At 39.9% G+C, this 72089-nt stretch overlaps 2 protein-coding genes across 14 annotated transcripts in view; one reads left to right on the top strand and one right to left on the bottom strand.

Annotated features, from left to right (window-relative positions):
• The window catches only part of LOC143039456 (neuronal acetylcholine receptor subunit alpha-7-like), a 25702-nt gene extending 21468 nt beyond the window's left edge, over positions 1 to 4234 (bottom strand). Inside the window, exon 1 of the mRNA XM_076209544.1 lies at positions 3517 to 4234. Coding sequence (XP_076065659.1) covers positions 3517 to 3601 — 85 coding nt within the window. The 5' untranslated portion in view covers positions 3602 to 4234. The remainder of the gene's footprint in view (positions 1 to 3516) is intronic.
• Positions 4235 to 15837: 11603 nt separating this feature from the next.
• Positions 15838 to 67284, top strand: LOC143039454 (glutamine-dependent NAD(+) synthetase-like). 13 transcript variants are annotated; one of them, XM_076209530.1, is made up of 17 exons: positions 15934 to 16068; positions 16686 to 16926; positions 19272 to 19405; positions 19522 to 19700; positions 22651 to 22821; positions 23974 to 24058; positions 25543 to 25688; positions 26098 to 26258; positions 34338 to 34534; positions 36417 to 36668; positions 37691 to 37851; positions 38063 to 38237; positions 39203 to 39378; positions 44631 to 44853; positions 47331 to 47507; positions 52341 to 52479; positions 53655 to 67284. In XM_076209530.1, the coding sequence occupies exons 4-17, from the start codon at positions 19555 to 19557 to the stop codon at positions 53906 to 53908; spliced, it is 2463 nt and encodes an 820-aa protein (XP_076065645.1). In that variant the 5' UTR covers positions 15934 to 16068; positions 16686 to 16926; positions 19272 to 19405; positions 19522 to 19554; the 3' UTR covers positions 53909 to 67284. The 13 variants fall into 13 exon arrangements, with proteins under 13 accessions (XP_076065658.1, XP_076065655.1, XP_076065648.1 ...); XM_076209539.1 differs by having other exon boundaries at positions 19272 to 19410; XM_076209532.1 differs by having other exon boundaries at positions 16001 to 16115; positions 16672 to 16926.
• The last annotated feature ends 4805 nt before the right edge of the window (positions 67285 to 72089 follow it).

Below are 72089 nucleotides of genomic sequence, written 5' to 3'. Positions count from 1 at the left end.
TTAGATAAATACCTAAGTAAGATGCTGTAATGATTATAATTTATGTTATATTATTTGTTTTTGTTTTGTTATAATTTGTCTGTCTGATTTTCATTTATTATTAGTTATATGTCAATTTATTATCATTTACTATTTACCTGTTTGTTTGTTATTCAACTATACCAATGCATTTATTTATGTATTTTAATTGTTATTTACATTGTTATAGTTTTAATTTATTATTAATATGATTTTTTTTTCTTTTTTTTTCTTTTTTTTTGCATCCGACCTAGATATGGATCAAAAGGTCTCCTGTCGGCATGCTTTGCCTTTGTAATCCTTTGTAATCCTTTGTGTGTGTGTGTGTGTGTGTGTGTGTGCGTGCGTGCGTGTGTGTGTGTGTGTGTGTGTGTGTGTGTGTGTGTGTGTGTGTGTGTGTGTGTGTGTGTGATTCACCATGGTCTTGGATCACGTGTTGGACTCGTGATCGACATTTATTAACCTCCCGGATGAGAGCTCAGAGCTCGTATGACCGATCTATGGGTAATACTGTGACCACACACACACACACACACACACACACACACACACACACACACACACACACACACACACACACACACACACACACACACACACACACACACACACACATACACACACACACACACAAAGGATTACAAAGGCGGAGCATGCCGACAGGAGACCTTTTGGTCCATATCTAGGTCGGATGCGAAAAAAATCATAATAATGATAAAATGATAAATAAAAACTATGATAATGTAAATAACAAATAAAATACATAAATAAATGCATAGGTATAGTTAAATAATAAACAAACAGGTAAATAGTAAATAATAATAAATTGACATATAACTTATAATAAATGAAAATCAGACAGACAAATGATCACAAAACAAAAACAAATAATATGAAATAAATTATAATCATTACAGCATCTTGCTTAGGTGTTTATCTAAATGATTCTTAAAGCTTCAAACTGAACTACATTGCGCTACCTGTGCAGGAAGTTTATTCCATTCATTAACTACACGGTTGGCAAAGTTGTTTCTACCTACTTCCAAATTGAATCTATTTCCGGATAGTTTGAGACCATTGTTTCTTGTCTGACTCTCATTCAATGTGAAAATTTTGTCACTTTTGATGTTGTCAATTCCCTTTAAAATCTTAAAGACCTGTATCAAGTCACCTCTGAGTCTACGCTTTTTTGGGGAAAACAGATTCATATGTTTTAGTCGATTTTAGTATGATTTATTTTTGATATTTGGAATCAGTTTTGTGGCTCGCCGTTGTACTTTTTCCAGTCTGTCAATGTCTTTGAGATTCGGTGACCATACGGAAACAGCATATTCCAAATGTGGACGAACTAACGATTTATATAGCTTGTTAATGAGTGATGGACTTTGAAAATCAAAAGATCGCGCAATCAGTCCCAGAATCTTATTTGCTTTCTCAGAGGCTGAAATACACTGCTTGGATGATTTGAGGTCGTTACTGATAATTACGCCGAGATCTTTTTCACTATCCACTTTTGTTAACGAATTTTCAAATAACTTGTAATCGTACTTACTGTTATTTTTACCTATGTGCATTACTTTGCATTTACTTGTGTTAAATTTCATTAGCCACTTTTCAGACCGTAGCTGTAATTTATCTAAATCCTCTTGAATATCTAATTGGTTTGAGTGATCATTTGCCACTCCGCCTAGTTTTGTATCATCAGCAAAATTGGAAACAGTAGATTTTAGACCATGGATTTTAGACCAAGGATTTCTGACCTCCGATTTAAAAATATTCCAATAAACATAAATAACATATATACATATATATACATACATATGTATACATATATATACACATACATATACATATATATATATATACACATAAGTGTGCGTGTGTGTATGTTTGTACAACACTGAATGGGTCCCAGTGAACAGATATACATTTTTATCAACCACAATACACTCCAATCACAAGCCACCAACATCAAGAGACTCAAGGAGGCCAACATGCAGAAACCGAAACGTGGCACCGCACACACACACACACACACACACACACACACACACACACACACACACACACACACACACACACACACACACACACACACACACACACACAAAACTCCCCGCCCACGAGAGTTGGAGTAACAACCAACAACGCAGCAATATAGAAATTATTTCAGCCTTGGGCAGGATTCGAACCCGGTGTGTGTATTCACTTGGTCTTTGGATCACGTGTTGGACTCGTGATCGACAGCTATTTCCCTCCTGGAAGAGAGCTCAGAGCTCGTAGGTCCGATCTATGGGTAATGCTATGACCTTGCACACACACACACCCCCAACTCCCCGCCCACGAGAGTTGGAGTAACACCCCTCAGCGCTGCGATACTGATATTATTTCAGCCCCGGGCGAGGATCGAACCCGGACCTCCGTAGTGGCAGGCCAGAGCTCTAACCACAGCGCCATGTGTGTGTGTGTGTGTGTGTGTGTGTGTGTGTGTGTGTGTGTGTGTGTGTGTGTGTGTGTGTGTGTGTGTGTGTGTGTGTGTGTGTGTGTGTGTTTACCTACCTAGCTGTATTTACCTAGTTGTATTTTACGGGAAAGGGAGCTATGCTCGTGGTGTCCCGTCTTTATATCTCATTTTATCTAAACTATTTTTGAATTCATGTATTGTTTTTGCACACACTACTTTCTCATCTAACTTGTTCCAACTGTCTATTACTCTGTGAGGAAAGCTGTTCTTTTTCAGATCTCTTCTATAGCTGTCTTTCTTGATTTTCTTTCCGTGTCCTCATGTATTTCTATCATTCCATTTTATTAGATCCTCTCTATCAATAATTTCTATGCCTTTCATGATTCTGTAAATAGCTATCAAATCTCCTCCCTCTCTTCTTTGCTCTAGTGTCTGTAGCTCAAGTTTTGCTAGTCTCTCTTCATAATGATAGCTTTGAGAGTGTTGGTGCCAATTTTGTAATTGCTCTTTGTATTCTTTCAAGTTTTTTATACATTTGTGTGTGTGTGTGTGTGTGTGTGTGTGTGTGTGTGTGTGTGTGTGTGTGTGTGTGTGTGTGTGTGTGTGTGTGTGTGTGTGTGTGTGTGTGTGTGTGTGTGCGTGCGTGTGTTTGTGTGTGTGTGTGTGTGTGTGTGTGTGCGTGCGTGTGTTTGTGTGTGTGTGTGTGTGTGTGTGTGTGTGTGTGTGTGTGTGTGTATGTGTGTGTGTGTGTGTGTGTGTGTGTGTGTGTGTGTGGTTGTGTGTGTTTGTGTGTGAGTGTGTGTGTGTGTGTGTGTGTGTGTGTGTGTGTGTGTGTGTGTGTGTGTGTGTGTGTGTGTGTGTGTGTGTGTGTGTGTGTGTGTGTGTGTATGTGTGTGTGTGTGTGTGTGTACAGACAAATCATCGTGACGACGAACATAAATAGATTTTCATTCCTCTGGAAGCTATTATATATGAGCTACCAGATAGTCAACAAAAGAAGAAAAATGGACGTGTAAAATCCCAACAAGAATTACCTGCATTTGCAGAGACGGTGAAATATAGTAGTAGCCAAACAACGCTTGTCAGCAGATGCACCCCACTGCCGGCCATTTTACTCATTACTTAGCAACGTCGTCGTCGTCTTGTGATTCAACAATTGTCGACTTTTTCACTTGAGTAACATTCACTAATTTGACAAATTCTTGTTTTCTTCTCTTTATTTTATTTTATTTTATTTATCCATGTCAGTTATAAAGCCTTTGCTTCAGGGCATTATTGTACTTTCACCGTAAGATCCACATTAAACTACTTCGATAATAACAGAATGTTCTGCAAAGTCACAAGTGGCCTTCGATTGCTTTCTCAGTTTTTCATATTAGTAAGACAATTTTTAAGTTGAGGACATCAGCACTGAGCGAGCTTCATATTCCAATTGAAAGTTTATATCTAGTATAATCACCTGTTCATCAAATTAAAAACTGACTTGGAAATACACTTTCATAAAGTATGACACGTTCGTAAAGGTTAGGATTTATGGGTACCATGCGGGAACACAGTTAACATCTGTTCATCTCAACACATCATCTTAAGAAATCCTGTCGCACTATTTAAATGACACCTTATTCACTGCACGAATCTAAGTAAAACAAATTGATAAAATGATAACGTCACTTCCTTTACAGAGAGAGCAATCGTGATGCCTAGGACTCGCAGTCAGCGACCTATAGGCCTTGACTGGCGACATATACGTGTGAATAGGACCTGGGAGATGTGACACAAGTAGGCGTGTTTTCCCGCCCTCTGATTGGTTCTCATCGTATGACGTGTAGCAGGCACGCTTGCTGGACATTTGAGCCGAGACAGTGTATGCAGTGCTGGTTTAGTGTTCGTGAACACATGCAGTTGAATTCTGCAATGTCATAACATTATTATATTGACATGCAGTCAGTTAAATGTTGGTGTATTGCTACTTACATTTACCAAGAAGCCCTTCGCCATTTCACTCCGATCAATTACCCATTTGCAGAGTGTGTGTGTGTGTGTGTGTGTGTGTGTGTGTGTGTGTGTGTGTGTGTGTGTGTGTGTGTGTGTGTGTGTGTGTGTGTGTGATTCACCATGGTATTGGATCACGTGTTGGACTCGTGATCGACATTTATTAACCTCCCGGATGAGAGCTCAGAGCTCGTATGACCGATCTATGGGTAATACTGTGACCACACACACACACACACACACACACACACACACACACACACACACACACACACACACACACACACACACACACACACACACACACACACACACACACACACACACACATACACACACACACACACAAAGGATTACAAAGGCGGAGCATGCCGACAGGAGACCTTTTGGTCCATATCTAGGTCGGATGCGAAAAAAATCAGTTAGTGCGTTAGTAACGCAGTAACGCTATCGCCAGCTCTGGTTATTTTTGTTTTAGAATAGTGAATATTAATGTTGTAGTTTAGGTATTATCTTATTGAAAATATTCGTCAGAAATAAATACTTCTCCATTTACTCATTTTTTCATCATAGTCTAAAAGAAAATCAAAATCGGTAACGCATTGACGGTAATGCACCCCAGATTTTTCGGTTACGCATTGAAGGTAACGCATTAGTTGTCCGACAGTAACGCGCCCAGCTCTTCCATGCGTTGTTCCTTTTATCTTAGCTCCTCGTGGATGAAGGGTTACCCTGTCTCACACCCAGTGCCCGGGTCAGAAGCAATGCAGCAAGACACAGCACTTCCCTAGCTGGTTTACCACGGCCATTTTATTACATGGCGACCGTCCCCACTCATTCACTCAATAGATTTACTGAGCAGATAAAAACGAATCCTTTCTAACCGCGCCCAATCATCCGTTTGCAACCAGTCTCTACTCAGACCTATTCCATGCCCTCTTATTTCCCTGCTCGACAGAAATTCCTCTTGTACCCATGACCACTTTCACCTCACCCATCCATCTCATTCTCTGTCTTCCCCATGAGTTCACTCACCCACCTCTGCCTTCCACACACTTTTGCTAGTCTCTCTTCATTTATCCTTTCTTATGCCCAAATCATCCCAGTATTCTTTGATCAACTCCACGTAGTGATAGAATATGACAAAGAAAATAGAGGACACAAGGAAGCAGAACATGGGCGGGATGGGCGGGTGTAGGTGGAGTGGGGTGGGGGGCTTTTTTTTTTTTTTTTTTTTTTTTTTTTTTTTTTTATATTGGGAGTGTCACTCCCACGGGCTTTGTTCACATATGCATCACCCTTGCACCCTCGCCCCGAAATTTCTACAAGGGCTCAAGAGTTTGAGAACATGTCAAATACTGAAAGAATATGCAATTCTGCGTAGAATGTATTCTATATTCACATGCTTTGTAAGGTTTTAGATGTGGGATGGCGAAGCTTTGCGACATCTTTACCCTGGCATGAGGTCAGAAACGCCTGTGCAAAGCTATTGTATGTAGAGAGAAGCCAGAGCCCCAATATGGCGGTGTGTGTGTGTGATGTTGCCATGTATGATCAGTATTTGGCGATTGGAGTTATGAGAAAGGAAAATGAAGAATAAGAATAAGGAGCGATATTTAGGATGGGAAAGAGAGTTACGAGTAAATTTACCGACTAAACTCTGTCGTTCATATATTGTTGATGGAGAAACATTTTGGAGAAATTTAAAAGAATAAGGTAATCAGTATAATGAGATTATGTGGGAGCTGTAAATGTAGATATAGATGCAAAGCTATAGTCTTTATATCGACAGCTCCTTAAAGATTTTTTTTCTTATTGTGGAGCTTGTTTTCTTGTGTTTTCGCATTTCATCCACATTTTAAATATTTCTTTATGTTCTCTATAATTTTTTTTTAACAGGAACGTTTCGATTGTTATATTATATTTTCGGCAGCATTTCTATAACTAAATTCCTTGAACCTGCTGATAAATTTCCTTAAATTTCCTTGTCCTAAGTTTCAAATTTCCCTAGATTTCCCTATGAATGTTTAAATTCAGATACTATTAGTTCGTGATAAAAAAAAAACAGCACATATGAGAGTATTTCATGTCATAATCACAAAATAAATATTTAAAAACACTTAACTTTCTTAAGTAATAAACAGAGTAATTTATGTAATGTTTATTTTCACTAGGAAAAGAATACTGAGGTTCAAACATATCAAGGAAGCTCTTTGGTGTAAATCAAGAAAACGTATATATCAAATGAAATTTAATATATCATTCTTTGGTATAAATAAACAAAACACTTATATTGACTAAAAATAAACATCCTGTTCCTTAGTGTAAATAGACAAAACATAATTTTGAATAATAACATGCCCCCCCACACAACCTCTGTCTCTGTCTTCCACACCCATCTCTCTTCTGACATCAATAGTGATATTTATTCTTGTTTCTTTCCCTTAATACCGTGTAGGAATAATTTTCTAATTCTAGAACACTCGTTGTTATCTAAATTGGCCTTCATTTTGAGGTGAATTATTGTGATACTATATGGTGGAACAAAGCGTGCGCAGACGTTTCGAATTCGGACGATTCAGCCTCATGAAACTGTCGACCCCGGACAGTTAGGCGCCGTTCATGTATACCGTTTTAAGTAATGTCTTATTAGAATATATATATATATATATATATATATATATATATATATATATATATATATATATATATATATATATATATATATATATATATATATATATCTATATATATATATATATATATATATATATATATATATATATATATATATACACATATATATCACATTTTAGTTAGAACATTTTCACTCAAATATCTAGTATGTTCCAAATTTATTATGTTTCATTAATTCATTATAGGTTAATTTTTATTCAATTCATACCTTGGTGTAGACAAAGAATTTTTGGCTTCGCAATGGATATGCATATGTATTTTTTTTTTTTTTTTTACAAGTTATTCATCTAATTTACAGCCTGAAAGTGAAGGTTTAGATTTTGGATTAATTTAGGGGATACACAGAGAAAAAAAATCCAATGCTATCAAACCTAGAAAGAATTTGCCTTACACATTCCCAGGTACTGATATTGAAGGTTGTTCAATCAGGGCTACGAGAAATAAAACAGTTAAATGATACATACTAATGAAACTTTAGACTGCGCAGCGTAGGGTAGGTCACAAAAAATAATTATGATCATGTGCAGACTAAACTACGACAAATAATTATAAATTGCGCTGAAATGAGTGGCTCGATTTTTTTTTTTCTTTTTCACCATACTGATACTGTGAATCAAGTCCTACAATCTCCTCGTTTTGATGAAAATAATTTATATCGAAAGGAATATAAAAGATCGGAGCCTTCGAGACTGGTGATAAAAAATCATATCACCACAATGTAATTAAATCCATAGTTCAAAAATCATTCGCTGGCAACTTCCCTCTCTCCCTTCACCCCTTTCTCTCTCTCTCTCTCTCTCTCTCTCTCTCTCTATATATATATATATATATATATATATATATATATATATATATGTATGTATATATATATATATATGTATGTATATATATATACATATATATATATATATATATATATATATATATATATATATAGAGAGAGAGAGAGAGAGAGAGAGAGAGAGAGAGAGAGAGAGAAAGAGAGAGAGAGAGAGACGTAGGAAACACCCACTTGTAGTCACACTGACATAAAGGCTACATTACATCATTTATACAAAAAGCGAACAAAACATAATGTGTGGCATAACGTCGACCACAGAAGGATACAATCGGATCTTTTCATGTTAACCTAAACAAAATTCGTTCGGCATTTCCACCCAGCCTTCCCTACGGAAAGAAACCAAACGATTCCGAACGAGTCTGGGGCCCAGGGTAGCCTACGACAGGCAAAGGTGGATCTAGTCGGCGGGCTTGATAATAATACGAACCATTGTAACTCCAAACAGTCGCAGTAGGCGGATAGGGGAGGGACATGGCATCTCGCATGGCAGGACAACAAACACGCTCGCAGGATTACTACACCCTAGATAGCACTCGGGGACATAAAATAAGTCTGTCAGTGAATGGATCTGTTTGATGGCAGTCAGAAACACAACTTGAGTGTGACAGCTATGAACATGAAGAAAAATCTACCGCTAACCCAGATACCACACACAAACACACACACACACACGCGCGTGTTTGTGTGTGTGTATTTACCTAGTTGTATTTTACGGGAAGGGGAGCTATGCTCATGGTGTCCCGTCTTTGTATCTCATTTTATCTAAACTATTTTTAAACTCATGTATTGTTTTTGCACACACTACTTTCTCATCTAACTTGTTCCAACAGTCTATTACTCTGTGAGGAAAGCTGTTCTTTTTCAGATCTCTTCTATAGCTGTCTTTCTTGATTTTCTTTCCGTGTCCTCTTGTATGTCTATCATTCCATTTTATTAGATCCTCTCTATCAATAATTTCGATGCCTTTCATGATTCTGTAAATAGCTATCAAATCTCCTCTCTCTCTTCTTTGCTCTAGTGTCTGTAGCTCAAGTTTTGCTTGTCTCTCTTCATATGATAGTTTTGAGAGTGTTGGTGCCAATTTTGTAATTGCTCTTTGTATTCTTTCAAGTTTTGTTATACATTTTTTTGTACTTGGTGACCACATCGTTGCTGCATATTCCAATCTTGGTCTTATCAAAGTGATTAGTATTTTCTTCATCATTTCTTCATCCAGGTATGTAAATGCCACTTTGATTGTTCTTATTGAATTATAAGTTTCTCCAAAAATCTTATTTATATGTTTCTCAGGTGACATATTATTCATAATAATGACTCCCAGGTCCTTCTCATTTCCAACTTTTTTATTCCTTCTTCTTCCAATTTATATGATCCTATCTTTTTTTTCTTTTTTTTTTTTTTTTGCTTTTCCCAAATTCCATTATACTACACTTTTTAGTATTGAACTCCATCTCCCACTTCCTACTCCATTCCCATACTTTATTGAGATCACTCTGTAGTGTGTGTGTGTGTGTGTGTGTGTGTGTGTGTGTGTGTTTGAGCGCATGTGATTCACCATGGTCTTGGATCACGTGTTGAACTCGTGAACGACAGATATTACCTTCCCGGATGAGATCTCAGAGATCATATTACAAAGGCGGAGCATGCCGACAGGAGACCTTTTGGTCCATAACTAGGTCGGATGCTGAAAAAATATAACGACGATAAATAAATAAATGAATAAATAAATAGATAAATAAAATAATAGAATAGAAATTATAATAATATAGATAATAATAAACAAAATTAATAAATGGATAGGTATAGTTGAATAATGAAAAAAACAGGTAAATAGTAAATAATAATAAATTGACAGATAAATAATAATACTGTATTTTCCGGCGTATAGTGCGCAACTTTTTTCCGTTGGAAGGGCCTAAAAATGGGGGGTGCGCGTTATCCGGTGGTGCGCATTATCTACGGCCTACGATAAAAATTCTGCGGCTGTGTGTGTAATTTTTTTCACAACAACGTGACGATGTTGGCCGTCACAAAATCGGGACGGCACACTTCTCCGTGATGTTCCGTGAAAACAAGAAGAATAGCCATGGTGACATGAAAGAATACGCCAGCATGGGCTACCGTATATAAATATTTGGTATAGGTAGGTATCTATCGAATCTTATTTTTATGTTTAGATAGGCCTAAACACCATGAAACGTGATCAATATTCATGATATTTGCCCATGTTCACAGCATCCTAGTTTGAATTTTTATGTTGGCTTTGTTGCTTTACTTTAGGTATGGTACAAATTCCGTTGCGGCCGTTCATAAACTCGTGTCAAACACCTGACTACAACACCCTCTTTCGGGAGTTATAATAACTAAACGTCACCTCGATGAGAGACTGTCCTATTTCACCTCTGTCATTGCAGGTTCAAAGCTAAAACGAAACAGTCTGTAGTTTGTTTCAGTATTAAATAAAAAATGGTAAAGACGAATTATTTCCTCAAGATATAAAATGAACATTTTCTGTAAAAATCCCGAATTTTTTCTGTATATTTTACTTTCAGTAAACTTTTTTTAGATCATATTTCCTACAAACTATTTAAGCTATAAAATAATAAGGGAGCAACGCACAACATGAGTCATATACATGTAGTTCCGACTTTTTCTTAGTTGTGTCCTGATTAATGCCTAAACTGACACTTAATTTAGTGACAAATCAACAGAAGTGCATGGGTGCGCATTATAACCCGATGCACATTTTAAGCCGGAAAATACGGTAAATCAAATTCAAGCAAATAATAAACGAACAGACAAATAATAACAAACAAATTAACAAATAATATAAAATAATTAGCAGTCATTACAGCATCTTGCTTAGATGTTTATCTAAACGAATCTTAAAGCTTTGAACTGAACTACATTGCACTGCCTCTGCAGGAATTTTATTCCATTCATTAAATACACGGTTGGCGAAGTTGTTTCTACCCACTTCTAATTTAAATCTATTTCCTGACAGATGGAGACCATTATTTCTTGTCGGATTCTCATTCAGTGTATGAATTCTGTCACTTTTGACGTTGTCAATCCCCTTTAGAATTTTAAAGACCTGTATCAAGTCACCTCTGAGTCTACGTTTTTAGGGAAAACAGATTCATATGTCTTAGTCGATTTTCGTATGATTTATCTTTATATTTATATATATATATATATATATATATATATATATATATATATATATATATATATATATATATATATATATATATATATATATATATATATACGACCGATCTATGGGTGATGTTGTGACCTTACACACACACACACACTTATGAAGAAGTGTATTTTTCTATGTGATTATATGTATTGTGTTGTGAAGATGTGTATTTTCTGTATATTCTACGTAATGCCATTATTACGTGGTGTCATTCGAAAGCAGCTTCGTCTGCCCTTCGAGCGAATTTCGTGAACTTTTTATGCATCCTAAATATATTCTGGCATTGGGAATGATCAATGTCTCAATTGCATTTGCTCAAGGATAAATTATGTTAAGCGTAAAATAAGTACTCATTGTGTGTGATATGAATTTAATTGTAAACCCACTTGTGGATGCATCAAGGTTTGAGGTAGTAGGCGTTGGAGGAGGAGGGTAACAGGGTGGTGAGTTCTGCTTGGAGATGGAAACAGATGAGGTTGTTCGGGATATCCTGCTCATAAATTCAATGTTAATAGTTGCGTATAACAGAGCTGAGCCAGAGCAGTTGGGAAACTAGACGTTCTCTTTGATTTCTGTATATGTTGAATCATTAATATATCATGTATTACCATACATGTATACATATACTAACATATACCAAAGGCTTTTTCCCCCTTACACGGGAGGTAGTCAAAACACAAAGGCATAAAAATCACTCCCACCCATTCCATCCCCTACATACTCCCCATGCCTCTACCCTCTTCCCTCCCTCTTATCTTGGCACCTCCTGGATGACGGGTCATCCCTGCATCCTTTCCACTACCCTGGGTCAGAAGCAGTGTCACAAGACACAGCACATCCACAGCAAGGCCGTTTCATTAATTCGGCGACCCCCCCCCCCCCTCTCCGTCCCCTTACGCAGAAAAGGAGAAGACAGGGAGAAATCCCTTCGGGCTGCGTCAATTTGTTTCTTAAACATACTCCCTTACCCCCCATCCCCCACCCACTCCCCCTCACGCATCACAGCAACATCCATACACAACCCTTCTCCATTCACCCTTATCTTCTGTCCTCTCCTGTCCTTCAACAGACATTCCCCTCTTTCCCAATGCCCCATTTTACCTCATCCATCCATCTCATCCTAGGACGTCCCCTCATGTTCACTCCTTCCACCTCTGCCTTCCACACCTCTTTCACTAATCTTTCTTCACTCATTCTTTCCATGTGTCCAAACCATCCTAATACTCTTTCATCAACCCTATCTCCCAACTCCCTTCCCACCCCTGTTCTCCTCCTCACCTCCCCATTTCTCATTCTATCCAGCCTAGTAACCCTTATCATACTTCTCAGGCATTTCATCTCAAACACATTCAAACTCCTCTCTTCCTCTCTTATGTTCCGTGTTTCTGCCCCATACAGTGCTGTTGGCACAATCACTCCTTCATACTATTTCCTTTTAGCATCCATTTCCAAATGTCTATTTCTCATTACACTTTTCAATCCACCTAGGCATTTACTCGCTTCTCTCAATCTACATTCTACCTCCACCTCCACTCCTCCCTTTCCTGCCACATTCGCACCCAAGTATCTAAAACTATCCACTTCCCCTAATATTCACTTCCAGTCTGTTGTCACTCTCTCCTCTTGTACATCTCATCACCTTACTTTTACCCATTTATTTTCAGCTTCCTTCTTTCACACACCTTCCCAAACTCTGTCACTAACTTCCTCAATCCCTCCTCTGATCCTGCTACAAGCGCTTTGTCGTCAGCAAACAACAATTGGCTTATCTCCCACTTTTCTCCATTTTCTTTAACCATCTCCAATCCCTGACCCACTACCCTTGCGTTGACCTCTCGCACCGCCCAATCCATGTATAAATTGAACAGCCAGGGTGACATAACACCTCCCTGACGAAGTCCCACATTTACCTCAAATCACTCTCTCCATTTCTAATCCTAACACACGCTCTACTACTCTCGTGAAAACTCTTGACTGCTCTTAACAGCTTTCCTCCCTTCCTGTCAACACTGTCATAAGCATTTTCCAGGTTCATAAAAGCAAAAAATAATAAATAAATAAATAAATAAATAAATAAAATCTTACCTTTTCCTATAGCTTTCTCACATATCTGTCTTACCACAAAAATCTGATCTACACAACCTCTACCTGTTCCAAACCCACACTGTTCCTCACCAATTACACTCTCTGTTCCTCTCCTAATCCCCTCAGTCAAGACCCTCCCACAAGCCTTCCTAACTACACTTAACAAGCTGATCCCTTTGAAACTACTACACTCACACTTGTCCCCCTTTCCCTTGTAAAATGGAATTATATAAGCATTCCTCCAGCATTCTTCCCTCTCTCAAACAGTAAATAACCTCACCAGCCAGTCCACCATCACTGTACCTTCTTTTTTTAGACATTCTGCATGGCATCCCAGGTGCCTTACGTGCTCTCATCATCTTAACAACTGCTTTCACTTTATCTTTCCCTATTTCTCCTCCATTTTCCTCACTCACCACTCTCATTTTCTTGGCGCTTCCCACTGCAACTACCTTTCCCTCCCTATCCTCCTTCACATTTAGCAACTCCCTAAAATACTCTGCCTACCTTCATCTCACTGCCTCTTCTTCCATTATCATCTCGCCATCTTCACCTTTTACCTTTTCTTCTCTATTTGATTCGCCTCCTCTTCCTCTTTTAATTTCTTTCCTAAACATTTTTTAATACTTTCAATTTTTTTCTGTCATACTCTTACCCTATTTCACATCTGCTCTCCTCTTTGCCTCCTTTATCTTGTGTTTTATTTCTCTTTACTTTGTAACTCTTACACGATTTCCTCGTCCTAATTTGTAACCAATCTATGAAAGCCTGCTTCTTCTCTTCTACACCGTTCTTTGCTTCCTCATCCCACCACTCACTACCCTTCCGTCTATTTCCTCCCATCCTCCTTGTTGCTCACATCATCTTTGAACACCTTATGTACAACTCGACCGGGTTTTCACCTTGTCGACATTTCGCTTGCTTTCTTCAAAATCGCCTTTTACTTAGTTTATATTTTTGAAATGTAGATATTTCATTATAATTAAAAATCTAAAATGTATTATCTTTGTCTTTCCGACAACTCTTGAAATGTTGAACGATTATTAGATACTAGGTAAATAAGGCACTTGGGGAAACTGACCTATGCAAATTACTAAAGAAATTGGTTATCTTTTGGGCTAAAGTCCTCTCACTTTAAATATTTCTTTGTCTCTCAGAGCCCGTAAGTTATGAGAATTGAGAGTTGTAGGAGATACAGCGGCATAACAACACGCACAACTCCAAACCCACGAGAGTTAGAGTAACGGCTCGCAGCGCAGTGTGTGTGTGATTCACCATGGTCTTGGATCACATGTTGGATTCGTGATCGACAGCTGTTTCCCTCCCCTGTGTGTGTGATTCACCTTGGTCTTTGGATCACGGGTTGGACTCGTGATCGACATCCATTTCCCTCCCGAAAGAGAGCTCAGAGCTCGTATGACCGATCTATGGGTAATGCTGTGACCTTACACGCACACACACACCCAACTCCCCGCCCACGAGAGTTAGAGTAACGAGTCGAAGCGCAGCGACATTTAAATTATTTCAGTCCTGGGCAGGATTCGAACCCGGACCGCCGCAGTGACAGTTGGGACTCTACTAACCGCGCCACCGAGTGTGTGATGTGTGTGTGTAAGTGCGCACGCGGTTACACTGTATGCAACAGGTCATCCAACGTACATTCTTGTATATTATTACTTCAGCAGTGGCGGCACATTTTGGTGGGCGGCAATTCTAGTCTGGATATGCCGCCCACAAGGCTGACAAAATTATTGTAATAATAAAGAGGTCAAAGGAGCCCTGAATGATTTACCGTAATATACAAATTTTGTGTTAGAATCAACAGAATATGAAATACTTTTCCCTTATCGTTTCTGTAATAGGGACATTAGATACATATTTTAAAATCCGTTTAATTATTTCGGAAGCCAATAGCTATAATAGGTAGTAAGGAATGGTGGAGACGGGAAGTGGTGATGGAGGAGGGGGGGGGGTGTCACTGAAAAATTTGCCCCGGGGCAAAACTTTGCCGTACTTAGGGTTCTGTTTATCATGTTAGGTAAAACGAAAAGAAAAATATTGCTTTCCCAAATGGAGCATCTTATTAAAATTCTAAATCTCACTGTATCCCTGTCTCTTCAATTGAACAGATTTATAAAGATAATAAAATATTTAATCCTCTTCTCATCCAAGGACAGAGGTCGTCACCGTCCGTATTTCACGTCTTTCTCTTCAGAGCTCTCCCTTACGTCTCTTTTCATACTTTAATCCTAAAAAAAATTTGCTCCTCCGATTTGTTGGAATCTCTGTACCATTGACCTCTATAAGAACTTTGTATTAGTGATATCCGCATCCTCTGAGAGCTTAAGGTAATCTGAAAACAAGACATTTCCGAATCGATTTACATGTCATTTTAATCCAAGAAACTTAAAGGAAACAGAATTATATTGATTTTTGTTTCAGTGCTATAAAATCACTTATCAACTCATGAATCATAACCCTCAAGGTATGACAGTTACGTAATGTGATCCCCAAGAAAACAACATAACAAACGTTTATGAAACCATAGCAACGAGGAGTGGCTGTCAAAATTATTAATCGGTGATGAAAGGTGATTAGATACTGGTCCATGGTTATCTTCGTCACAGATAAAAACAGGTCTCTAACGTCGTCCAAAAACACATTTCACAAGTAGAATACCTGGTGAGCACTGGTTTATTACTACAGCCTCCCTGACTAGAGATTACTGCACCAAAACAAAACAGGTTCTTCTGATAGGGGGTCTAGGTAAATGCCCTATTTACCTGGTATACACGGTGTTTACGTAGGGTATCGTATGTACCTATTTTTTTTTTATAGAAAATTATAAATATGTAGTGAACATATTAGTAATCGATCGCCTGCTTTGCAAGTATATTATGGCTTATATTTTTTATTTGTTTGATAAATATGTGTTGAATATGAATGTATTTGTTTAAATATGAATGGGTTTGACACTCAGGGCATTCGCATAGCCATAGCTACGAAGTAGGAAATCAATCAGTTTTGTCCACTACAAATTCATAATTTGAAATTTTCATAAAATCAATACATATTGATCAAGAAGAAACAACAATAAAATTATATAAACCAAAATATATTTATAACATGATAAACCTGGGTCACCTGTAGGTACATTTTATAAACATTGGGTTTTCACATAGCTGCAAAGTAGGAAATTGTTCACTCCATATTTATAAATTTATTCTTTATAAATTAGATTTGTATTTATCAATCATATATAACAAACATATATAAGTCATAAAATACCTGATAAAAACATGAATACTGTAGAGTGTAGGTACATTGTGCCTTCACATACTTACTTAGTTTACTTAGTGAAGTTCTGAGGTCGATCCTCACAGCCGTAGTGGACTACCACAGCTGCCAGTCCTGTTGTCCTTCCTCGCGAGGGTCAGTTGGTCTGGTAGTGTGTTTTGAGAGAACCTACTGATGGCAGTGTAGCCTGGCACTGGAGGCTCGTCTGGCACCTTCCGCAGGAACCTGTCCAGTGCATGTTCAAGCATCTGGATGTCTCCGCGTTTGTGTGGTGACCAGAGTTGGCTACAATAGTCCAGTATCGGTTGGATAAGCGACTTCCAGAGGGTAAGCATCACTTGAACCTCTCTTGAGGAGAAGGTCCTTAGGACCCAGCTGGCCATCCCTCTTGCTCTATTTACTGACTGCATGATGTGGTGTTGGAAAGTGGCATCATCTTTTAAGTGAATGCCCAGGCTTTTCACATGGGCGTTGGGTGTGATTTTCATACCTCTCTCTGTGTGCAGCTCAGTGTCGTCTTTAATGCCTTGATTTGTGCCATATCTCAAGACCTCGAACTTCTCTTCGTTGAATTGCATGTTGCTGTTGTTGGCCCATGCATAAACTGAGTTGAGATCGTCTTGTAGATGTTGCACATCCCCACTTTCCCACACAGCATGGCTGATGTGGGTATCATCGGCAAAAGACAGGAGGGTTGAGTCCACCCTACTATTTATGTCATTCATATGGACAACATCGCTGCAAAGTATGAAATTTGTTACAGTTTTGTTCACTACATATTCATAACTTGCTTTTTTTTTTATAAATTTGATGCATATTTAGCAATCAGAAACAACAATAAAAGTATTTAAACAATAGTATATCTGATAATATGATAAATAGATACATTGGGTCTTCTCATAGCTGTGAAGTCCATAATCTCCAATTGATCACAATTTTGTTTATAAATAGAATTTCTATAAAGTCAATATATCAATCAGAAAAAAATACAAGTATACAAACCACAATATTTTATACTAATATCATATGATAACTAGGTAGATCGGGTCTTCCTATGGAAATGCCCCATGTACCCCAAATACCAGGGTTTTTGCAAACCTGTGAAACAAGTAATCAATCACAACTATGTTTACTACATATTTACAAGTCAATTTTTTTTTTTATAAAGTAAATATATGTTTATCAAACAACAACAGTAAGAGTATATAAGATGTAATATATCTGCTAACATGATAAATAGGTACATTCGGTTCCCCTAAGAAAAAATGTACTCCCTATGTACCAGGTAAAAACAGCATTTACGCTGACAGCATGTATGGCGAGAGGATGCTACCTGAAACACAAAGACAAAATTGATAATTAAAATATGCAAGGAAATTGGGGAACACCTAAGGAAATAGTAGTATATTTACATAATCATAGGATACTTTTCAAGTAAATCAAGTACAGAGGATAATGGTAATTGTGGCCACCATTTTCATTGACAGGAAAATTGCAAGCACAATAGTTTCTGGTTCTCTTCCAATATCATGCAAACACATTTTACACATCTTTCTTTTTTCATTTAAAGATGTATTTTATCTATGGAATAGTTACGTTAGATTAAGAGCTATTGCATATTGTAAATTTTGTGTTAAATATCTGTGTGTGATTCTGGAATTTTACCTAGTTTACTTGGAGACGAACCTGGTCACAATCAAAGTGGGAGTATAGATACCCCCCAAGACTATAAACCCAGACCCTTCTGTTTTGTCTTGTTATTAGAACCCCTGCCTCCTTATATGTCCCTCCTGCATGACCGTTGGCAAAGCTGTAGCTATACTCTTGCACCTTTATTCATAGACTTCCAACCAGACCTTAATGTGGACCTCCCTTATTTTTCTTGTTTTCTACAATAGCATTAGACAATAATGAAGTTCTAGTCACTTTTTTTTTTTTTTTTTTTTTTTTTTTTGCTCTGTCAGATTTACAGTTTGGGATTCTTTGGTTGGCATTTGTAGAAGAATGTTGAGGTTAGGTCATGTTAGTCTGTGCTTGTATTAACTGAGATAAAAGGCCTACTTTCTCATTGGACAAAAAAATCCTAAAATCGTAGGCCTTACTTTTGATGTGCATGTCCTTCAGTCCACATATCAAAGACTTGACTGTGGAAATAAATAAATCATGCCACCTAAGATCTGTAATAATCACTGGTCTTTGTCAGCATATATACTAATCACTGTATACAAATAGCTCATAAGAACCATACTTGACTACATCTCCTCAGCATGGCTGCTAACAATAAAAAAGACATCATAGAAGCAACACAAACCAAAACTTATAAGAATACTGGATGCACTAAAAATGCCCCAAAACATCTCACACACAAACTTGAATCCCCACCATAAAACAACATATGTAAATGATAGGCGCACAGTTTTATGCAAAAATCCTCAAACTCACCTGTCCTTCCCACCACATTACACAAACACAACCAACTGAATGTAGCAGAAAAACAGCCACATCATCATACTATTCACACATATTCAGCAACTTGACACCTGTACCTCATAATACATACTTATAAAAATGTACACATTCAGACCAGAAAACTCATTTAAAACTCGTTTGACCACTCCTATCTCATCAATTATTATTATTATTATTATTTTTTTTTTCCTTCTTTTTCCTAGGATCAAATCTCATGATAACATTGACACATGATAATTTTTTCATGGTAAAGATGTCAGAAAACAATGGTATCTAAATCTCATATACACAGGACAGTATATTATTTTAGATTGCAAAGGTGTGCAATTTCTCATAAGTAAGGTGGGTAAGGATTTCAGTAATAATTACAGTTTTGATCAATCTGATTGTTTTCATAGACACTGTAATCACTTAAAGTCAGATATTTAATAGTGATGTTATTTCATAATGCAGAGATCTTCATAAAGTGCAGTGTTTGACAAAGCCATGGGACGCAAGGTGGTAGTTGCGACTTGTTCGCTTAACCAGTGGGCTTTAGACTTTGAAGGAAACTTTCAGCGAATTTTGGACTCCATTCTACAAGCAAAGTCTTTGGGAGCCTCGTACAGAAGTGGACCAGAATTGGAAATTCCGTAAGTGTTCATATTGGATCTGTTATAAGACTTGAGATTGATGTAATATAATGTAATAGTTTTGGATTCAGTGATTACAACTTCCAATTGGTATTTTGTCATCATTCTAATGTAGATTTCAGTAGTCTTTCTTTGCCTAGGTCTTGATTTATGAAGTTATTTATTCAGTATGATAGGGATTACTAGGCTAGATAGAGTGAGAAGTGAGGAGGAGAACAGTGGTGGAAATGGAGTTGGGAGATAGGGTTGATGAAAGATTATTAGGATGGTTTGGAAACAGGGAAAGAATGAGTGAAGAAAGATTAGTGAAAGAGGTGTGGAAGGCAGAGGTGGAAGGAGTGAACACGAGGAGGCGACCTAGGAAGAGATGGATGGGTGGGGTAAAAGGGGCATTGGGAAAGAGGGGAATGTCTGTTGAGGAAGGACAGGAGAGGGCAGAAAATAGGGGTGAATGGAGAAAGGTTGTGTATGGATGATGCTGTGATGCATGATAGGGAGTGGGTGGGGGATGGGGGGTGAGGGAGTATGTATGAGGAATAAATTGATGCAGCCAAAGGGATTTCTCCTCATCTTCTCCTTTTCTGCATGAGGGGACGGAGAGGGGGTGTTGCCAAATTAAGGAAGAGGCCTTGTTGTGGATGTGCTGTGTCTTGTGACACTGCTTCTGACCCAGGGCAGTGGACAAGGTGTAGGGATGACCCATCATCCAGGAGATGCCAAGATAAGAGAGAGGGAAGAGGGTAGAGAGGAGTGGATTATGTAGGAGATGAATTGGGTGGGAGTGGATTTTATGCCTTTGTCTTTTAGCTACCTCCCATAAAAGGGGGAAAAAAGCCTTTGGTATATGTATGTATGTATGTATTTTAATTCTGCAACAGAACTCTAGATTAATTAAGCATATTTTGTTTTCTACTCTTCCAGATGGATGGGGTAGTGTAGGAGGTAAAAGCAGGGGTAATGGGCAGGGGACTGGAGATGGTCAAAGAAAATAGAGAAAAGTTGGAGGTCAGCCAATTGTTTGCTGACAACACTGTGCTTGTGGCAGGGTCAGAGGAGGGATTAACCCCTTCACTATGGGCCAAAATCTCATGGGCAGACGTTGCGTCATAATACTCGCATTATAAAAAATAAAGTTACTGCTGTATTGCTCGTTCTCTTTCACCCGTGAATTTTGATAACCATAGAAAATATGATGAAGCCAGTTTACAGGGTATGGGGGTCACGCAGGTACAACTACAATATATATAATCAAGACGCTGACATCGGCATCCTCGCGTACCCACTTGCTCCTCATGACGCCTACGTAGGCATCATCGTATCGAAGGGGTTAAGGGAGTTAGTGATCGAGTTTGGGAAAGTATGTGATAGGAGAAATTTGAAAGTAAATGTGGGTAAAAGCAAGGTGATGAGATGTACAAGGGTAGATGATGGCAATGAATTGGAAGGAAGTTAGGGAGGAGTGGAGGTGGAGGTAGATTGTAGAATGAGAGAAGCAAGTAAATGCCTTGGGAGATCAAAAAGTGTAATGAGAAATAAACCTCTAGGAATGAATTCAAAGAAGAGATTGTATTTACCTATTTACCTAGTTGTATTATATGGGAAGGGAGCTATGCTTGTGGTGACCCGTCTTTGTATCTCTCAGCATCAAGTTTTTTCTTAAAATCTTGTATAGTGTTTGCACACACTTTCGTTATCTGATTTATTCCATGTGCTGATGGCTTTGTATGGGACAGAGACTTGGAAATTAAGAGAGGCAGAAAGGAAAAATTTAAATGTGTTTGAGATGCAATGTCCAAGAAATAAGGTAGAGATTACTAGGCTGTATAGAGGGAGAAACTAGGTGAGGAGGAGGGCCGGAGTGGAAAAGCAGATGGCAGATAGGGCTGATGAAATATTATTGGGTTGGTTTGGACACCTGGAATGAGTGATAAAAAAATTAGTAAACGAGGTGTGGAAGGCAGAGGTGGAGGGAGTGAACTTGAGGGGATAACTGAGAATGAGATGGATGGATGGGGTGAAGGTGACATTGAGAAAGAGGGGAATGTCTGTTGAGCAAGGAAGGGAGGAAACAGGAGATAGGGATGAATGGAGGGTGACTGTGTATAGATGATACTGATATGCAAGGAAGGGAAGGGCAGGGGATGAGGAGGGTGTAGGGAGAGTGGTTTTGTGTGAATGATATTTTGATGCAGCCCGAAGAACATAAGAACATAAGATTGCTCCCTGTCTTCTCTTTTTCTGCATGAGGGGATAGGAGGAAGGGGGGGTTGCTGATTAAGTTTAGTGGCCTTACTGTGGATGTACTGTCTTACTACATTGCTTCTTACCCAGGGCATTGGGTGGCATACAGGGATGACCTGTCATCCAGGAGGAGCTAAGATGAGAGGGGGAAAAGGGTGGTGGATGGGAGTAGAATGGATGGGAATAGGTATGTGAATTTAACTTGGCTATCCCCCTTATAAGGGGGAAAAAACTTGGTATATATATATATAGATACTGTTTCAGAATAGTTACAGTACTACCTCTCATTAACGGACTAAAAGGGGGGTAACGGTGTCCATTGATGTGAATAATCCATTGATTTGGAGTGGTTTTTGGGTGGCATAGTGATTGCACAGCACTAAACAACAGCATCAAAAACACCAAAAACACCGCAAACGCAGCTAATTAACGTCCGTTAATGAGAGGTCTCACTGTACTAGTTTACATTTGTAAAGCCTTGTTACGTGTAAAATTATCCATCATATCTTATTTCATATCGACATGTGCATCCGGCTAAGTGTGTTACTGTCATTAACTCGTTCTGAATTTATTAGTCAAAAAAGCACTTCCGTCCTAGTGTAAACAAATATTCATACCCACCTCACAGTTATGACATTATTATTTTGTCTTTCTTAATGAAAAAGAGTTTTGTAATGTAATTTCATTTAATGTGTTTTCTTTTGAACAGAGGTTATAGTTGTAGTGATCATTTTCATGAGTGTGATACATTGCTACATTCATGGGAAGTGGTTGCCAAGCTTTTACAACACCCATCATGTGTTGACATCATCGTAGATGTGGGAATGCCCGTCATGCATAAGAATGTCACATACAACTGCCGCCTAGTTTTTCTCAATAGGTAAGTACATACACACACAAGGGCATTTTTCCCCCATACAAGGAAGGTAGCCAAAGTCAAAAGGCAACATTCCTCTCCCACCCATTCCACTCCCACCCACTCCACTCCCATTCACCACCCTTCCCTCCCTCCCTCCCTCTTTTTGTGGCTCCTGAATGATTGGTCATCCCTGTATTTTCCCCATGGCCCTGGGTCAGAAGCAATGCAGCAAGACACATCACATCCACAGCAAGGCCACTTCATTTAATCAGTGCCCCTTCCCCTCTGTCCCCTCATGCAGAAAAAGAGAAGAACAGGGAGAAATCCCTTTGGGCTGCATCAAAATATCATTCATACATAACCTCCCCCCCCAACTCCCCCATACCCACCCATTCCCTTCCATGCATCACAGCATCATCCATACACAACCATTCTCCACTCGCCCATATCTTCTTTCTTCTCCCATCCTTCCTCAACAGACACCCCCCTCTGTCTGAACGCCTCTTTTAACCAATCCATCCATCTCATCCTTGGTTGCCCCCTCATGTTCACTCCCTCCACCTCTGCCTTCCATACCTCCTTTACTAATCTTTCTTCACTCATTCATTCCATGTGTCCAAACCATCCCAATACTCTTTCATCAACCCCCTCTCCCAACTCCATTTCCACCCCCACTCTCCTCCTCACCTCCCCATTTTTTTTACTCTATCCAGCCTAGTAAGCCCTATCATACTTCTCAGATGGGTAAGGATCCAAACCATCCCAATATTGTTTCATCAACCCTGTCTCCCAACTCAATCACACCCCCACCCTCCACTTTACCTCCTCGTTTCTCGCTCTATCTAGCCTAGTAACCCCTACCATACTTCTCAGATAGGTAAGTAAATACTGTAGTAATAATTTTTTCCTACATGTATTTTCGTTACATGTAGAGCTTTTCTATTTCTCAGTATCTGTTTTCTATGATAATATTCCATTTACCTCTATTTGCATACTAAAAGCTTCTCCCTCCTTGTAGGAGAGGTAGCCAGCCAAACCATGCATGTGCCCCCATCCATACCACCCCCATCCATCTCCCATTTGTTTCCCTTTTTATAATAATATTAGGACCTTAAAAGGATTTATTTAAGTATGGTATTTATTGAAAATTACTTTGTAAAACTTTGGTTGCAGGAAGATTTTGCTTATTCGACCAAAATTGATTTTATGTGATGATGGCAACTATAGAGAAACCCGATGGTTCTCGGCCTGGAGAAAGGTGAGTATCTGTTCAAGTAGGTTTGGGTGTTCTTTGGTGCTATTTTGTATTTACTGTGCTGGGTTGTTATTGTCAGGTTATCTGCATATAAGAACATGGACCCCCTTACTCCATGATAAAAAACAATAGAGCGCTCTAAGCTTACGTATGTAAACAACAAAGGCCAGCGCAGTTATTTACTTGTTTCATTAACATATCATTAACTTGTATACTTTTGAAACAAACCATAAAGAATTATATATCCTTTTAAAGCTTAAAAAGTATACTTCACAGTGATATCCATATGAGATACTATAATGAACATGGGTAAGCACATCAATGAGTTCGAATCCTGACAAAAAAAATTGGAACTTCTAATAAATCAGTGTGAACATTACACTTACAGTTATTATATGAGGAATTGATTGTGTGGAAATCTTCTGGAAGCTATATATATTATAATGCAGAACTAGAAAGATTATGGCATAACCCACTGACACCTGTAAATGGCACTTGAGAAACCCTGTATCCTCAATGACAGGTACCCATGCACCTGTCCCTGGAACAGGTGGTACCATACTCCCATCATCTTCACTATCATCACTTTCATCTTCACCATCACTTTCAGCAGTTTCTGTTGCCGAATCATCATCACTCACTTCTTCATGGTCATGGTTAGTCTCGTCATCACTTGTACCACAATCAAAATCATATATTATATCAGCTGAAGAAGAAACGTCGAGTACGATCTCTGAGTCTGCCTCCTGTGCCATCATTACCGACTCCTACTTTTCGCTTCACTTTTAGGCACAATAAGTACTGTCACTAGTTCTTTCTGCAATATTATATAGCATACATACCTTAATACATATACCAAAGGCTTTTCTCCCCCTTACACGGGAGATAACCAAAAGAGAAGGCATGAAAACCACTCCCACCCATTCCATGAAACATTTATTTATCATTAGATACACATATTTTATTGTATTTTTACTTTTAAACACTGAAAACATTGTAAAGTTGCTGTTAGTATAACTCTCAACGAACTCACGAAGAAATGGCACTCCAAACTGCCTCTCCTCAAACAACAATTATAAAACAGCCACTGATTGGTTATTGTTTCAAGAGGGCAGAAATGGTGAGTCAATGGTAGCTCTTGATGCACGAGATATGGGCTTGTGTAAACAAATAAATCAGACTCTAATGAACTGGGAAGTTTAAACTGAGCCATGATCATGGCCTGATGGAGCAATAGGAAATGTCATGATTGTGGCATGATGGAGTAAGGGGGTTAATGTTTAGTTCTGGTCCTGGAGCTGGGAGATTGTTCATGAATAGATTGAATAGTAATGGTGGAAGTATTGGATTCTATTGCATCCAAGGGCTGACTTTTAGCTTAATAAGATTGGTTGTATTGATGCAGAAAATTTTGTAAAATTTATCTAGGGCTAGAGTGGAATTGTGCAAATGCACATTGTAATTTTCTATTGTATTTTGTTGACCAGATTCGTCAGACAGAGGAACATTTCCTACCTCGAATGATCTCGAAAATCACAGGTCAGCCAACTGTCCCTTTTGGTGATGCTGTGATTTCTACACTTGAGACATGCATTGGTTATGAGATTTGTGAAGAGTTATGGAACCCTTTAAGGTAAATAACATCCATATATTTTATGACTATTTTCACTTGGAATATATTTCCTGTAACAGAATTTTGACAGATATTCTATTCTTATATTGAAATAATAATTGTTCATAGTAAAAATTGCTGTATCAGTTTAAAAGTTTGGGACGTTGTTGCCAACACTTGAAATTATTTTTCAGTAAGTTTTAATTTTTTTTATTTTTCATTTTGTACCTCTATAAAGTGGACTGACATCATTAAGGCAAATTGATTAGTGAAAGAATTTAACAAGATAGTTTTAAGCCATTTGAGTACCAGGGGCTTTTCTTAGCTAAATAGAATCATCTGGCAGTATCCAGGGTGAAACTTATGAGATGACTTAGCTAAGGAAAGAAAATTGCATTTATCAAGTAACCTCACATGCACTTTTTTCCAGCTCACACATTCCCATGGGTTTAGATGGAGTAGAAATTACTGTAAATGGTTCAGGTGCCTATGCAGAGATCCGTAAAGGCTATGTAACCATAGATCTGGTTAAATCTGCAACTGCCAAAAGTGGAGGTTGCTATTTGTTTGGCAATCTACGTGGATGTGATGGTGAGTGCATATATTTATAAAGTGTTTTTAGGAATTACCCATATCATACCACCCTTAGACATACATCTCACTTCATCGAAAGAACAAACCAGTTAGAGACCTTTTAGTCACCAAGGGTTAAAAAAAAAATACAGAATATGTGTTGCATCAGTCAATTACCTTTAATGCATGACCAGCATTAATTTTGCTTCTTTTTCATCAGCTGTACTTGCTCTATATCCTTAACCACTTCCATACGGTGATGCCTACGTAGGCGTCATGAGGAGCAAGTGGGTACACGATGATGCCGACGTCGGCGTCTTGATTATATTTATTGTAGTCGTACCTACGTAACCTCCATTCTCTCTAAACTGGCTTCATCATATTTTCTATGGTTATCAAAATTCACGGGTGAAAGAGAACTAACAATTGAGCACTGACTTTATTTTTTATAATGCGATTATTATGACGCAACATCGCAGGGCAGGCAGCTAATGCTGCCAGACGTGCGATGTGCCCCGGAGTGAAGAGGTTAATTTTGAATTATCATGTTTAAATTTGAATTCATATAATGTAAGATTTATTTTTTCATTGCTTTTCCTTTTGATTTATTAATGTTTTCCTGATCATTATTTTGCTTCCATCTAGGCTTTCAGGCAGCTGAAAGTCAATAGGGATTTTTTGTTTGAATTTCTTAATAGCTTGTTCTTTTTTCATAGTACTTTTCCACTTTCTTTATCAAATTGTTTTTGATAAGATTGATGAAGGAAATTTTCCTTGTGTGCAATTTAACTTAAGTATGATTGCTATGTGGTGAAATAATGGTGATAAACTGGCTGTGGAGCCAACAGGACTGCTTTTGGTCTAAGCAGTGATTATGGGGACAGGGTGACCCATCATTCCCAAGATGCAATGATGAGAGGGGTAGTGAATGAGTTTTGTTTCTTTTTTTTTATGTTTGGGCATGTTGTCTTTGCCTGCCATCCCCTACCCCTCAAAATAATGGGAAAGGGGCCTTTAGTATACTGTATATATACACATAGGTTATACAATTACTGGATTAAAAACAAAAGTGAGAAACTGTTCTGTAATGTGAATGGTAAACTTAAAAATAAACGGGAAATGGTGAAACTATGCCAAGGAAATATAGAATACTCAGAAGATCTAGAAATGGCCGAAGTCATGAACAATAACTTCAGGTCAGTTTTCACTAGAGAAAAAGTACAGCATTGGCATGAGGGAAATGAAGTGTGATCTCCCCCCATGAGGGAAATAAGTATAACACAAAAAGAAATAATGGATCACCTTGATGTTAGGAAATCGCATAGCCTGGATAAAATTGCAAACTGGATACTAAAAGAATGTAAGGAAGAACTAATGGACAAAATATACATCATAATAAGTTGCTCACTCAAAGAAAGAAAAATACTAAAGGACTGGAAAAATGCCAACATTGTACCAGTGTATAAAGGAGGAAACAAAGAAGAACCAACTAATTACAGACCAGTCTCCCTAACAAGCCCTTTAGCCAAAATTTGTGAGAAAATTATCAAGAATAGTTGAGTAAAACACCTGGAAGAAAGCAGTATAATAAACTTGAGACAATTTGGATTCAGACAGGAAAGATCATGGGCTACAAATTTAATCTGTTTCTTACTCAAGACTAATAAATATAATACAAGAAAGGGAAGGATGAGCTGATTGTGCTCTCCTAGACATACAAAAAGCCTTTGACAAAGTACATACATATACCAAAGGCTTTTTCCCCCTACACAGGGGGTAGCCACAAAGAAACCACACAAAAGTACCACACAAAAAATTATTTAGAAAAATTGGAAAACAAGAGGGATACAAGGCAACCTATAAAACTGGATGGGGGATTTCCTGCATGGTAGAAAAATGAGAGTAGTGCTGAGAGAAAAGTGTTCAGGTTGAGAGGAGGTGATAAGTGAAGTTCCATAGGGATCTGTATTGGCTCCAATAATGTTCGCTATTTATATGAATGATGTGGGTGTTGATGTGGAATGTTACATGAGCTTCTTTGCAGATGATGCTAAATTGTTGTGGAAAGGGGGAAAAAATGGACTGTGGATCACTACAGAAAGACCTAGACAAGTTTTGGAAATGGAGTCAGAAGTGGGAAGTGAACTTCAACATTAAGAAATGTAGCATAATGGAGCTTGGAAAAAGTAAAAAAAGAATATCAGGACCGTATACAGTTGGATCTAAGGAAGTAAAGGAAATAGGATCTGAAAAGACCTGGGAGTAGTTATCTCAAATGACTTATCCTCTGATAAACAAACAAAATTGTCAGAGAATCCTATAACTTGCTAAGATCAATAAAAGTGGCATTTACCTATTTTGACAAAGAAATTATTAAAAAAATATTAGTCTCAATAATAAGGCCTAGACTGGAGTATGCTGCAACGTTATGGTCACCCAGTACCGAAAAGAATATAAAGAAAATTGAAAGAATCCAGAGAGCAACCACGAAAATGGCTCCAGCTCTTTCAAACTTGTCATATGAAGAGAGACTGGCTAAATTGAAGTTACTGACTTTAGAACAAAAAAGAGAGAGAGGCAACCTACTGACCATCTACAGAATCATGAAAGGCACAGAAATACTTGATAGAGAGGACTTACTAAATTGGGACAAGAGAAACACAAGAGGACATGGAAAAAACTCAAAAAGGATAGTTATAGAAGAGATCAGAAAAAAAATCCGTTTTCCACAGAGTGGTGGACACTTGGAACAAACTGGATGAAACAACAGTGTGTGCAAAAACCATACACAAATTTAAGAGCAAACTAGACACTGAGATACAAAGGCGGAACATGAGCATAGCTCCCCTTCCTGTAAAATACAACTAGGTAAATACACACACACACACATGTCGGTCGGGGTGGCAGCGAAGTTTGGACTCCGGTGATATCTACAAATTTCAAGGATCACAATGACAATGTGTTGTATTAATAGGGAAGGGGAAAGCTCATGGTGTAGTGGAAAGGTGAAGAAAAAGGAGAAGGGGAGGGATTACTGAGGAAAATGGAAGAAAATGAGGAAGGGGAAGATTTGGTCCAGGAAGTCAGACGGCCAGACGACAATGGTGAAGTCAAAGAGATTAGTAAACATGTAAAAATTAGAAATATAGATAAGAGCAGCACAATGGAAGATGAAGATAACTATTTCCATGGATTTGATGAGGGAGGAAATGACAACCTCCCCCGACTAGTAAATCTAGTGGAGAATCTAAAAGAAATGAATGAAAATTGGGAAGTTAGGTTTAACCAATTAAAGTTGATTACTCAAAGAGTTGATAAACTGGAAGAACTAAAGAAGGAGAATCAAAACCTAACTAAAGAAATAGAAGAATTAAAAAGACAGTTAAGAGAAGTAAAGAAAGAGAATGAAGAATTAAAGAGTAGAATAAAGAGTCCATAGCAAAAGAGGTAAGTGGTTGGAAAAAAGTACAAGAGAACAATGAAATGGAATGTAGAGGTATAATGGAACAGCAGATGAAAGAACAAACTAAGGACACAGTTATTAAAGTGATGAGGGAGAAAGAGAATATAAGAGACTTAATGGATAAAAAGAAATGTCTAGTTATATTAGGGATGGAAGAGAAGTATAATCTAAATAGGACTGCAAGAATAAAGGAAGAAAAGGAAAAAGTAAATAAGTTGTTAGTAGTTCAAGAAGATGAACCAGAAACAGAGAAAGAAATAGAAGAAGTATATAGACTAGGGAAATACAATACAGATAAGACCAGACCAATTAAGGTTAAATTCAGGTCTTAAACAACAGCAGAAAATATCTTAGCAAAAACAGGGAAACTAGCAGACAGTGATCAATATAAACAGGTATGGATACAAAGAAAGATGAATGAAGAGGAAAGAGAGGAGGAGAAAACAAAAAGACTAGAAGCTAAGGAAAAAAAAACGAGAAAAGAGCAGAGTCAGAAAAAGAGAAATTCTATTGGAGAGTAGTGAATATGAAAGTGAGGAAATGGTTCATAGAAGAGAAAAACAGAAGGGAAACAGAAAACACAATGAAAGTAGCTGAAAATTAAAAGTGTTTTACACAAATGTAGATGACTTAATAACAGGCTGGAACAAACTGAAGGAAAAAGAACCAGACATAATGGGAATTGTACAGACAAAATTGAAAGGTCCACTACCACCCAACAGTGTAGGACATGGTGCATATAATTATTGGATTAGAAACAGAGAGGTAAAACAAAATTGACATACGAACAAAGATTGGCCAAACTCAAACTACCAACCCTGGAACAAAGAAGAGAAGAGATCTATTAACCATCTACAGAATTATGAAAGGGATGGAAGTCCTTGATAGAGATGATTTATTACATACATACATACATATACCAAGGCTTTTTCCCCCTTACTAGGGAGGTAGCCAAAAAGGAAAAGGCATAAAATCATTCCCACCCATTCCATCCCTGAAAACACTCCACACCCCTCCACCCTCCCTCCCATCTTAGCACCTCCTAGATGACGGGTCATCCCTGCACCCTGTCCACTGCCCTGGGTCAGAAGCAGTGTCGCAAGACACAGCACATCCACAGCAAGGCTGCTTCATTAAATCGGCAACCTCCCCCTCTCCGTCCCCCCATATAAAGGAGAGGACGGGGAGAAATCCCTTCGGGCTGCGTCAAAATTTAGCTCACACACACTACCTCACCCCCCATCCCCCCGTCCATTCCACCTCATGCATCACAACATCTTCCATATACAACCATTCTCCATTCACCCCTATCTTCTGTCCTCTCCCGTCCTTCCTCAACAGACATTCCCCTCTTCCCCAAAGCCCCCTTCACCCCATCCATCCATCTCATCCTAGTACGTCCCCTCATGTTCACTCCCTCCACATCTGCCATCCATACCTCCTTTACTAGTCTTTCTTCACTCATTCTTTCCATGTTTCCAAACCATCCTAATACTCTTTCATCAACCCTATCTCCCAACTCCCTTTCCACCCCTGTTCTCCTCCTCACCTCCTCATTTCTCACTCTATCTAGCCTAGTAACCCCCATCATACTTCTCAGACACTTTATCTCAAATACATTCAAGCTCCTTCTCTCTTCCTCTCTTATGTTCCATGTTTCTGCTCCATACAGTGCTGTTGGCACAACCACTCCTTCATACAGTCTCCTCTTAGCATCCATTCCCAAATTTCTACTCCTCATTACACTTTTTAATCCACCAAGGCATTTACTCGCTTCTCTCAATCTACATTCTACCTCCACCTTTACTCCATCTTTTCCTGCCACATTTGCACCCAAGTATCTAAAACTATCCACTTCCTCCAGTTGCTCTCCCTTTATGCTCACTTCCAGATTACTGCCACTTTCACCCCTTGTACATCTCATTACCTTACTTTTACCCACATTTATCTTCAGCTTTCTTCTATCACACACTTTCCCAAACTCTGTCACCAACTTCCTCAATCCCTCCTCCGATCCTGCCACAAGCGCAGTGTCGTCTGCAAACAACAGCTGGCTCACCTCCCACTTTTCTCCATTTTCTTTAACCATCTCCAATCCCTGACCCACTACCCTTGCATTTACCTCTCACACGACCCCATCCATGTATAAGTTGAACAGCCAGGGTGACATAACGCATCCTTGACGAAGTCCCACCTTTACCTCAAACCACTCACTCTCTCCATTTCTAATCCTGACACAAGCTCTACTACTCTCCCGTATATCCGCATAACCTCCCACAGTGCCTTTCTGTCTACCCTGTCGTAAGCCTTTTTCGTAAATTGGGATAAAAGAAAAACAAGAGGACATGAAAAGAAACGTAAAAAGGATAGTTATAGAAGAGATCTGAAAAATAATAGCTTCCCACACAGAGTGTGGATATCTGGAATAAATTGAATGAGGAAACAGTGAGTGCAAAAACTATACTAAAATTTAAGATCTAACTGGATGCTGAAAGATACAAAAGCAGGTCACTACAAGCATAGCTCTCTTCCCGTGAAATACAACTAGGTGAATATACACACACACACTTTGACAAAGTACCACACAGAAAATTACTAAAAAAAACGGAACACATAGGAGGAATACAAGGGAACCTACTAAAATGGATGGAGGACTTCCTGACTGGTAGAAAGATGAGAGTAGTGCTCAGAGAAAAATATTCTGATTGGAAAGAGGTCATCAGTGGAGCAAGGATCTGTACTGGCACCAATAATGTTTGCTATCTATATGAATGACATGGACGAGGACATGAACTGTTACATGAACTTCTTTACTGATGACGCCAAACTGTTAAGGAAAGTTGAAACTGATAAGGACTGTGAAGCACTGCAAGAAGACCTGAATAGGGTATGGAACTGGAGTCAGAAATGGGAAGTGGACTTTAATACTAAGAAGTGTAGCATAATGGAGTTTGGAAAAAGCAAAAACAGAATATCAGGAAAATATACAATTGGAACCAAGGAAGTAAAGAAAGTAGGATCTGAAAAAGATTTGGGAGTAATTATCACAAACGACTTGTCCTATGATAAACTGATTAACAAAATTGTTGGGGAGACTTACAACTTGCTAAGATCAATAAAAGTGACATTTGCATACTTGGACGAAGACATGATAAAGAAAATATTGGTTACATTGATAAGGCCTAGACTAGAGTATGCGGTGACATTGTGGTCCCCCAGTACCAAAAAGAATATAAAGAAAATAGAAAGAATCCAAAGAGCAGCTACAAAAATGGCACCTGCACTTGCAAACCTATCATACGAGGAGAGATTGGCTAAACTGGAGTTACCGACACTGGAGCAAAGAAGAGAGAGAGTTGACCTATTGACCATCTACAGAATCATGAAAGGCACAGAGATACTTGATAGAGAGGACTTACTTAACTGGGACAAGAAAAACACAAGAGGACATAGCTATAGAAGAGAACTGAAGAAAAACAGTTTTCCACATAGAGTTTTGGACACTTGGAACAAACTGGATAATGAAATAGTATGCACAATAACCATTCATGAGTTTAAAAGCAAACTAGACACTGCAAGATACAATGGTGGGACACCACGAGCATAGCTCCCCTTCCTGCAAAATACAACTAGGTAAACTAGGTATATATATAATTATATATATATATATATATAAAATTGTCCTGAGAAATAGGCATCTGAGAATGGATGTAAAGAATATTATATGAAGGAGTGATTATACTGACAATACTATATGGGGGCAGAGACATGGAGTTTGAGTGAGGCAGAAAGAAGTTTAAATGTGGTAGAGATAAATTGTCTGAGAAATATGATAAGGGTTACAAAGGAGGTGAGGAGGAGAATGGGAGATAGAAAAGGAGATGGCAGAAAGAGCTGATGAAAGGGTATTGGGATGGTTTGGACACGTGAAAAGAATGAGTAAAGAAAAAAATAGGTGTGGAAAGCAGAGGTGGATGGAGTGAACTTGAGGGGATGACTGAGGATGAGATGGATGGATGGATGTGAAAGGAGCTTTGAGTAAGAGGAGAATGACTGTTGAACAAGGAAAGGAGAAGATAGTGGATAAAGGTAAGTGGAGAAAGGTTGTGTATGGATGATACTATGATGCAGCCCAAAGGGATTTCTCCCCATCTTCTATAATTTCTACATGAGGGGATGGAGAGGGAGAATTGCCAATTAAGTGAAGTGGATTTGCTGTGGATGCACTGTGTTTTGCTGCACTGCTTCTGATCCAGGCAGTGGGCAGGAGACAGGGATGACCCCTTATCCATGAGGAGCTAAGATGAGAGGGTAACATGGATAGTGGATTGGAGTGGAATATGTGGGAGTGGGTGCTATCCCTCTTATAAGGGGGAAGAAGCCTATGGTATTAGATTGATTGGTTTTACCCTGCCATGAGTTGCAGATAAACAAGATCCCACTTTGTGTGACTACCAAAACCTGAATTTAATGAGTATGTGCAATTCTAGATAATGCAAGGCTGGAAAAAATGCTTAAATTAATGTTTCAGAAAAATGTGTGTGTTGATTATTGTGGTAATATTGAATAGTTATGATATTATGTAACAGTAGTGTTAATGAGAAAGTTGTTCAATGATTTCTCTCTTTCTATAGGAGAAAGAACTTACTTCCCTGGCCATTCAATAATTTCTTTAAATGGAGACATAGTGGCACAAACCATCCTATACAATTTAAGTGAAGTGGAGGTCATCACTGCCACCATTGACCTTGAAGACATCCGCAAGTATCGGACAAGTATCAGAAGTCGGACGCTTCATGGTGCTCAAAGTGAGGCTTATCCTCGTGTAAAGGTAGGTCAAAATGAGATGCAAGTATCATAGACAACATGTAAAGAGTAGTACAAGTCCTTAACAACATTCTTAATTTTTGATCATTTTTTTCTTTTTTATATATGCATATTTTTCTTGACTGACTTGAATTACTTTTTTATATATGTGTATATTTCTTGACCTTTTCTTGAGTGGAGAATGGAAGTTTATATATGACTGTGATGCAAAGAAGGTTGAGGGATGTGGGGGATAGGGAATGGATATGTGTGAATGATATTTTGACGCAGCCCAGAGGGACTTCTCCCATTATTCTCTTTTTCTGCATAAGGGGACAGAAAGAAGGGGTCACCAGTTAAGTGAGATGGCCTTGCTGTGGATGTGCTCTGTTTTGCTGCATTGCTTCTAACCCAGGGCAGTGAGCAGGATTCAGGGATGATCCATCATCCATGAGGAGCTAAGATATAATGGAGGAAAGGGTGGTGGATGGTAGTGGAAGGGGCAGGAGTGGGTATATTGCCTGTCAACCCCATCACTATCAGTTTCCGTCTCTTCTTAATTACTGGTTTAATTCTGTTTACTGTTCCCATATATTATTTTGTATTTTTTCCTTCACTTTCCTTCACCAAATCTTCTGTAGCAAGTAATGTCTCTTGACGGAGTGAATTAAACGGAGGTATGGTTTTTCTTCTTTTCTTCACTATTTCTCTAACGTTATTGCCTTAGGTACACCAGAGGACTCCTGCCTGGGATCCCCAATCCACTCACTAAGCCACCTCTGTTCCGACGTCACTGCTTAATTCATCCAATAATCTTGATTGTTACAAATAAGTGCCTTCCCCAAGTGCGTGACTTTTCTCCCATGTACCAATAATTCTTGTCTCCTCCTCCACCCTTCTCCAATCAGAAAGACTGTTACAATGTCATAAACAATACTGCTTACACAAGCAGTCTCAACATTGAAGCAGAATGGCTTCGTTAACATATTGTCACATCAGCATTAAAGTCTGTACCCTAGCGGTTGTTTATAAACTTTAAGACTGTGAGCAAGATTATGCAACTCATTCCCTGCTTGTGTTTACTAAATATCTAACTCGTAAAAGCTAAATTCTCGCCACTTACCTCTCTGTCCACCTACTTGTCCACCTTTATCTACCAGCCTCTTACATTGCCTTTTGAGATTCCTACTTCTCTGGTAAGGAGGAAAAAAGCCTTTGGTATATATTATAGAATAGTATTTTTCTTGTGCAAATAAACTTTACTATTTCTACATTTGTCAAGATAATACTCGCAGTAGGAGGGGAGGCTAGAACTAGTTTTCATGTATCAGCAGTAGCTTATGGTAGAGCATATAATGTAGTTACTTTTGAACAGGTGCAGGATTCAGTTGTTTATATGGCCCATTTCCAATACATACATATACCAAAAGCTTTTTTCCCCCTTACAAGGGAGGTAGCCTAAAAACAAAGGCATAAATCCACTCCCACCCATTCCACCTCTGACATACTCCACTCCCATCCACCCCCTTCCCTCCCTCTTATCTTGGCACCTCCTGGATGACGAGTCATCCCTGCATCTCTCCCATTTGCAATACATGAGAGAAATCACTGCAGGCCAGACAGGTTGCCAGGTTTTCAACTGTCACAAGTTTTACCCCTCTTCTCATTTCTTTTCCTGGAGAGATGTATGGGAAGGGCCAAGGAGCTTTATCAGTTGCTGTGGAGCTTTAAGTTGCATATTATAGACAATAGCCAACAGTTAATTGATTAATGGGTCACTTGTTGCCTGATACCTGGGGTTCTCTGGATCTCTTTCAAGAGAGACTAAGGGCAATAGATTAATAATGGCATGCTTAAAAGACTTCATTGTTATTACCAAGCTTATTATTTTTTCCTTCTTTTTTCAGATTAACTTTGCTCTTTCAAAAGAGGAAGACATCTTTCTTCCCTCATGCCTTCCCATTCAAGTCACTTATCCAAGACCTGAAGAGGAGATCCTGAAGGGTCCAGCTTGCTGGCTGTGGGATTATTTACGAAGGTCCGGGCAAGGGGGCTACCTGCTACCTCTCTCGGGTGGAGTTGACTCATCATCTACAGCCATCATTGTCTATTCCATGTGCAACATGATTGTAAATGCCGTGGCTAATGGAGAGAGTCAGGTATGATTTATCATATTCAGAATAACTTGAGGATAATGTAAATGCAACAAGAATGCTTATTACTATAGTCTAGAACTGGGTGCATTCCTTGGTGCGTCCCCCGTGTCCTGACTGACACATATATAGTCACGACACCGAGAGACACCTAGAAATGCTCCAAGGAACATGCCCAGTTCTGCTATAGTCCTTGTCATGGTTATGGAAGTTTTGATGTTTACGTTGATATTGTAATTCCTATACTAGCATGTACAGAAAAACTACCATCTAATTGGATAGTTCTCTCATCCTCTGGACATATCCAAGAGCTCTCTACCATCTTCAGCTGTATTTTCTTCACCTTGTTACATAAAGGGATCTGTCAGATGGAAACTGGTTCCCTCTTTTATCATAATAAGCTAGTGACACATAAATGGTTCCACATCAACACGACACAGACAATTCCAATGTTTCATCTTTGGAAGATTTATGGGAGGTCCCAGAGACTGTTACCAGTCACTTGAGCTGTGGACTCCTAGTCAATGAAAGTTGAGACAACATGTATTATTATTGATAATTGCTAGTGGTGGTAGAGGGATGGGAGTGGAGTATGTGGGGATTGAATGGGTGGGAGTGGATTTTATGCCTTTGTTTTTTGGCTACCTTCCTTATAAGGGGGAAAAAAGCCTTTGGTATATGTATATATGCTAGTGGTGGAGGTGGATGGGAGTGGGTACATGCCTTTGACTTGGTTACCTCCCTTATAAGAGGGAAGAAGCCCTCAGTATATACAGTACTACCTCTCATTAACAGATGCTAATTAGCTGTGTTTGCGGTGCTTTTGCTGTGTTTTTGGTGCTGTTGTTTAGTGCTGTGCTATCACTATGCCGCCACCCAAAAACCACTCCAAAACACCAAAAACACAGCAAAAACAATGCAAACACAGCTAATTAACGTCCGTTAATGAGAGGTACCGTAGATAGAAATGAAAAAATTTCAGTTTGTGGAACATACTTAAAGTTAATAATTCATATGTCTTATGACAGGTTCTTGAGGATGTACGACGCATAGTTTCACAAGGGGACTATGTACCAAGAGACCCAAGAGAACTGTGTGGCCGCTTGTTCCACACTGTCTACATGGCAACAGAGAATTCATCACAGGAAAAAAAGAACTTTGCTAAAATTCTTGCTGAGCAGATTGGAAGGTAGATTCACGTGGTTGAGTTTAGAAATACGTGAAGTATGAATGATCTTGTTTTCATAACCCCCCAAAAAATGTGACATATTAAGAAGTACAGGATGAGTATCATTATTTTTTACTGATGAAACCCCATCTATTAATAACAGCATAAGATTTTTGGAGTTAATAATTTAAGGAACTTAGTGACACCTCTCATGTTTTGTTCTCTGTTGCAGCTATAATGTTCAGTTAGACATTGACAAAGGAGTGTCAACATTGCTTGGGATCTTCAGTACTGCAACGGGGTTTATTCCTAAGTTCCGTTTACGTGGTGGAACCCCAAGAGAGAATCTAGCCCTTCAGAATGTACAGGCCAGACTCCGTATGGTTGTTGCATACCTATTTGCTCAGGTAAGTAATACTTGTACATTCATAATTACTATTTTTCATGGGCTTACAAGGGTTTTATCCATAGATGGATTTATAAAACCCTCCCAAAAATGACATGGAGGAACACAGGAAGGTAATCTGTAAGACAATGTTGCATACCTATTTGCTCAAGTAAGTAATACTTATACATTCATAATTACTATTTTTCATGGGCTTGTAAGGGTTTTATCCATAGATGGATTGATAAAAAACCCTCCAAAAATGACATGGAGGAACACAGGAAGGTAATCAGTAAGACAAAAGAGTAAGAGTAATAATAAAGCAAATAGAGTTTCAGGGCCAGATTAGGACCTTATGGGGTTACACTTCCGTATGGAAGTGGGGTTGGTGTGTCCCCTTGCAACAGGTCAGTGTCAGACACGGTGAGAAGTTCTAATATTCTTCAGGTCCTCTTCCTTTCCCAGTTGGCAAAGAAACCCCACACCAGTAGGACACAGCATTTCTAGTTCAAGACGGCCAAACAGTAATACATACATACATATACCAAGGCTTTTTCCCCCTGACAAGGGAGGTAGCCAAAAGGGAAAAGGCATAAAACCACTCAAATATTGTAAGATATAAACTTGAATGTGAAAAAAAAAACAGCCAAGATGTACATGAGTCACACCAAGCCATCTTTATTTAGCTCACCACCCAGCACCAAGATCACATCATCACAAATTTGGCTTTCAAACAAACATTAAGATCACAGATGCAGACACCACACAAAAGACACAGAACACATTATCTTTCACTGAGAAACATTTACACAAATCAGAAAACAACAGATTTTCTCCTTAGAGTGGTTTATTGAACAACTTATTATCTGTGGCTCAATATGTAATTTATTGAACAACTTATTATCTGTGGCTCAATGTCTTAAGACCAAAATTTTACAAAAGAGAACAGAGGATGCAAAGTGATTAATATTTACATTATTTCAACAGTTACTTCTGTGGGTGCGAGGACGACCGGGAGGACTGTTGGTCCTTGGATCAACCAATGTAGATGAAGCATTAAGAGGTTACTTGACCAAGTATGACTGCAGCTCAGCAGATATCAATCCTATTGGTGGATTTTCAAAGTCAGATCTGAAAAAGTTCTTGTGGCTTGCAAAGGATAGGTCAGTAATATTGATTACATTTCTCAGAAGTAAAGTTTTTTCAAAAGTGACTGATACCTACATTGTCCTATAAATCACACTCAACAGTTCTTGTTGATATTATACACTTGAGTAAATCACTTTCTGAAAGTGATAGGAGGGGAGCAATTACCAATAGTTGGCTTTCCATGTGTGGAAAGGAGTAAGAAATACAGGTGAATCTGAGTTGTCTTAGGGCCAGTTTGGAGACCAAGTGTCAGCCCCTTGGGGCTGCACCTCCCAGTGGACATGAGGGATTGATACATACATACATATACCAAAGGGTTTTCCCCATTATAAGGAAGGTAGCCAAAAAAACAAAGGCATAAAAACCACTCCCACCCATTCCATCCCCACATACTCCACTCCCATCCACCCCCTTCCCTCCTTATCTTGGCTCCTCCTGGATAGGTCATCCCTGCATCTCGCCCACTGCCCTGGGCAAGAGGTTGATGAGTTTTGAAAATGGGCAGCTTGCAGGAGCACATTATGTGGGTACTTACCATTGGTCCCTTCAAGAATGGATGGAGTGAGAAGTGCAGAGATGAAGCAGAGACCAGATATTAGAAAGCCATTACATCGGATCAACCCAAAAATTTTGAGTTGAGTTGGATATATAGAAAGAATGAATGAAGAACATACATACATATACCAAAGGCTTTTTTCCCCCTTACACGGGAGGTAGCCAAAAAGAAAAAGGCATAGAAACCACTCCCACCCTTTCCATCCCCTACATACTCCACTCCCCTCCACCCTCCTCCCTCCCTCTCATCTTGGCACCTCCTGGATGACGGGTCATCCCTGGATCCTGTCCACTGCCCTGGGTCAAAAGCAGTGTCGCAAGACACAGCACATCCACAGCAATGCCGCTTCATTAATTCGGCGACAACCCCCCCTCCCCCCCTCCGTCCCCTCATACAGAAAAGGAGAAGATGGGGAGAAATCCCTTTGGGCTGCGTAAATTTATTTTTCATACATACTTCCTCACCCCCCATCCCCCACCCACTCCCCCTCACGCATCACAGCAACATCCATACACAACCCTTCTCCATTCATCCCTATCTTCTGTCCTCTCCCGTCCTTCCTCAACAAACATTCATCTCTTTCGTAATGTCCCTTTTACCCCATCCATCCATCTCATCCTAGGATGCCCCCTCATATTCACTCCTTCCACCTCTGCCTTCCACATACACAACCCTTCTCCATTCACCCCTATCTTGTGTCCTCTCCCGTCCTTCCTCAACAGACATTCCTCTCTTTTGTAATGTCCCTTATACCCCATCCATCCATCTCATCCTAGGGCGCCCCCTCATATTCACTCCTTCCACCACTAATGAAAAAATTGTGGAAAGTAGAAATAGATGAAGTAAGCCTGAGAGGATGGGTAGATGGTGTAAAAAGAGCTTTGGATGCATGTGACATCCATAGAACAGGGGAGAGAGAATGCAAGACATGGGAATATGTAGAGAGTGATTGTGAAGGAATGGCAGCACTCTAAGGGCTGCCCCCACCATCTGAGACAGTTACCTAATACAAGAAAAGAGCTACTCTTTGGGGTCCTGATCAGAACATGGAGAACCTGCAGAAGATAAGATGTGCCTCATTGGAGTGCATTTGACCCATGTAGCATGGAAAAGGAGGGAAACCTTCATTCCTAAGGTAGTGACTTAGAACCAGTGGTGTAAATGAGCTTTTTAACAGATGATATGACTCAAATCACTGTGTAGGCTTCTGACTGTATAAATTGTTTGTACTAACACCCTTTGTGAACCAGTCATAGTGATAAATATATATATATACATTGTTACGAATCTCACTAACACTTCTGACTTGTAATATATAGGAGAAGTTCTAAGATTTGGATGTATGATTCCAAACACCCCATGTCTTTGGGATATTTCTCAGTATCAGTGAGAAGGCCACCACCTGATTTAGCAGTATCATGAAAATCAAGTATCATGAAAATCAATGGAGAAAAGTGGGAGGTGAGCCAGCTGTTGTTTGCAGACGACACTGCGCTTTTGGCAGGGTCAGAGGAGGGATTGAGGAAGCTGGTGGCAGAGTTTGGGAGAGTATGTGATAGAAGAAAGCTAAAGATAAATGTGGATAAAAGTAAGGTGATGAGATGTACAAGGGGTGAAAGTGGCAGTAGACTGGAAGTGAACATTAAGGGAGAGCGACTGGAGGAAGTGGATAGTTTTAGATACTTGGGTGCAAGTGTAGCAGGAAAAGGTGGAGTGAAGGTGGAGGTAGAATGTAGATTGAGAGAAGCGAGTAAATGCCTTGGTGGATTAAAGAGTGTAATGAGGAATAGACATTTGGGAATGGATGCGAAGAGGAGACTGTATGAAGGAGTGATTGTGCCAACAGCACTGTATGGGGCAGAAACGTGGAACATAAGAGAAGAAGAGAGAAGGAGTTTGAATGTGTTTGAGATGAGGTGTCTGAGAAGTATGGTGGGGGTTACTAGGCTGGATAGAGTGAGAAATGAGGAGGTGAGGAGGAGAACAGGGGTGAAAAAGGATTTGGGAGATAGGGTTGATGAAAGAATATTAGGATGGTTTGGACACATGGAAAGAATGAGTGAAGAAAGACTAATAAAAGAGGTATGGAAGGCAGATGTGGAGGGAGTGAACATGAGGAGACGTTCTAGGATGATGTGGATGGATGGGGTGAAGGGGGCTTTGGGGAAGAGGGGAATGTCTGTTGAGGAAGGAAGGGAGAGGACGGAAGACAGAGGTGAGTGGAGAATGGTTGTATATGGATGATGTTGTGATTGCATGAGGAGGAATGGGTGGGGGGGGTAGTATGTGTGAGTAAATTTTGACGCAGCCCGAAGGGATTTCTCCCCGTCCTCTCCTTATATGCAAGGGGGGACGGAGAGGGGGGGTCACCGATTAAATGAAGCGGCCTTGCTGTGGATGTGCTGTGTCTTGCGACACTGCTTCTGACCCAGGGCGGTGGGCAGGGTGCAGGGATGACCCGTCATCCAGGAGGTGCTCAGATGAGAGGGAGGGTGGGAGGGGTGTGGAGTGTATATAGGGATGAAATGGGTGGGAGTGTTTTTATGCCTTTCCCTTTTTGGCTACCTCCCTTGGAAGGGGGAAAAAGCCTTGGTATATGTATGTATGTATGAAAATCAAGAAAACTGAAATGCACAAATAACATTTAACACTAATCATCAAAGTTAATATGTTTAACAAGATGATTATAACCAAGGACATATAATTAATTAATAAATTCTAACATCATTTTTAGGTTTGTAATCTTTTTTAACAGGGGTAAAAGAGAAATAATTACCAAGAGATTCACTGCCTAGGCTTCCCACATCACTGCCATAGACTTCACACATCATCTATATGATTTACTAGCTGAGTTAATCAGATTACATACAAACAGGGGAGTACAGAGGACTTACATCAGCCAACAATCCTGCTTGAGGCTACACATCTTCTACCAGCACTCATCTTCTAAAGAGAGAAGGAGTTTGAATGTGTTTGAGATGAGGTGTCTGAGAAGTATGATAGGGATTACTAGGCTGGATAGAGTGAGAAATGAGGAGGTGAGGAGGAGAATAGGGGTGGAAAGGGAGTTGGGAAATAGGGTTGATGAAAGAGTATTGGGATGGTTTGGACACATGGAAAGAATGAGTGAAGAAAGACAAGTAAAAGAGGTATGGAAGACGTGTGGAGGAAGTGAACATGATGGGACGTCCTAGGATGAGGTGGATGGATGGGCTGAAGGGGGCTTTGGGGAAGAGGGGAATGTCTGTTGAGGAAGGATAGGAGAAGACAGAAGACAGGGGTGAATGGAAAATGGTTGTATATGGATGATGTGATGCATGAGGTGGAATGGGCGGGGAGATGGGGGTTGAGATAGTATGTGTGAGCAAAATTTGCCGCAGCCCGAAGGGATTTCTCCCCATCTTCTTTTATGCATGGGGGGACGGAGAGGGGGGTCGCCAATTTAATGAAGCGGCCTTGCTGTGGATGTGCTGTGTCTTGCAACACTGCCTCTGACCCAGGGCAGTGGACGGACAAGGTGCAGGGATGACCCATCATCCAGGAGGTGCTAAGATAAGAGGGGGGTTGGAGGGGAGTGGAGTGTATTTCAGGGATGGAATGGGTGGGAGGGGTTTTGTGCCTTTTTCTTTTTGGCTACCTCCCTTGTAAGGGGGAAAAGCCTTTGTATATGTATGTATGTATGTATTATTACTCAGTAAAAGAGAATGGGTAATACAGCAGTGTCTTTATATTTTATAATGAGCATTATAATGCATCAATCACCTCAGGCATCCAATGCTGCATGTGAGAACTTGACTAGTATCGAAGAGGTTAAGCCTCCCCTTTATTTTTTCACAAGTACCATGTGATGGTAGCACACATGTACCATCCCCATGTTTGTGTACATGTACTTAAATGGGATGGAATGAAGGGATTATGGATTCCTTCTCATTGTATTTGTCCAAATTAGAATTACCAACTTTGGAACAAAGAAGGGAAAGAGGAGACTTACTATCTATACAATTATGAAGGGAATGGAAATCTTAGGTAAGAATGACTTATTGAAATGGGAGGACACAAAAAATAAAAATAAAAAAAGATGCTTACAGAAGAGATCTGAAAAAAATAGCTTCCCACACAGAGTGATAGATACTTGGAACAAATTGGACAAAGAAACAGTGTGTGCAAACACACTTCAAGATTTTAAGAAAAAAACTTGATGCTGAGAGATACAAAGACGGGTTCACCACGAGCATAGCTCCCTTCCCATATAATACATACATACATATACCAAAGGCTTTTTCCCCCTACTTGGGGAGTAACCAAAAAGAAAAAGGTATAGAAATACAAGTATGTAAATACACATGTAGTCAGAATAGATAGGTTTTGACTTGGCCACACCCCTTATAATGGGGCTTAAGATTTTTGTATGTTACATATGCCTGCTTATAATTATTAATGTTTTCCCAGGTTGAAGGAGTTTAAGAAATTATCATTGATATCATCTCTCCAGATGAATTGTCAGATAAATTTTGTCAGAACAAATGTAACAACCAGGTTGAAAGCGTTAATTTAAATTACCTTAACTTCATCATTATGATGATTGCCTAATGTGAATAAAAGTAATTTGCATAGAATTTCTTATATAACCCATCATATTGAAAATGTTTGTTTTTTGTTTATAGAGAAAGAGAGGACTTTGACATTTTTATAATCCCATCAATCTTACAGACTAAATCTACCAATCCTCTCCGCAATCCATGGCTCCCCACCCACGTCTGAACTCGAACCATTGGTAGAAGGAAGTCTGTCCCAGACTGATGAGGTAGACATGGGTATATCATACAATGAGTTGGCAATGTACGGAAAATTACGCAAAATAGATGGATGTGGGCCATACTCCATGTTCTGCAAACTGATTCATCTGTGGTCCTCATCATTTACTCCAGCTGAGGTAGGTTTGAAATTTTAAAGTTGCACTGGAGTTGATTAATTGTTGGCTCAGGTTTCACTAAGTGGAAAACTTGCAGCCCAACAATGGCTGACAGCAGTCCTCGGTCACCCCCACAAGTCTCTCTGTGTTGTATTTGTGTGGGACTGTTTCTGTATCACTGGCTGAAAGTGGAAGGGGGAGGGGAGCAGTTGCTGGTGGTCAGTTCTCCATGTGAGAGAAAAAAAAGTGAAAGAAATACAGTTGAAACTGATAGAAGTCTTGGGCCCAGTCCACAGACGTGAGTGTCATCCCTAGAGTACTGCACCTCCTGATGGAGGCTGATGGATTCTTGAAGATGGACAGCTTCACTGTCCACCTTGCAGGACATAAAACATGCACTTTTCCAAAGCAAGTTACAAACCTACAACTCCAGTGAATAGAAAATAATCAAGTGAATTAGGAAAATCAAACCAGATACAGGTACCACCCTTCCTTTCACCAGCAAAGATGTAGAAGAGGCAATAAGGAAATCAGTAAACTCCCATACAGAAGGCATTGACAAGATCATCCACCTAAAACGCCTAGGCCCAATAGCAATGAGAAACTTAACTGATATTTATGTGGTGGTCTTTTTGCAACCTGAAATGATTATTTTCATCTGAAGTACATTTCTAATTATTATGACTAGTGGTGCCCAGTTATTCCAAAATCTAGGTAAAACAAAGGCAGGTACATGATGTTTTATTGTACACAGTGATTCAGGATATACATTATGCCAAGTGTGAATGTAGTAGTTTCAGAGGGATTAGCTTGTTAAGTGTAGTTGGGAAGGCTTATGGGAGGATCTTGATTGAGAGGATTAGGAGAGGAACAGAGGGAGTAATTGGTGAGGAACAGTGTGGATTTAGGACAGGTAGAGGGTGTGTAGATCAGATTTTTGTGGTATGACAGATTTGTGAGAAAACTATAGGAAAGGGGAAGGATGTTTTTTGGGCTTTTATGGATCTGGAAAAGGCTTACGACAGGGTAGACAGAAAGGCACTGTGGGAGGTTATGCGGATATATGGGATAGGAGGAAAGCTTTTGGGAGCTGTCAAGAGTTTTTATGAGAGTAGTAGAGCTTGTGTCAGGATTAGAAATGGAGAGAGTGAGTGGTTTGAAGTAAAGGTGGGACTTCGTCAAAGATGCGTTATGTCACCCTGGCTGTTCAACTTATTCATGGATGGGGTAGTGCGAGAGGTAAATGCAAGGGTAGTGGGTCAGGGATTGGAGATGGTTAAAGAAAATGGAGAAAAGTGAGAGGTGAGCCAGTTGTTGTTTGCGGACGACACTGTGCTTGTGGCAGGATCAGAGGAGGGATTGAGGAAGTTGGTGACAGAGTTTGGGAGAGTGTGTGATAGAAGAAAGCTGAAGATAAATGTGGGTAAAAGTAAGGTGATGAGATGTACAAGGGGTGAAAGTGGCAGTAATCTGGAAGTGAGCATTAAGGGAGAGCAACTGGAGGAAGTGGATAGTTTTAGATACTTGGGTGCAAATGTGGCAGGAAAAGGTGGAGTAAAGGTGGAGGTAGAATGTAGATTGAGAGAAGCGAGTAAATGCCTTGGTGGATTGAAAAGTGTAATGAGGAATAGAAATTTGGGAATGGATGCGAAGAGGAGACTGTATGAAGGAGTGATTGTGCCAACAGCACTGTATGGAGCAGAAACATGGAACATAAGAGAAGAAGAGAGAAGGAGCTTGAATGTGTTTGAGATTAAGTGTCTGAGAAGTATGATGGGGGTTACTAGGCTGGATAGAGTGAGGAATGAGGAGGTGAGGAGGAGAACAGGAGTGGAAAGGGAGTTGGGAGATAGGGTTGATGAACGAGTATTAGGATGGTTTGGACACATGGAAAGAATGAGTGAAGAAAGACTAGTAAAAAAGGTATGGAAGGCAGATGTGGAGGGAGTGAATATGAGGGGACGCCCTAGGATGAGATGGATGGATGGGGTGAAGGGGGCTTTGGGGAAGAGGGGAATGTCTGTTGAGGAAGGACGGGAGAGGACAGAAGACAGAGGTGAATGGAGAATGGTTGTATATGGAAGATGTTGTGATGCATGAGGTGGAATGGATGGGGGGGATGGGGGTTGAGGTAGTGTGTGTGAGCAAAATTTTGACGCAGCCCGAAGGGATTTCTCCCCGCCTTCTCCTTTATATGGGGGGACGGAGAGGGGGGGTCGCCGATTTATGAAGCGGCCTTGCTGTGGATGTGCTGTATCTTGCGACACTGCTTCTGACCCAGGGCAGTGGACAAGGTGCAGGGATGACCCGTCATCTGGGAGGTGCTAAGATGGGAGAGAGGGTGGAGGGGTGTGGAGTGTTTTTAGGGATGGAATGGGTGGGAGTGATTTTGTGCCTTTTCATTTTTGGCTACCTCCCTTGAAAGGGGGAAAAAGCCATGGTATATGTATGTATCTTATAAGTGATGTATATATGTTATGTTCCTCCGTATGTTTCAGGTTGCCGCCAAGGTCAAATTGTTCTTCCGATTCTACAGCCTCAATAGACACAAGATGACCGTACTCACCCCATCGTATCACGCTGAGGCTTATTCTCCAGATGACCACCGTTTCGACCACAGGCCCTTCCTCTACAACAACAAATGGTCCTGGCAGTTTGCTGCTATTGATCGACAGGTACAAACATTGTTTGGGACATATTTTCTTTTGTGCTGTTGCTGTGTCTTGTGATACTGCTTCTGACCCAGGGCAGTGGGCGAGATGCAGGGAGGGATGACCCGTCATCCAGGAGAAGTCAAGATGGGAGGGAGGGAGGGAGGTGGATGGGAGTGGAGTGTGTGGGAATGGAATGGGTGGGAGTGGATTTTATGCCTTTGTTTTTTTGGCTACCTCCCTTGTAAGGGGGAAAGAGCCTTTGGTATATGTATGTTGTATCTCTATACTGATAGATTTTTTCCCTCCCATGTAAGGAATTTTTCCTCGTCTTCTGCTTTTCTGCATGGGGGGACAGAGAGGGGGGTCGCCGAATTTATGAAGTGGCCTTGCTGTGGATGTGCTGTGTTCTGACCCAGAGCAGTGGATAGGATGCAGGGATGACCCATCATCCAGGAGGTGCCAAGATAAGAGGGAGGGAGGAGGATGGAGGGGAGTGGAATATATAGGAAATGGAATGGGTGAGAGTGGTTTCTATGCCTTTTTCTTTTTGGCTACCCCCCGTTTAGGTGGAAAAAGCCTTTGGTATATGTATGTATGTTGTATCCATATACTAATAGGTTTCCCCCCATGTAAGGGAAAAGCCAGCCAAGGCATGAACCTATCCCACTCCCATTTGTTACCCAGGAATGAAGGGTCTTCCCTGTCACCCACCCACTGGCCTGGGTCATAAGCACTGCAGCAAGACACAGCACATCCACAGCAAGGCCCCATTGCTTCATTTCACTGGGAACCCTTCCCTACTCATCCCCTTGTTTGAAAATAGAGAAGATGAGGGAAAGTCCCTTTGGGCTGCATCTATTTATAGTCCATTCACAACCATTCTTCACTCATGCCTATCTCATGCCTTCTCCCTTTCCTGCTCAACAGATATTCCCCATTTAGTCTAGGCCCTCTTCACCTCATCCATCCATCTTGGTCCTCCCCTCAAGTTCACCCCATTCACCTCTGCCTTCAAAACACTTTTTACAACTCTCTCTACACTCATGAATGTTCGCTGGCTGAGCAGGCTAGAGCATCATTACTTAGGGTGGAGGTTGAGATGATGGCAGTTCGAACCCTACTGCCAGCAGGTTGGACCAAGGGCATGGTTGATTAAATTCCATGCTAAAAGTCCTCTGTAAGGGTTACCATCCTAGCCTCTTGATACAGAGGGAGTTTGCAATGTTAAGCCAAATCAATCTTCACCCGTCCTTAAAATAATATATATATATGTATATGTATATATATATATATATATAGATATATATATAGATATATATATATATATATATAACTATATATATATATATATATATATATATATATATATATATATATATATATATATATAATATATATATACATACATATATATATATATATATATACACATACCTACATATACCAAGGCTTTTTCCACCTTCCAAGGGAGGTAGCCAAAAAGGGAAAAGCACAAAAACACTCCCACCCATTTCATCCCTATATACACTCCACACCCCTCCCACCCTCCCTCTCATCTGAGCACCTCCTGGATGACGGGTCATCCCTGCACCCTGCCCACCGCCCTGGGTCAGAAGCAGTGTCGCAAGACACAGCACATCCACAGCAAGGCCGCTTCATTTAATCGGCGACCCCCCCCTCTCCGTCCCCCCTTGCATATAAGGAGAGGACGGGGAGAAATCCCTTCGGGCTGCGTCAAAATTACTCACACATACTACCCCACCCCCCCGCCCATTCCTCCTCATGCAATCACAACATCATCCATATACAACCATTCTCCACTCACCTCTGTCTTCCGTCCTCTCCCTTCCTTCCTCAACAGACATTCCCCTCTTCCCCAAAGCCCCCTTCACCCCATCCATCCACCTCATCCTAGGACGTCCCCTCATGTTCACTCCCTCCACATCTGCCTTCCATACCTCTTTTACTAGTCTTTCTTCACTCATTCTTTCCATGTGTCCAAACCATCCTAATATTCTTTCATCAACCCTATCTCCCAAATCCTTTTTCACCCCTGTTCTCCTCCTCACCTCCTCATTTCTCACTCTATCCAGCCTAGTAACCCCCACCATACTTCTCAGACACCTCATCTCAAACACATTCAAACTCCTTCTCTCTTCTTCTCTTATGTTCCACATTTCTGCCCCATACAGTGCTGTTGGCACAATCACTCCTTCATACAGTCTCCTCTTCGCATCCATTCCCAAATGTCTATTCCTCATTACACTCTTCAATCCACCAAGGCATTTACTTACTTCTCTCAATCTACATTCTACCTCCACCTTCACTCCACCTTTTCCTGCTACACTTGCACCCAAGTATCTAAAACTATCCACTTCCTCCAGTTGCTCTCCCTTAATGCTCACTTCCAGTCTACTGCCACTTTCACCCCTTGTACATCTCATCACCTTACTTTTATCCACATTTATTTTTAGCTTTCTTCTATCACATACTCTCCCAAACTCTGCCACCAGCTTCCTCAATCCCTCCTCTGACCCTGCCACAAGCGCAGTGTCGTCCGCAAACAACAGCTGGCTCACCTCCCACTTTTCTCCATTTTCTTTAACCATCTCCAATCCCTGACCCACTACCCTTGCATTCACCTCTCGCACCACCCCATCCATGTATAAGTTGAACAGCCAGGGCGACATAACGCATCCTTGACGAAGTCCCACCTTTACTTCAAACCACTCACTCTCTCCATTTCTAATCCTGACACAAGCTCTACTACTCTCATAAAAACTCTTGACAGCTCCCAAAAGCTTTCCTCCTATCCCATAAATCTGCATAACCTCCCACAGTGCCTTTCTGTCTACCCTATCATAAGCCTTTTCCAGATCCATAAAAGCCCAAAAAAACATCCTTCCCCTTTCCTATAGCTTTCTCACATATCTGTCTTACCACAAAGATCTGATCTACACAACCTCTACCTGTCCTAAATCCACACTGTTCCTCACCAATTACTCCTTCTGTTCCTCTCCTAATCCTCTCAATTAAGATCCTCCCATAAGCCTTCCCTACTACACTTAACAGGCTAATCCCTCTGAAACTACTACATTCACACTTGTCCCCTTTTCCCTTGTAAACGAGGAACTATACAGGCACTTCTCCAGTCCTCCGGTACTCCACCCTCTCTCCAGCAAACATTAAATAACCTCACCAACCAGTCCACCATCACTGAACCTCCCTTTTTCAGACATTCTGCATGGCATCCATCCAGACCAGGTGCCTTACCTGCTTTCATCATCTTTACAACTGCCTTCACCTCATCCTTCCTTATTTCTCCTCCATTCTCCTTCTCTCATCACTCTCATTTTCTTCGCATTTCCCACTGCAGCTATCTTTCCCTCCCTATCCTCCTTCACATTTAGCAACTCCCTAAAATATTCTGCCCATCTTCCCCTTACTGCCATCTCTTCCATTATCATCTCTCCATCTGTACCTTTTACCTTTTCTTCCCTACTTGATTCGCCTCCTCTTCCTCTCTTAATTTCTTTCCAAAACATCTTTTTATTACTTTCAAAATTTTCTGTCATACTCCTACCCCATTTCACATCTGCTCTCCTCTTTGCCTCCTTTATCTTTTGCTTTACTTCTCTTTTCTTTTCTTTGTACGTCTCATATGACTCCCCCGTCCTCTTTTGTAACCAATCTGTGAATGCTCGCTTCTTCTCTTCTACAACCTTCTTTGTTTCCTCATCCCACCATTCACTACCCTTTCTTCTATTTCCCCCTGTCCTTCTTGTTCCACACACCATCCTTGCACACTTTAAGACTCCCTCCTTGAACCATCCCCATTCCTCCTCCACACCCATCTCTGCTCCATCCTTTACTCCCTCCCACTCCTCCTTCAGCTTCTTTTCGTACTTCTTCTCCTTTTCCTTTTCATATATGTATATTGCCCCCTACAGTTTTATGATATCCTAATTTCCAAGCTGCTCAGTCATATAGATATATTTTTGTATAATTAGGTGGGGGATGCAAAATACTTTTAATTTTTTGTTAAATTGGAGTTGATTCCCCCCCCCCTTCCGTACAAAGAGAAAAAGGTATGCCTACACTTTTTACTTGAAACCCCTCTTACTGGCACAACTGTGTTCTGGCCACAATCTATATTTAAGGCAGTTCCACCTGCAGAGAGGTCTTGCCACAGAATCAAATTGTGCCAGATGCAGTGACCACACAGAAAACACTGAACAGTTCATCTTACACTATCCATACTCAGATAACAATACAATATCTCATCCTTGAAGGACTTATGGGTCAGTCAGGTGGGTATTGCTGGCAACCTGGGAGCTGTGGGTCTCCTGTAGCAGAGACCTGGGGCAACAGATTGATTGATTAGATTACATTGTTTTTTTTTGTTTTTGTTTTTCTCCCTCCATTGTTCTATACAATAACATTGCAACATAAACAAGGGTTTAGGTGTAGCTGTAACACTTTTGTTTTTTGTATTTAGTTACAGGGCTTCTGAGTTCCTTGTGCTCCTGAAATGGAGGTGACATTTGACATACAAAGCTGCCCAGGATGTAACACTTCACCCCATACCATACAACACATAATGGAAGACTGCATTATACACAATCATGCACGCAAACAACACAACATACACTCTATAAAGGATTTGTGGGAAAACCCAGTTTCGGCTTTGGCTTTCCTTGGGGAGACGGAACTGCTCGGACAGACAGTCTAGGGAACGACAACAACAATAACAACAACAATTCTTATTCAATTTTAAATACTGTAAGATGTTGATGAAAATTCTATACATAAGATTTTTTTCTGAAGTACCCGATGCATTTCTCTTTCTACCAGCTGGAGTTGCTATCATCAAAAGGTGCTGGAGAGGACCGAGTAGAGAGGACTAGCTCCGTTCGTTCAACCACGCAGGACTCCAAGGCATCCTCACAGCCTCCTTCTCACCATTCTTCTATTGCCAGTAATTTGGATAGCAGTAAGTTCAATAAATTTCCATTTTGCTGATTTTTATAACTTGTAAAAATATAAGGTATCATGTGCTTTTTGATATGATTGGATTTTATTCCTTTATTCTCTGTAAGAGTAAGAAGCTAATTTGACCTCCATAAGATGACACCTACATAGGCATCATGAGGCCCGAGAGGGTATACAAGGAAGCTGCTGTCAGTGTCTTGATTATATTTATTTAGTAATTGTAGCTGAGTGACACCCGAATTCTGTGAACTGGCTTGATAACATTTTCTGTGTTTATTATTACTCAGAATGAAAGAGAATTAGTAATATTGGAGTGACTTTATATTTTATAATGAGCATATTGTGATGCATCATTGTACATTAGGCAACCTGGTGTGCTGACAAATATTTGCATTGTATTGAAGAGGTTAACAGATATTCTTCTTGCATCCATTGCCCTCTTCACCCTATCTATCCACCTTATTCTTAGGCTTCCCCATAAGTTCATTCCTTTCACTTTTCTTTCCACACTTTTCTTTGTCAGTTTTTCCTTACCTATTCTTTACTTGCGGCGAAGGTCGAGGGAATGGTGGTTCGAATCCTGCCACCGGCGAAGTTGAACCAAGGGCATGGTTCATTAAATTCCATGCTACAAAGCCCTCTGTGAGGGGCACTGTCCTAGCCTTCCGATAGGGAGGAGTTTGTTACGTTAAACCATAAAAAAAAAAAAAAAAATAGATATATAAAGAAAGAAAAAAAATCTTTTCGTATGATCAAGCCATTTCATCTGTCTTTGGTGAACTCTGTTCCAGCTCTCCTTCCACCCCTGCCCTATGCCACACCAAATTTTTCACTTGCTCCATCTTCGTCCCCTCCATACTTCTTAAACTCTTGATCTCAATTACAATAGTTTTACGTAATTTAGATGGGTGAAGCTATACTGTAGAGCTTTACTTATTTTGATTGTGTTGCTGGTCAGAATTTGAATATAGAGATCTCTTCTTCATTTAGTTCTTACTTTATTTTTTGCAGCTGTAACTCAAGTGGATAATTAGGTTAGCTTGTACTTGTATTTATTATGATGGAGTAACATTCATGATCATAGAAAGACTGATATATGTAATATTTTTACCAAGAAATGTGATTTTGCTGTACATGATCATATCCCATAATACTATGACAAGTTTTTCATTTCAGAGGGCAGCGGAACTTTGCAGCGTGGTGTGGAGGTCTGCCTGAGTCCACATATGCTGACTGTGAAGAGCATGGACAGTCTCACTCATGCTGCACAGCTACCAGTGACAGATCATACTGTCTGTTCAAACTTATGTTCACAGAATATTGCTGATGGTGCTGATAACGGTAAATTCCATGAAGAAAGGAGGAAATGTGGTACTTCCATAAGTGTAGCATCTATTGAAGTAGAATTGCCAATGGTTAAAAGCAGTTAGCAGGCTTGGATTAATTACCCAATTCGGGGTCGGGTATAATTATTTAAAGTTGCAGGTAAAATTAGTTACATGTTTCAAAATACTTTAAAAATGAAGTATACATACATATACCAAGGGCTTTTTCCCCCTTATGAGGGGGGTAGCCAAAGTCAAAAGGCATAAATCCACTCCAACCCATTTCATCCCCACACAATCCACTCCCATTCACCACCCTTGCTTCCCTCTAAAATACAGTTTAGTTTTATGAAAATTTATTGTAGAATTTTGCTAATGTTTCCCATTGCCATAATACCAAATCATGTTACAATTATTGTCCAGGTTCATTATCCAGTGACATTCATATTCATACATATACCAGTGGCTTTTTCCCCCCTGACAAGGGATGTAGCCAAAGTCAAAGGCATAAATCTACTCCCTCCCATTTCATCCTCCACGTATTCCACTCCCATGCACCACCCCTCCCTCCCTCTTTTCTTGGCTCCTCATGGATGACAGGTCATCCCTGCACCTTGCCCACTACCTTGGGTCAGAAACAATTCACATTCATATGTATATTTACTCAAAACTGTGTAATCAATTACCAAATTTTCAGTCACTATTACTGATTGATCCAAGCCTAGCAGCAAGTGTGGGATTAAATACCTACATTTGGTACTCAAAAAAGCCATCCATAATTGAATTCCTTCCAAAGTCACACCAGTTCTATAACCCGTGTACTATGATGTTGTTCTTTAAGATGTATTAAATTGTTTGGTGCCAACTAGCTTAGAATTTGAAAAGCCCATCATCATAGTAATGGGCCCAGCTGAAACAGGTGTAACTCCTTCACAACTGCATCATTCACTAGTATTAATGAAATATACTGGTATCAACCTGAATAAAATATGTAAAGGGTGTTATAATAGAAAAGTATTGAAATGGTGAAACACAGTTGTAGATCTGTTTCAGTTGACCTTTCAACTCATGGCTTATGGTTGAGGTTTCGTATTTAAGTATTCATACTAGTAATGATAATTTTACCTCCAAATATGGACCGATTGTCCAATTTCTGTAAGCAAAGACCTAGAGGTAAACAGTTCAAATCTAGAGTTAGCATACAAAGACAGTACAGTCATACAGTCTTCAAGCTCCAAGCTATGAGAAGTCATCAATGTATAGCTACTTTATGGAGTGGGTACTGGCTGAAATGTTGAAAAAAATTAAACAACCAAGCAATAAACTCCAACATTGGGAGATTGTTAGGGGTTAGGGATTATACAATATGAAACCTAGATTATAGATTTAAGCCAGGAAATGGAGAAGGTGAAATGAAATTTGTTGACTGTATATGCTCATGCATTTAAAAGAAGTGAAGGGACCAGCAAATTATATCTGTAAGCTGTGGTTCTATCAGTCTATCTATCCATATACCAAAAGACTAATTCCCCCTCTTAAGGTTCATCAAAATGGATATAGGAAGCTTGCCGACTGAGCAGGTTAGGGCGTCATTACTTGTGGCGAAGGTTGAGAGGATGGTGGTTTGAACCCTGCCACTGGCAAAGTTGAACCAAGGGCATGGTTCATTAAATTCCACAGTACACCGTCCTAGCCTTCTGATAGGGGGGAGTTTGTGATAGTAAACCATGTCATCACAAAATGGATATCAAAAAGAATCATTTCCTTACCACCCATCTTCATCACCCATCAACACCCGAATTGAAGTGCGAAGTCATGGTTATTCATTGACTTCCCATACAAGACTTCCATATCTTAAAATATGTCCACTCATTAATTTTAGAGAGCTTGATCAACTTCAAACAAGAAATGCTCACTATCAGATGCCTTCTAACTTGTTAGAAAAGACACGTTTGTAAAATATTGGTAATTATGCTGTAGTAACAAGGTGACTAACTATTTAAGGCTGTGGTAACTGCAGAATGAAGAATCACAATATAATCATAATAGTGTCTCATGAATTAGGAAAACTCTTTATTGTAATAGTTTTGAGAATATCATAGGATGCTATTTATTTAGCACTACTGTATCACAGTACCATGTTAGAGTTTACTCAATGTAAGTAAATGCTGATGACATTAAAACCAACCCAGGCCTACATAAATCCAATATGCACAAAACCCATAAATTACACACACACATCAGTCCAGTGCTATATATAATACACATGGGTCCATCTCACATGCAGTACACTCATAACTATTAACCCCTTCCATACGATGACGCCTATGTAGGCATCATGAGGAGCAAGTGGGTACGCGAGGATGCCGACGTCGGCGTCTTGATTATATTTATTGTAGTTGTACCTGCATGACCCCCATACTCTGTAAACTGGCTTCATCATATTTTCTATGGTTATCAAAATTCACGGGTGAGAGGGAAAGAGAGCCATACAGCGGTGACTTTATTTTTTATAAAGCGAGTATTATGATGCAACATTGCACATCTGGCCACGAGATTTTGGCCTGGAGTGAAGGGGTTAAACAGCACACAAAGAATTTGATCTGCAGTCAGCAGTCCACACTCATGTCCAAAAACACTTCAACAAATAACTAGACTTTAAGCTTGTGCCAGTTCTATCAAAAGCTTAGCACACACACACACACAGAGGTATAACAGTTCCTATGTATACACAACATACATATAGCAGTGATACAGTAAACCAAATTAACACCTTAAACTACACTACCCACAATCAGGGAAGACAAAACTCACTAAAGTAGTGAAGTTGTAACACTAGCACACAATTGTATACCCTTCTTCAGTAAAACAAAAGAAACTAAGAATCATTAAGAGACACTTTAGCAGAAATAGTTACATTCCAGACATGAATGAAATAATTTGAATATATATCTATATACCAAAGCAAACCTCTCCGTGCACTAAGAAACCTTGTGCTGGCAGGTGACTTGAACACACACCACTTTATGTGACTACACACACACAAACAGCAGATCAAAGAGGAAACAAAACACTAGAACAAATCTTTAACCTAATTGTACTAAACTCCAGCAAGCACTCTACTAGACTGCCTCCCTAACACAGCCAACAACCAACAATCTCAGATATAGCCATGTGTTCACCTTTTCTGTAAACAGAAACACAGGAAACTATCCATGATTTTTCCTGAGACCACTTTCCCATAAAGGTCACCATTGAACTTGAAGGGAAAATAAAGCCAAATAAACACCAAGGGCTTTTTCCCCATATAAGGAGGGAATTATAAAAAAAAAAAACATAACAAGCATACAAATGACAGGAAAAAAATAACCATATTACATGGAGGAAATAGGAGTTAGAAAACCTTACTATAACTTAATTTCCATCTAAGGTAATAAAAGATATTACAAAGACTGTACAGAAAGCCAGCCAGGATCATATTTTCTTAGACTAGAGAAAAAATACAACCCCAAGCATACACCAGAGAAAACAAATATAAATACCATACAAATTACACATAGTAAAGCAGTAAGGATGAACAAATACCACCCCAATAGAATATCTACACACAAACCAAAATCTTCCCAATAGAACAGCACAAAAATGGTAGGCACACTATTCTGTGCAAAACCCCTGTCCCACCCATTATAGAACTTAAGCACAAAACATAACCAACAGAATAGATAAAAATAGCAACATACTCCCTATGCATGTACAGGACCCTACCACCAGCACTATACAGCACAACTATACTAAAACACGTACATGGATCCTGTAGTGTAGCTCCCTTTCTGTGTACTACAAATAGGTAAATACTCGGATCATAAACAAGGACCACAAGACTGACCACCAAAACCCCTAGACATTAGACCTACAACAATCAAGAACCACAGAGGGATAGATACTTGGAACAAATTAGACAACGAAACAGTGTGTGCAAACACTATTCAAGATTTTAAGAAAAAACTTGATGCTGAGATACAAAGACGGGTCACCACGAGCATAGCTCTCTTGCCGTATAATACAACTAGGTAAATACAGTTACATGATTGCTTTTAGGTCACATCCATCTTTGAAACTCTTCCAACATATAGGCCTGGGCATAGAAACAAGTTACTCCAGATGCAAGAACTGCACAGAAGACACTGAACACCTCATTGCCTTACTCTAGTCTTACTCAGAGAGCAACTTAATATCTCTTCCTTCAGTGACTACAGGTCAATCTGATTGCTGTTGCAGGGTAATGGATTAATTTATTTAATGCTTGTTGAAATGCTTCTTATTACAGAAGTTGGGGATAGTAATTTAGATAATTATGATCCAGAAGGTCTCAAAAAAAATTTTTGGCCTCTACACAGACCAGGCCTATGTTTCCTTGTCCATTGTAATCCGTTGTAACAACCTTTCATTTAACTTGCATGTACAGGAGCTATAGTAGCTAGAATTGTCTTGGTATCATGTAAAACTTGTCAAAGTCCGTGACAAAGAATATATATACCATATTTCACACCATATAAAACACTTTCTTCCAGAAAAAGGTCTTCCAAATATCATCCTTTCCTCTTTCCCTGGATGAATAGATTTGGGTCTTAGGAGATTGCCAGTATTAAACCAACACCTAAACACTAGTTTGAAACACTAGTCAGTTGATGTCTCCAAAGTTGAACAGATAGTTAAATTTGTTTACAAAATATTTACGGCAACATTTTGTTCTTCTGGATAAATTATAATTTCAATACTAAGGCTACTGAGCAGGTTAGGGCGTTGTTACTTGAGGCGAAGGTCGAGGTGAGGGTGGTTCAAATCCTGCCACCAGCAAAGTTAAACCAAGGGCATGGTTCATTAAATTCCATGCTACAAAGCCCTCTGTGAGGGGCACTGTCCTAGCCTCCCAATAGTGGGGAGTGTGTGACATTAAACCATATCATCAAGACTAAAGTCAAAAATCTTTGTCAAATCTCTAAAATAGTACCTTCATGCTCAATACATAATAGGATTTAGGATGGTAATCATTCAAGCTATTTCTCTATTGTACTGTGTAGATATATATTTCTCTTTCGTAAGGAAATTATTTTTTATAGCAAAGCATCAGAAAAAAATAATAGTGGTAATTAATTTTTAAAAAAATTTAAGTGATTCATCGTGACTGAGAATGTGGGTAATTTTTGTTACTGTATGGGAGGTTAAAGATGATAATTTATGTAACCATATTGTGGAGAATGATTGAGGTGGTGTTCTCCACTCAACTTTGTCTTTTTGAGGAAGCACAACCATATGGTGCAGTGACAAAATTGACACATTATTGGCTAAACAATTTTATGCAGTAATTCAGAAATCACATAATACTCTTATTTTTGTTTCTTGTTTTATTGAAGGTTAATTTCCCAGAATATATATCTCATGAAAACAAATTAAATTTATTTTGGTGCTGTATCAGTTTCCAGTATTAAGTTATTATTCAGTAACAGTGCTACTATTCATTTCCAATGATTTCTTACTGAAAATTATTTCATAGAAATATATTATTTCAAAACAATTACTATTTAAAAATAAGGTAAATCCAATTTCCATCCATAATACTATAAATTATTCCTGTAGTAGAAACAAGATGGGAATTGATTTGGTACTAACACTAGGACCAAATATGACAACCTTGTTTGAATGTGAATTTTGAAATAGTGAACAGTAATGTTAATGACACTTGCCACAAATACTCATTAGTTCAATTCCAGTCAAAATAGCAAGGTATAGGCAAAACCTAAACTATGTATGATGGTAATAAGATGCATCGAATTGTGTGCCTTTTGTGTGTGTAATGGAAACTTGAAATCCAAAGTTTCGGATTGTTTTTCTTGTTAAAAAAAAATGTAAAATAAAGAATTCAGCAATGAGATTATTCCTGGTACATATATCCACTGGCATTTTGATACCTGAGTGAATCACTAGAGATGTGTTGAATGATGTGCTTGTGGGTTTATGGAAAACTTGACTGTCGTTATTATAAAATCCAGTTTCTGGATCTAAGTAATTTTATAATCAGGAAATTGGTAATGTATCTCTCATACCACATTAGATTTATTGCACTTAATATTTCAGTGTCAGTTCTCCAACAAAAACGGTAAAATTCTTAGATTTTCAACAAGATGGTTCCTGGTCACAAAACTCAAATTTTGGCAGAATTCAAATTACTATCATAATCAGCTTGCCAAGACAAATTTTTACTTTTCTTTCTTATTAGTAGAAACATTAAGTGATATTTTTCCCATCATTATTTGATCAATCACTCAATGGGGACTGTACATTACATTTTGCAATACTAAGTTTTATATGGAATGAAACGCCTTATTGATTGCAAAGATCCAATGTAAAAATGTATTTTCAGCAAAATTCTGTTGCATATCAATCTTTGCATTTAGAAGAAAAAAAATTGAAACCACTTAAATCACAGTGACTTCCACACAGTTTGGTAGCAATGTGATGAGGTTATAAGTTTATGTCAACTTGTTGGAGATCACTGATTTCACTCAGCAACATGTGTGCATGCAAACTGACAGACACATGGACATTATGCATTCACCATGTTTTTCATTGAATGAAATATTCTGTTGATTCATGAATGTAAATAACTGAAGTTATGACCATAATTTGCCAAGTGGCAGTAGCCAGTGATGTTTACCATGAAACAAGGTTGTGTGTGCAGCACCAGGTGATGAATTTTTGGGACCTGAAGATGTGTAAAATCTTTTATTTTTTATTTCTCTAAATGTGATTGTTGAAAAATGGTTCTGTTTGTAATTGTGGTGGTTCTTTTTTATGGTATTGCATTTGAAAATTTCATAGAAAAAATTGAGGTCTAATATTTTCCTAAGTATTTCTTGCCAAAATATAAATTGGTGTTGTGCTCTGGAGTACATGCCATTATGTTCTGTAGTGGGAAATATGGTATACATATTTCTTAAGAAATTTCACCAATGGTGTAATGATATAAAACAATGGTTCCCAACCTCTTTCAGGATAATGCCCCCTAGGTTTCCAGGTGGATTCTTAGCATCCGTTACCTCTTCCCCTCCCCCCTTATATGCATGTGCAAACACACATCTTAGCAAAACAATGCATTCACCTGTAATTCTTAGGTCAGTGTTATCCTCTATTACAGTGTTTCTCAAACTTTTTTACACCAGGGCGCATCTATGAATTAACCAAAACTTTGGGGCACATCATTGATCCTAATATGTAAAAGTTAGTCTTACATACATATATATACCAAGGCTTTTTCCCCCTTACCAGGGAGGTAGCCAAAAAGGAAAAGGCACAAAAATCATTCCCACCCATTCCATCCCCAAAAACACTCCACACCCCTCCACCCTCCCTCCCATCTTAGCACCTCCTAGATGACGGGTCATCCCTGCACCCTGTCCACTGTCCTGGGTCAGAAGCAGTGTCGCTAAATGTGAAGGAGGATAGGGAGGGAAAGATAGCTGCAGTGGGAAATGCTAAGAAAATGAGAGTGATGAGTGAGGAAAATGGAGGAGAAATAAGGAAGGATGAAGTAAAGGCAGCAGTTAAGATGATGAAAGCTGGTAAGGCACCTGGTCTGGATGGGTGCCATGCAGAATGTCTTAAAAAAGGAGGTATAGTGATGGTGGACTGGATGGTGAGGTTATTTAATGTTTGCTGCAGAGAAGGTAGAGTGCCGGAGGACTGGAGGAGTGCTTGTATAGTTCCACTTTACAAAGGAAAGGGGGACAAGTGTGAATGTAGTAGTTTCAGAGGGATTAGCTTGTTAAGTGGAGTTGGGAAGGCTTATTGGAGGATCTTGATTGAAAGGATTAGGAGAGGAACAGAGGGAGTAATTGGTGAGGAACAGTGTGGATTTAGGACAGGTAGAGGTTGTGTAGATCAGATTTTTGTAGTAAGACAGATAGTGAGAAAGCTATAGGAAAGGGGAAGTATGTTTTTTGGGCCTTTATGGATCTGGAAAAGGCTTATGACAGGGTAGACAGAAAGGCACTGTGGGAGGTTATGCGGATATATGGGATAGGAGGAAAGCTTCTAGGAGCTGTCAAGAGTTTTTATGAGAGTAGTAGAGCTTGTGTCAGGATTAGAAATGGAGAGAGTGAGTGGTTTGAGGTAAAGGTGGGACTTTGTCAAGGATGCGTTATGTCACCCTGGCTGTTCAACTTATACATGGATGGGGTCGTGTGAGAGGTAAATGCAAGGGTAGTGGGTCAGGGATTGGAGATGGTTAAAGAAAATGGAGAAAAGTGGGAGGTGAGCCAGCTGTTGTTTGCGGACGACACTGCGCTTGTGGCAGGATTGGAGGAGAGATTGAGGAAGTTGGTGACAGAGTTTGGGAGAGTGTGTGATAGAAGAAAGCTGAAGATAAATGTGGGTAAAAGTAAGGTGATGAGATGTACAAGGGGTGAAAGTGGCAGTAATCTGGAAGTGAGCATTAAGGGAGAGCAACTGGAGGAAGTGGATAGTTTTAGATATTTGGGTGCAAATGTGGCAGGAAAAGGTGGAGGTAGAATGTAGATTGAGAGAAGCGAGTAAATGCCTTGGTGGATTAAAAAGTGTAATGAGGAATAGAAATTTGGGAATGGATGCTAAGAGGAGACTGTATGAAGGAGTGATTGTGCCAACAGCACTGTATGGAGCAGAAACATGGAACATAAGAGAGGAAGAGAGAAGGAGCTTGAATGTGTTTGAGATGAAGTGTCTGAGAAGTATGATAGGGGTTACTAGGCTAGATAGAGTGAGAAATGAGGAGGTGAGGAGGAGAACAGGGGTGGAAAGGGAGCTGGGAGATAGGGTTGATGAAAGAGTATTAGGATGGTTTGGACACATGGAAAGAATGAGTGAAGAAAGACTAGTAAAGGAGGTATGGAAGGCAGATGTGGAGGGAGTGAACATGAGGGGACGTCCTAGGATGAGATGGATGGATGGGGTGAAGGGGGCTTTGGGGAAGAGGGGAATGTCTGTTGAGGAAGGACGGGAGAGGACAGAATACGGGTGAATGGAGAATGGTTGTATATGGAAGATGTTGTGATGCATGAGGTGGAATGGACGGGGGGATGGGGGGTGAGGTAGTGTGTGTGAGCAAAAGGAGATGTGGGTTTTTGTAAGTGCATATGGGCCTGGCAGTGAGAAGAGTGTAGAAGAAAGGGAGGCCTTTTGGATAGATTTAAATGAGTGCATAGAGGGTTTAGGGAGAAGTGTAAATGTAATAGTCCTGGGAGACCTTAATGCTAGGGTAGGAAAGGAGCCAATTGATGGAGTGGTTGGGAAATGTGGAGTTCCAGGTAAAAATCGTAGTGGAGAGTTGATGGTGGAAATGTGTCTAGAGAGTTGATGATAGCAAATACAGTGTTTCGGAAGAAAGTCAAGCATAAGTACACATGGGAGAGGGTGGTGGAGGGAAGGGTGGTAGATAGAGCTTTAATGGACTGTGTAGTGGTAAATAGGATTATGATAGGAAGAGTTAAGGATGTACATGTGCTAAGGGGAGAGGGTGTGGGAATATCAGATAATTTTCTGGTGGAAGGTAAGTAAAGAGTGGAGGACAGATGGAGAAAGAGGAAAGGGACAAAAGGTAGGGAGGTGCTTAGAGTGAACTCTTTAAATGAAGAGGAAAAGGAGAAGGAGTACAAGAAGAAGCTGAAGGAGGAGTGGGAGGGAGTGAAGGATAGAGTAGAGGTAGGTGTGGAGGAGGAATGGGGATGGTTCAAGGAGGGAGTCACAAAGTGTGCAAAGATGGTATGTGGAACAAGAAGGACAGGAGGAAATAGAAGGAAGGGTAGTGAATGGTGGGATGAGGAAATGAAGAAGGTTGTAGAAGAGAAGAAGCGAGCTTACACAGATTGGTTACAAAATAGGACAAGGGAGTCATATGAGATGTACAAAGAAAAGAAAAGAGAAGTAAAGAAAAAGGTAAAGGAGGCAAAGAGGAGAGCAGATGTAAAATGGGGTAAGAGTATGACAGAAAATTTTGAAAGTAATAAAAAGATGTTTTGGAAAGAAATTAAGAGGAAGAGGAGGCGAATCAAGTAGAGAAGAAAAGGTAAAAGGTGCAGATGGAGAGATGATAATGGAGGAGAAGGTAGTAAGGGGAAGATGGGCAGAATATTTTAGGGAGTTGCTAAAAGTTCGTCTTGAATTTTGAAAATAGGAAAGTTATAAAGAAGTATCCTGAAATGACCATTTATTTTTTAGACATTACATTTTACATTTAAAGTATCCTAATGTGAAACATGTGATTGATGAGATTTGGCAATTTTGTGAATGTCTGGCCTTATTTGTGACAAACATACTCTCATCTATTTATCAATGCATTTAATATTTGATCTATTTTTACATTTAATGTTAGTACAGCAAATCCTTGTTCACAGAGATACAATGTGGAAAACTGCAATAAAACAGTCAAAGCTTTCCTAGCTATTGAAGGGTATTCTTCTTTGATTGAAATCCAAAACTGATCGATGGACATCTTATGCTTAATGTTTAAGCTTCGATCAGTAGATATGGTAACCAGCTCTTCCTCTTCTGTTAACAAAAAGCCAACATTATCAGTTGAAATGTCAATGAAAGGGTTGCAGATCCAATTGTATTGCTCAGTGTTTATTGATGGAAAATAATAATTCATTTTACCTTCCAGAATGGCTAAATGATCCACTATTAAGGGGGTTAAATTGTCTGAATGGTCTTCTCTGACCAAAAGGAACATTTCCAAATACCCTGAAGCTGCTTTTCTTTTCCAAACCGATTGTTTTTATAGAATACTTTAATTTGTCAGTAGATGAGAGAAAATTTTCATTTCCATTTTGTATGGACACATTCAAATTATTTAAGTGCTGAAACATATCAGTCAGATATTTCAGTCTTTGAAGTCCAAAACTTTCAGGAGTCCACAAAAGTTTATTTTATTTTCTTTCTAAAAAAAATGCCGTTAGTTCTTGACAAAGTTCAAGCACAGGACAGAGCACCTTACCTCTCGATAACCATCTCACTTCTGTATGTGTGCTGTGAATCCATGTTTTCACAAAGTAGCTCAAATATACAAGTTTTTACTGGTCTAGTCTTAATGAAATTTACCATTTCGACAACTTGATCAAAACCTTCTTTCAATTTAGTATCCAGTGATTTTGCCATCAGGACCTCTCTATGTAAGAAATGGCGAGTTGTTACGATGTTGGGATGCTGTTGCTTTACAAACAATACAAGACCTTTAATGGAGCCCACCATTGATGGAGCTCCATCAGTACAAAATCCCAACACATGACTTCCAGGATAAATTCCATTTCTCAAAATAGTTATTTAAAATATGAAAAATATCTTCACCTTTAGCAGTGGTAAGCAATTCTTTGCAACAAAGATACTGATTTACTATTTTATCTCCATCAATAAATCGAATAAAGGCAATCACTTGCGCTTTGTTGGTTATGTCGGTTGATTCATCAGCATGGAGTGCAAAGTATGAATCCTGAAGTTTATTACTGCAAAGATTTTCTTCAATACTGTTGGACATTTCCTGAATATGCCTATGAACAGTATCATTTGATGATGGTATTTTACTTATTTGTTTCTCTGTATTGTCTCCTAAAATAATCTTAATCATCTTTTAGCAAGCAGGCAAAATAATAGAGTCAGGAAGAGTATGTGACTTCATTTTTGCAGCTATCATTTCTGATATTTCATAAGAAGCAATTTGAGCTTTCTCAGATACTGTTGCTCTACTTTTGAAAGCAACTGCTTGCTTTGTTTGTTGCTCAAATAATCTTTTGAAATAACTTACGTCTTTTCCTTGAAGACTGCAATGTGATGCTTGAAAATGCTCATTTGATTTACTAGGAAGCATTGACTCATTTGACATTTTGCGCTCCACAAACCAAACACAATGGCTGAGGCTGATTTTTATCTCCAGTCCATGTGAAGCCATAACTTAAATCATTTTTGTTGTATTTGCGATTGGGTCTGCTCTTATTTTTCTTGGCTTTGCACTTCATGTCACTTGAAATTGTTTCATTATTAGAATCAAGTTCTTCACTGGTACATTTCTTACTTAAAAATCTATCCATTGTATGGGAAATTCTTTTCTCATAATATATAAAAAATAAAAAACACAAATAATAACATACTGCATATCTTGAACGAGAACTTTAAAAAGTAATTTAAAAGCACTTGGACATCTACTCAGCTACTGACAAATTGATGGACTGACCACAAAATATAAAAAATAAACAAAGTATTAAAAGATCCGGATTGTCATTCAACAATCAGTTGAGAGAGGGAGGGGGGAGGGGGGATCAGAAATGATTCATTTAAATCCCCTAGGAAAGAAAAAGGGAAAGGATCACCCATGCCATTGCTTCTTAAAGATTAAGGACTTTACCTTTCGGTTCAAAATGTCAAATGGCGAAGAGTTGACGCTGATTATTAAACCACATTTTTGGTGTCTCTAAGATATATGAAAATCATACAAATTTTCTTAATATAAACATATTTTGTTAATTAAATCTTCCATTATTTTGGGGCGTACCTGGCTATTTTCCAGAGTGCATTAGTGCGCCGGGGCACACCGTTTGAGAAACACTGCTCTATAAACTGCACATGTGTTCCTTTACATTTATGTTATGACATGTCATTCACATTTTGTAAAGAAAGAAAACAGTCGCTTATTAACTGCTAATGCCATCCTGTTGAACCCCCACCCCCACCACACTGTTTGGCTCCCACCTTCCTCCTCTAGATCTTTCCATCATGCCCTGGGGGGGCGATACCACCCACTTTGGGAACAAATGATGTAGAACATTAGTCAGTGATAGACTGACATATGAATAACAAAAAAATGTTACAACCGTTGTAGTTTGTGATATCTGAGTTGGAGTTATTGTCGGGAAATCATGAGGTCTTTTCATGTATAGAAAAGAAAAATTAATGGAAAGTAAAAATAATTTGAAGGATAGATGAAGAGGCCATGAATCGACAGACATTGCAGCCATGTTGAGATAAACATGAATCAGTCAAGAACTGGAATGGCCAAGATTTATCTCACCTGATAAACATTAAGAGAACATAGAGTTTCATTAGGGCAGCTGAAATCTGCAGGTATGCCAATCATATATTATGAAATAATTTGAAGAGAGTATAATTAATATATTATTAATACTGATTTGTGTACCTTTGCATAATTTGTGTATGTACTAACCAGTAACTGAAGATAACAGTAGGAAATTAAAAAGTGTACATCCACTTAACACATAGTAGTTTAGAGGGTGAAGACAGAATTGGGGGGTCAAATGTTCAAAGTGAACAGCTAAAGAGAAACAAACGATGTTAGTTTGGGATGAAAGAATATGAAGAGGATATGAAAAAAAAAGTCAGACTCATAAAAAAGATATTGGGAAGCATAATTTTTCATGTGATTTCTTAATTTGTATAGCAAACTAGAACAAATTGATGAAGATACATTTTTTATATATATATAATTTGAGATGTAGAGAAGGCTCCCATGAGCTGAGCTCCAACTCTGTATATTACAGTAAGACAAATGGGCCCACTAATGACCTAAGATCCCTGTGTGCCAATGTTTAAACTTCTGGAAACAAATGTGACTACAAACAGCAGATGATATTGTAACATACATGTGATATATATGTCCATTTCATAACAAAGAAGTCTTTATTATTCCTATACAAATCAAAATGTGAGAGTTTGTTTATATTCTTATTAAAAGAATCTTGGGCTAGAAATTTATTGACTTTGTTTCCAGAGACTTTGCTATGACAGCATAAATATTGGACTAAATGTGCAATGCAAATATTTCTGTGAGAATTAGTATTGGTAAATAAGAAAGATGAAATGACTAAATGTGTTTCAGTACTCCTTAACCTAAATTGCTTGTGGCATAATTATGAAGACAGGTGTAGTGGTTTGGTTCGAACAAGCCAGGAAAAATGAAATTCACTTTGGTCGCTTATTCTAATCTCTTTGGTAAAACAACCACAAGTAATAGCCACTGCTTAGTGGATCTGATCAGTCGTAGCTGGACGGTGAGCCTAACGTCAGAGGCGGTGGCGGCTGATGACGGCGAGGCTCGATGGGACTGCTACAAGACTGGACGAGATGTTGTTGCTGCTGCCGTGGCTACTACTATTCTGCTCTGACTGGCCGCCGCTGCCCTATTTAAGGGTCGCTCGCGGCTCAGCGTAGTTGGCAAGAGAGGTCGCTAGCCGCTCGAGAACCATTTGCTGGCTCCTGATTGGCTAGCTCATATTCACCTCTTGCCAACTATGGGAAGTGTGTGACCGCCTGTGGCTGCGTCACTACACCGGTTTGCATGTTGGAAAAGAAAAAAAAATACCTGCAAGGAAAAGAAATAATTGTTGTATCTTGATTTTGGTATATATCAAATATAATCACATGTAATTCTGCAGACAAAAATAAAATGGAGAGGTCAAGGTGGATATGGTGGGTCTTTATCTTTCTCGGACCTCACAAATAATATAATTTTCTCTCCAAGTAGGCGAATGTGGCTCCAATGAGCAATCCAGTATGAAAAAAGGGATGCCAGCCAGTAGGGTGGCCATTTCCAAATTTCCCAAAATGATAATATCAATGATTATAATATACAGTAATATAATAAAAAACTGAAAGTGAATCATATTTTTCACTTCTAATAAAACCGACAAACCTGTATTTCTTACCAAATTACAACACAAACATGCTGTTTCCGTATGGTCACCGAATCTCATTAAAGACATTGACAGACTGGAAAAAGTACAACCGCGAGCCACAAAACTGATTCCAAAAATCAAAAATAAATCATACGAAAATCAACTAAAACACATGAATCTGTTTTCCTTAAAAAAGCGTAGACTCAGAGGTGACTTGATACAAGTCTTTAAGATTTTAAAGGGAATTTACATCAAAAGTGACAAAATTTTCACATTGAATGAGAATCAGAAAAGAAACAATGGTCTCAAACTGTCCGGAAATAGATTCAATTTGGAAGTAGGTAGAAACAACTTTGCCAACCGGGTAGTGCAATGTAGTTCAATTTGAAGCTTTAAGAATCAGATAAATACCTAAGATGCTGTAATGATTATAATTTATTTTATATTATTTGTTTTTGTTTTGTTATCATTTGTCTGTCTGATTTTCATTTATTATTAGTTATATGTCAATTTATTATTATTTACTATTTACCTGTTTGTTTATTATTTAACTATACCTATGCATTTATTTATGTATTTTATTTGTTATTTACATTATTATAGTTTTTATTTATTGTTTTATTATTAATATGATTTTTTTTTTTTTTTTGCATCCGACCTAGATATGGACCAAAAGGTCTTCTGTCGGCATGCTCCGCCTTTGTAATCCTTTGTAAAACCTAGTTGTATCTGTAGTGACGCAGCCACAGGCGGTCACACACTTCCCATAGTTGGCAAGAGGTGAATATGAGCTAGCCAATCAGGAGCCAGCAAATGGTTCTCGAGCGGCTAGCGACCTCTCTTGCCAACTACGCTGAGCCGCGAGCAACCCTTAAATAGGGCAGCGGCGGCTAGTCAGGACAGAATGGTAATAGCCACGGCAGCAGCAACAACATCTCGTCCAGTCTTGTAGCAGTTCCATCGAGCCTCGCCGTCATCAGCCGCCACCGCCTCTGACGTTAGGCTCACCATCCAGCTACGACTGATCAGATCCACTAACCAGTGGCTATTACTTGTGGTTTTACCAAAGAGATTAGAATAAGAGACCAAAGTGAATTTCATTTTCCCTGGCTTGTTCGAACCAAACCACTACAAATTGGTGACCCCGGTGAAAGACAACCAGGATTATGGAAAATTCACGAGTGAAACTTCCCAGTTTCTCCCGTGACTTGGAGAGCTGGCTACTTCACACAGAAGCCTATTTAGCCACTCAAGGTGACGTTCCAGACCACCAAGCCTTCGGCGCGTACATCGCCGCTCTACCAACGGACGTCATCGCCCTTGTCCGTAACGCCGTCTCTTCTCCTCCGGAAGAAGGCAAGTGTGCCGCCCTCAAGACTGCCTTACGGAAGCTATGCGCCAGGCCTGACGACCAGCTCTACCGAGATATCCAGCAGAGCGAACTCGGCGACACCACCCCCTCACAGCTATACACCCGTATGGCCAACCTCAACACCCGTGCAAAGGTGGCATTGCCCAAGGAACTCCTCCGCTCCATTCACCTCTCCAAGATGCCGGACGCCCTCCACTTACACCTGGAAGCTTTAGCCGGCGATAAGGACGACGAACAATACTGCGAAATAGCAGATAGGTTGTTCCAGCGACATACCTCGGTACACAAACCAGTGCATAGTGTTCGTGCAAAGTGTAGTGACAACCCAGGTGTTACCGACCATAGTGCTGTGAGTGAAAACATTCCCATGTCATATAGTGCCAGTGACCAAAGTATGCAGCAACTACGGCAGGAAGTCGCCGACATGAAGACCTTGCTCAACCAGTTGCTTGCCGAGAAGGGAACCCCCCCTCAACCACCACCTAGCCCCGCTCCACGACAGGATACTGCCTCCTGTTGGTACCATACCCGCTTCGGAGCCAAGGCGCTCAGATGCACACAACCATGCAGCTGGTCGCAGGGAAACGCCAAACGCGGGGGTCGGTAAGCACTCCTACCCCCGCTAACCATACTCACACCCTCCTCTCAGTGCGTGATCGCCACTCTGGCCTCTCTTTCCTGGTAGACACGGGCTCAGCCGTCAGCATCATACCCCCGACGGAAGAACCCACCCACGGTACACGGTGGCCATCCTACGACCTGCTTGCAGCCAACGGTACGCCCATTGCAACGTACGGCAGCCACCACAGCGTCCTGGACCTCCACGATGTCAAGTTCCCATGGACATTCGTCATAGCAGCGGTCCAGCACCCCATTCTTGGCTACGACTTCCTCCAGCATTACAATATGGTAGTAAACGCCAAGGATAACTGCTTGTACCACGGCACGACAAGCATACCGGGAACCACCACTAACGCCAAATCCCACCAGATATCGTCCCTCCAGTCCGCTGGCGATTATGTACGCATCCTGCAGGAGTTTCCCCAGCTAACATCGCCAGACAAGACCAACACCACCACCACCCCTCACAACATCATGCACCACATCCAGACATCTGGACCGCCAGTACACAGCAAGCCTCGACGACTTTCCCCAGAGAAGTTGGCCGCTGCCAAACAGGAGTTCCAAGAACTCCTAGACCAGGACATCATCCAACCATCGGAGAGTGCTTGGGCATCACCACTCCACATGGTTCCCAAGCCACCCCCACCGCCCAACCAATGGCGGGCTTGCGGTGACTACCGTCAACTTAACCGCATCACGAAGCCCGACCGCTACCCCATCCCTCACGCTCAAGACTTCCACTTCAAGCTTCACGGGAAGCAGGTCTTCTCCAAAATTGACCTGGTCAGGGCGTTTCATCAAATCCCTGTAGCGCCGGAAGACGTCCAGAAGACAGCCATAGCCACTCCGTTCGGCCTCTTCGAGTGGAAGATGATGGCCTTTGGCCTCCGGAATGCCGCCCAGACGTTCCAGAGGTTCATAGACCATGCCCTCAGAGACTTCGACTTCATCACCGTTTACATCGACGACATCCTCGTAGCCTCCGATACCCACGACCAACACCGCCAACACCTCCGCCTCCTCTTCCGCCGCCTCCAAGATTATGGCCTCCGGGTACATCCGTCCAAGTGTCTCCTCGGAGTTTCATCTCTCGACTTCCTCGGACACCGCATCTCAACAGCAGGTCTGTATCCTCTCCCTCAGAAAGTAGACACAATCCAAGATTTCCCACAGCCAACAACCATCAAGATGCTCCGACGATTCCTAGGAATCGTCAATTATTACCACAGATTCATCCCCAACGCAGCTGCAAAACTCGCTCCCTTGAACGACCTCACCAAGAACCATTCCAAGCGGTCGGTCAAACCTGTGAGATGGTCTTCCGAAGCGACCCAGGCATTCGAACAAGCCAAGGCGGCAATCGCTGAAGCCGCCCGCTTGTCCTACCCAGTAGCTCACGCACCCACATTCCTTACCACTGATGCCTCCTCCACAGCAATTGGCGCCGTCCTCCAACAGAAGATCAACGGCCAGCTCCAGCCTATCGCCTTTTTCTCCAAACGTCTGGACCCTCCTCAAATTCGCTACAGCGCCTTTGACAGGGAACTGCTAGCCATAGTCTCGGCTGTCAAGCACTTCC

This window comes from Oratosquilla oratoria, chromosome 26 (assembly GCF_046742065.1).
Source record: "Oratosquilla oratoria isolate Oo_2021 chromosome 26, ASM4674206v1, whole genome shotgun sequence".
NCBI lineage: Eukaryota > Metazoa > Arthropoda > Malacostraca > Stomatopoda > Squillidae > Oratosquilla > Oratosquilla oratoria.
This window is presented reverse-complemented; position numbering and strand designations above follow the sequence as displayed.

What these genes read in the sequence shown, in the direction of transcription:
- LOC143039454 (XM_076209543.1), top strand. Translation starts at nt 19,555, where the DNA reads ATGGGACGCAAGGTGGTAGTTGCGACTTGTTCGCTTAACCAGTGGGCT. An exon ending in TTGCTGCTATTGATCGACAG is followed by an intron (nt 47,508 to 52,340) that starts GTACAAACATTG and finishes TCTTTCTACCAG; the next exon opens with CTGGAGTTGCTATCATCAAA. An exon ending in TGCCAGTAATTTGGATAGCA is followed by an intron (nt 52,480 to 53,654) that starts GTAAGTTCAATA and finishes TTTTCATTTCAG; the next exon opens with AGGGCAGCGGAACTTTGCAG.